This window comes from Bos indicus x Bos taurus, chromosome 8, assembly GCF_003369695.1.
Source record: "Bos indicus x Bos taurus breed Angus x Brahman F1 hybrid chromosome 8, Bos_hybrid_MaternalHap_v2.0, whole genome shotgun sequence".
Taxonomy (NCBI): domain Eukaryota; kingdom Metazoa; phylum Chordata; class Mammalia; order Artiodactyla; family Bovidae; genus Bos; species Bos indicus x Bos taurus.
Genome location: NC_040083.1, coordinates 21,861,000 through 21,933,088, shown reverse-complemented (window position 1 = coordinate 21,933,088; position 72,089 = coordinate 21,861,000). Strand labels below are relative to the sequence as shown.

The window sequence follows — 72,089 nt, the reverse complement described above, 5'->3', positions numbered from 1 at the left end:
GCCACCTGGGAAATCATACTTAGTCTGAAAGTGAAGTGAAAGTGTTACTTGCTCAGTTGTATCTGACCTTTGTGGCCCCATGTACTATAGCCTGCTAGACTCCTTTGTCCCTGAAATTATCCAGGCAAGAATACTGGAGTGGGCAGCCATTCCCTTCTCCAAGGGATCGTCCCTGACCTAGGGATTGAACCTGGGTCTTCTGCATTGGAGGCAGGTTCTTTACCATCTGAGTCACCAGGGAAGTCCTATACTGTAGTCTATTAAGTGCTAAATTGCATTATGTCTTTAAAAAAAACACACACACACAAAGTGCATACCTTAATTAAAAATATTTTATTACTAAAAAATGCTAAACATTGTCTGATTCTTCAACAAATCATAATCTTTTTGCTCATGAAAGGTCTTAGTTCCATGTTGGTGGCTTCTGACTAATCAGGGTTGGTGGTTTCTGAAGACTGGTGAGAGTGTGGCTATTCCATAAAATAAGATAAAACGAAGTTTGCTGCATTCATTAACTCTTCCTTTCATGGACGATCTTTCTGTAGATGCAATGCAGTTTGATAACATTTTACCCACTGTAGAATTTTTTTCAAAATTGGAGTGAGTCAGTCCTCTCAAATCCTGATGCTGCTTTATCAACTAAGTTTATGCAATACTCTAAATTCTTTGTTGTCATTTCAACAGTCTTCACAGCATCTTCATCAGGAGTAGATTCGATTTCAAGAAACTGTTTCTTTGCTCATCCATAAAAAGTGACTCCTCATTTATTAAAGTTTTATCATGAGATTGCAGCAATTCAGTTAACATCTTCAGGCTGCACATCTAATCCTAATTCTCTTGCTCTTTCCCCCACATTTGCAGTTACTTCCTCCACTGAAGTCTTGAATCCCTCAAAGTCATCTATGAGGATTGAAATCAATTTCTTCCAAACTCATGTTAATGTTTATATTTTGCCCTCTTCTCATAAACCATGTATGTTCTTAATGGCATCTAGAATACTGAGTCCTTTCCAGAAGATTTTCAGTTGACTTCGCCCAGAAGAATGACTATCTATGGTAGCTATAGCCTTATGAAATGTATTTCTTAAATAATAAGACTTGAAAGTCAAAATTACTCCTTGATGCATGAGCTGCAGAGGAAATGTTGTGTTAGCAGGCATGAAAACAATCTTAATCTCATTGTTTATCTCTATCAGAGCTCTTGGGTGACCAGATGCATTGTCAGTGAGCAGTTATATTTTGAAAAGAATCTTTTTTCCCCCCCTGAGCAGTAGGTCTCAGTAACAGGCTTAAAATATTTAGTAAACCATGTGTAGACAGATGTACTGTCATACAGAGTCTGTTGTTTCATTTACAGAGCTGAGACAGAGTATATGTAGCATAATTTTTAAGGATCCTAAGATTTCTGGAATGGTAGATGAGCACTGGCCTCAACTTAAAAGTCATCGCTACATTAACCCCAGGTTTTGAATTTTGACTTCTCCTCTCTAGCTGTAAAAGTCCAAGATGGTAACTTCTTCTAATACAAGGTTTTATGTATGAATGAAAATCTGTGTTTAATAGAGTCACCTTTGTTAATTATCTTAGCCAGATCTCTGGATATCTTGCTGTACCTCCTACATCAGTACTTGATGCTTCACCTTGCACTTTTATGTTATGGAGATGTAAACCCCATGAACCAACTTCTGCTACGTTTAAGCTTTTCCCCTCACCTCTCTTAGCCTTCACACAATTGCAGAGTTAGGGCTTTCTTTGGGTTAGGTGTCTAAAGAGAATGCTGTAGCTGGTTTGATCTTACATTCAGACCGCTTAAACTTTCTCCATATCAGCAATGAGCCTCTTACTTTCTTGTCACTCATGTGTTCAGTGGAGTTGCAATTTTAATTTCCTTCAAGAACTTTCCCTTTTCATTAAAAAATTAACTATTTGGTACACAAGGCTTCCCTGGTGGCTCAGATGGTAAAGAATCTGCCTGCAATGTGGGAGACCCAGGTTTGATCCCTGGGTTGGGAAGATACCCTGGAGAAGGGAATGGCTACTGCTTCCAGTATTCTTGCCTGGAGAATCCCATGGACAGAGGAGCCTGGCGGGCTGCGGTCCATAGGGTTGCAAAGAATCGGACATGACTGAAGGATTTCATTTTCTTTCTTTCGGTGGGGAAGGACTAACTTTTGACCTATACAGGCTTTCAACGTACTTTCCTCTTTAAGCTTAATCATTTCTGGCTTTGATTTAAAGTGAGAGACCTGCAACTCTTCCTTTTACTTGAAAGCTCAGAGGCTATTGTAAGGTGATTAATTGGCCTAGTTTTAATTTATCTCAGTGAATAGGAAGGCCTGAGAGGAGGGACAACAGACTGGTTCCAAATAGGAAAAGGAGTACGTCAAGGCTGTATATTGTCACCCTGCTTATTTAACTTTTTTGCAGAGTACATCATGAGAAACGCTGGGCTGGAAGAAGCACAAGCTGGAATCAAGATTGGCAGGAGAAATATCAATAACCTCAGATATGCAGATGCCACCACCCTTATGGCAGAAAGTGAAGAGGAACTAAAAAGCCTCTTGATGAAAGTAAAAGAGGAGAGTGAAAAAGTTGGCTTAAAGTTCAACATTCAGAAAACAATGATCATGGCATCTGGTCCCATCACTTCATGGGAAATAGATGGGGAAACAGTGGAAACAGTGTCAGACTTCATTTTTTTGGGCTTAAAAATCACTGCAGATGGTGATTGCAGCCATGAAATTAAAAGACGCTTATTCCTTGGAAGGAAAGTTATGACCAACCTAGATAGCATATTGAAAAGCAGAGACATTACTTTGCCAACAAAAGCCCATCTAGTCAAGGCTATGGTTTTCCCTGTGGTCATGTATGCATGTGAGAGTTGGACTGTGAAGAAAGTTGAGTGCTGAAGAATTGATGTTTCATTCTAAAGGAGATCGGTCCTGGGTGTTCTTTGGAAGGAATGATGCTAAAGCTGAAACTCCAGTACTTTGGCCGCCTCATGCAAAGAGTTGACTCATTGGAAAAGACTCTGATACTGGGAGGGATTGGGGGCAGGAGGAGAAGGAGACGACAGGATGAGATGGCTGGATGGCATCACTGACTTGATGGATGTGAGTCTGAGTGAACTCCAGGAGTTGGTGATGGACAGGGAGGCCTGGCGTGGTTCAATTCATGGAGTCGCAAAGAGTCGGACACGACTGAGTGACTGAACTGAACTGAACTGAGGAGAGGGAGAGAGACAGGGGAGGGCAGATCAGAGGCAAAGTCATAATACACATATTTATCCATTAAGTCTGCCATCTTTATGTTGTTACTGTTTGTGGTGGCCTCAAACAATTACAACAGTAATATCAGAGATCACTGATCACAGATCATCATAACAAATATAATAATAACCCAAAAGTTTGAAATATCATGAAAATTATCAAAATATGACACACAGACATGAAAGGAATAAATGCTGTTGGAAAAATAGTGAAGATTTGCTTCCTGCAGGGTTGCCAAAAATCTTTAGTCTGTAAAAAACACAAGATCTGTGAAGCACAATTAAATGAAGTGCAGTGAAACAAGGTATGCCTGTATTCAGATTGGAATAATCTATGAATTCAACCTTGGAATAATCTATTGAAGCAAATCAGAGAACTACATAAAAAACACTCAGAAACAATGGCAGGAGAAGGCATTTGCCACATGATATCCCTGATAAGAGTTTCTTCTGAAGTTTCTGTTTATACGTGCATCTTACTAAGTGAAAAAAGACAATTACTAAGAGCAAGACAATATCGTTAGAAAAGTATCTAAAAGTAAGGCCTTTCTGAATGAGGAATACTTTTCTTCATGGTTGCTCATTTCTGTGTGCGTCTGTTTTGATTATTCAGTTCATCTAATAGTCACTCAGGTCTGGGGAGGCGTCACAAATAGCTGTGAAAAGAAGAGAAGCGAAAAGCAAAGGAGAAAAGGAAAGATATAAGCATCTGAATGCAGAGTTCCAAAGAATAGCAAGAGACAAGAAAGCCTTCCTCAGTGATCAATGCAAAGAAATAGAGGAAAACAACAGAATGGGAAAGACTAGAGATCTCTTCAAGAAAATTAGAGATACCAAGGGAACATTTCATGCAAAGGTGGGCTCGATAAAGGACAGAAATGGTATGGACCTAACAGAAGCAGAAGATATTAAGAAGAGGTGGCAAGAATACACAGAAGAACTGTACAAAAAAGATCTTCACGACCAAGTTAACCACGATGGTATGATCACTGACCTAGAGCCAGACATCCTGGAATGTGAAGTCAAGTGGGCCTTAGAAAGCATCACTGCAAACAAAGCTAGTGGAGGTGATGGAATTCCAGTTGAGCTATTTCAAATCCTGAAAGATGATGCTGTGAAAGTGCTGCACTCAATATGCCAGCAAATTTGGAAAACTCAGCAGTGGCCACAGGACTGGAAAAGGTCAGTTTTCATTCCAATCCCAAAGAAAGGCAATGCCAAAGAATGCTCAAACTACTGCACAATTGCACTCATCTCACACGCTAGTAAAATAATACTCAAAATTCTCCAAGCCAGGCTTCAGCAATACGTGAACCGTGAACTTCCTGATGTTCAAGCTGGTTTTAGAAAAGGCAGAGGAACCAGAGATCAAATTGCCAACATCCACTGGATTATTGAAAAAGCAAGAGAGTTCCAGAGAAACATCTATTTCTGCTTTATTGACTATGCCAAAGCCTTTGACTGTGTGGATCACAATAAACTGTGGAAAATTCTGAAAGAGATGGGAATACCAGACCACATGACCTGCCTCTTGAGAAACCTATATGCAGGTCAGGAAGCAACAGTTAGAACTAGACATGGAACAACAGACTGGTTCCAAATAGGAAAAGGAATACGTCAAGGCTGTATATTGTCACTCTGCTTATTTAACTTTTTTTGCAGAGTACATCATGAGAAACCCTGGGCTGGAAGAAGCACAAGCTGGAATCAAGATTGGCAGGAGAAATATCAATAACCTCAGATATGCAGATGCCACCACCCTTATGGCAGAAAGTGAAGAGGAACTAAAAAGCCTCTTGATGAAAGTGAAAGAGGAGAGTGAAAAAGTTGGCTTAAAGTTCAACATTCAGAAAACAATGATCATGGCATCTGGTCCCATCACTTCATGGGAAATAGATGGGGAAACAGTGGAAACAGTGTCAGACTTCATTGTTTGGGCTCCAAAATCACTGCAGATGGTGACTGCAGCCATGAAATTAAAAGATGCTTATTCCTTGGAAGGAAAGTTATGACCAACCTAGATAGCATATTGAAAAGCAGAGACATTACTTTGCCAACAAAGTTCCGTCTAGTCAAGGCTGTGGTTTTTCCAGTGGTCATGTATGCATGTGAGAGTTGGACTGTGAAGAAAGCTGAGTGCTGAAGAATTGATGCTTTTGAACTGTGGTGTTGGAGAAGACTCTTGAGAGTCCCTTGGACTGCAAGGAGATCCAACCAGTCCATTCTAAAGGAGATCAGTCCTGGGTGTTCTTTGGAAGGAATGATGCTGAAGCTGAAACTCCAGTACTTTGGCCACCTCATGTAAAGAGTTGACTCATTGGAAAAGACTGTGATGCTGGGAGGAATTGGGGGCAGGAGGAGAAGGGGACGACAGAGGATGAGTTGGCTGGATGGCATCACCAACTCAATGGATGTGAGTCTGAGTGAACTCCGGGAGTTGGTGATGGACAGGGAGGCCTGGCGTGCTGCAGTTCATGGGGTCGCAAAGAGTGGGACATGACTGAGCAACTGAACTGAACTGAATAGTCACTCACTCAACAAATAGTTAATGAGTGTCTGTTATGTGACATGCACTCTTTTATGCTCTAAATGTATTGGTGACAAAATAGTAAAAGATCCCCATCCTCATGGCTGCTATATTCTAGGAGGAGTAGCAATTTTTGTTGTAAAGTTAATCATATTATAGAAAAAACATGTAAAAGAAGTTATTTTAAAATTGAACATATTTCATATTTTATACTATACCCTCAAATATACAAGGTTTGTTGTTGAGTTGCTCAGTTGTGTCCAACTCTCTTGCAACCCCATGGACTGTAGTCCACCAGGCTCCTCTGTCCGTGGGATTCTCTAGGCGAGAATACTGGAGTGGGTTGTTATTTCCTTCTCCAACACAAGATTTAGCTTATGAGAAATCAATACCCCATCATATAAAGACTTCTAAAAAAATTTTTGTTACATGAATGAATCAATAATGAGACCATTTCCTCAAAAATCATAAACTGAATGCAGAGTTATTTTCATCTTAAATAAAACTTGGTAGATTTAAAGTATAAGTTTCAAGAAACAGACATAGACACCGGAATAAGGCATGTCAGGTTTGGGTTACTAATTTTGCTATTCCCGTATTAAATGAGTCACCCTAATTCACAGTTGGAGAGCTAGATGTGGTTATATACCAAGGCATAGTTGAAAGTTTTATAAAAACATCATAAGCCAAAATTTAGTATCGTTATGATGGCGGTTTTAGGATTTTAATTTGACACTCTAGTCTCAAATTGTGTTTGATGTGGTTATAACCAAGGCAGTGTTGAACTGAAAATTTCAGAACAAATTCAAAGAGTTATCAGAAACATAATCAATATAAAGGCAATGTTAGGATTTTAAAATCTGGCACCTAATCTTAACTTAGCACTTGAAATTTAACAGTGAAGTATTAGACATGCTTATAAAACAGTGTTACTGATTTTGATGTATACTTTGTGAGTACAGTTTGAGGTTCATCTACGTGGGGTTCCTGATGGAACATTTGATATGAATCCAGTCATAGAGGAGATGGTCTAACCAATTCAGATTGTTGAATATTCTCCAGGAATACTGGCAGGACTCTTTAAAGGATCCGGAGAAGAGAGAATGTAGGTGGCCATGCTCTGATGGCACCTCCAATCTTGTCTCTGACCCAACCCATAAGACTCTGTGGTAGTCAGGGTGATATGTGCCCGTGATGCACACCCGTACTGCTGTTTGGGGTCATCTTCCAGGGCTATGTGGGAAGAGAAGACTAATGGGAAGACATTTCTTCTAAGTTCAATCTGAACATTCTTAGAGAATATCACAAAGGCTTGCTTTCAGGTTTTTAAAAATAATTTTCCATTTTCATGTATTTACTTCTGATTTTGTATATTTACAAGTTAATTTTATTTTGTTTGTAGTTACTAGGGTCTGAATCTTGTGGTATTAATACTCCATGATTCAAATGAGCAAAAACGTGCTTCCTGTTACAAAATGGGGAGTGAATAATATAGAAAAGTAATATTTTCCTCATAGGACCATTCCATTTTGTACAGTCTCTTGAATTCTAATTCCCACCTGTTCATGGGCTATAACTTTAGTAATATTTTCTCAAAGTAGATTTTGCAAGTCTATTTTTCTTGATCTAAAGACATAAAGCTCAAAGTTCTTCTTGGAAAGAGAATTAAAAACATTTTAGTTACCCTTATCACTTAGAAAATCACATGTCAGTCAAAACTTACATGTCATACTGAAAAAGCAAAACTCAGATGCTGTCTGCTCAGAGAGAGATTTCTTTGCTGTTACACAACCCACCAGGTATTTGAAGCCCATGAGTAATGTGCTTCTCCTTTGTTTGTAGAATTGTTCTTGGTTGGAAGGACATGCAGAGGAAGTGGTGAGTGGTAACATCCCTGCCTGGAAGGAGCCCTAAGAATTGCCTGAACTGTACCTTTCTGTTTGCTCCTCTGCCCTGTGGAGTAAGTGGGGCAAAAGAGTTTGGGCCAGGAAGCAATTGCTTCTTTTATTCTCCTTCATTTGTATGTCCTGTCTGGGGATTTGGCAAAAAAAAAAAAAAAAAAGACTCATTCTCTGACCTTGTTTTGAATGCCCTGGTGTTGATATATTTTCCCACATTCCAGAGGAAAAAAATTAGAATGCTAAAATGTAAAAGTGTAAGAAGTCAAAAAAGATGAGATGTGGGCATACCAAGTGGAGGTCCAGTCCTTTAAAACATTACTGGCAGAAGTAGACTTAAAACAGGGTTTAAAGTTAGATAGACCTGAGTTTAAATTCTACTTCTCAATGTATGGCAAAACCACTACAATATTGTAAAGTAATTAGCCTCCAATTTAAATAAATAAATTTAAAAAATAAATTCTACTTGTTTTATTATTTTGCTGAGTTACTTTGGCCAAGTTATTTAACCTCTTTAACATTCCATTTCCTCATTCGAATAAACGATAATATTAGTATATCCTTCCTCGAGGATAAATATTAGTTGAAATTGTATATGCACATTTTAGCATCAGTCAGTCAGTTCAGTCGCTCAGTCGTGTCCGACTCTTTGCGACCCCATGAATCGCAGCACGCCAGGCCTCCCTGTCTATTACCAACTTTTAGCATAATGAGCTCCTACTAAGTGGAAGTTAGTATTAATACATCCTAGGACAAGAAAAAAGGCATAGAGAATGAATAATGTTTCATTAAAAAAATATTAATAGATGGATTATTTGTGGGCAAACAATTTAGGATTGAATTTTCAAGGAGTCATCTCTTTTACCAGGTGTAGTTAGGTTTGCTCTGCTGGTAATAAGGATATATCTAGTTACCTTCTTCAACCAGAGTCATGGGGCACAAGTTAATGAATAAGATTCAATGTATTTACTGAGCATTCTAAATTTTATGCAATCATTTGTATACCACTTTCACAATGTTCGTCCTATTCTTAGAGCATCTAGTATATGCTTTTCTTAATATTTTTCCTCAGTTTGACTCACACTTTCCTCAACTTCTTTTAAATCTCATTTAAGCAACATTAGCTGTAAAATCATGGGTTTGCTATGCACGTTATATTTTTTTAATACACTCTGAAAACATGCACTTGAGGAAAGTTCCTCCTATAATCCATGGGCCACTTAAAATCATCTCAAGCACCTCCAGTGCTATGTTACTGTAGTTTGGAAAATATTGACACATGTGATCTTCCTTAGTCCTTGTAACAATTATTTGAGGCAAAAAGAGAAGGCATAATTATTCCCATTTCTAAGATGAGAAAATCAGGTTCATGGATACAATTTTACAGCCAGTAAATTTCCAGAAATGGGCCTGGTAACTCATGGTTTCTCCATATCAACCCAATGCGTCTACTGTACTGCGAATGCTTCTAAGGAAGACAAATTTAGAACTAAAAGTAAAGTTTTCTTTTTTTATTTAGATATGACTATTTTGGAATTTGGTGGTAATTTGAATAGCAACCAGACAGAAAATAATTAGCAAACAGAAACACTGAGAATAGATTGCCAAGTGGTGGTCGGCAGCATCTCAGATCGTTTCAGATTGGCTCAGCCTTCTAGGAGTCATGCCTGTGTAATTCCCTCCACTTGAATAATTTACTTTGAACCAATAGAATGTGGCAATTTAGAGAAGATATCATTTGCCTGATTATAAAAGTTTATAAAATATCGTAACTTCTATCTTGCTAGAAGACTCTCTCTCCTGCTGATTCTGATGAAGAAAAGTTGCCATAGGAGAGAGGAACTGAGGACAGTCTCCAGCTAAAGCTGGCAGGGAACTGAAGGCCTTTGTTCACCCTCTCTCAAGGAAATTAATCCTGCCAACAGTCAGGTATATTAACTCGGAAGCAGCGCCTTCCCTAGGTGAGGCTTCAGATGAGACTCCAGCCCTGCTGGACACTTTCACTGCAGGCTGGTGAGAAACCGTGAAGAGGAGGACCTGTCACACCATCCCCAGAATCCTGGCCCACAGGCATTTTAAGCCATTCATTTTGGGGAGGGGGTGATTTAATTGACTATTCAGCAACATGTAACATGAGTCCGTTGGGGTCCTTTTTAGAAGTGACTCGATGAGGTGGGATGTGTGTGGGCCCCAAGTGTTTGCAGTTCTGATGGATTGTGATACCTAACACTGGACACCTTTTCTACCTCTTTTATTCTCCCATTCTTTCCTCTTTGCCCTCTCTTTCCCTCCTCTTCATTTCTTCTACTCTTTCCTATGTTTTTAATTAATAGAGCAGTTGGAAGCTTAAAGACAATAGTAACACTAAAGAGAACTCCCATCTGTAAAACATTATCATGGAACCTTGCTACAGTGCCTTGCCCTGGGCTTCATATGCAGGTTTCATGTGCATATGTGGGATGTACTTGACAAAGCTTCAACTCTTGCTATTATTTAAGCATCATGGATTGTTTCATTACTGTCCATTCCATTTTGTTTTCAGTTTTCTATTTGTGAGAGTATGTTTATTCCTTGCGAGTTTTGTATAATCATCTTTTCCCTTTTCCTCTGTGTGAGATTTATAGCACTGACCTGTCAGTATCATTTGCTGACTTTGATGTGAAGATGGTTTTTTCTGCAGGTATCCTTTATACAAAATTAACAACATTGAGAATGAGGAAATGACATTGCCTGCTTTACATCATAATGAGTCCCCTTGGATTTTCTATTCACCACATTACCTAAAAGATTTTCCCTTTTTTTTTTTTCTTGGCCCTACTGTGCAGTGTGTGGGTTCTTAGTTCCCTCATGAGGGATCAAACCCGTGCCGTCTGCAGTGAGAGAGTGAAGTCTTAACCACTGAACCACCAGGGAAGTCCCCTTCCCCTCCTTTTTCTTTTTGAAAGATTTTTACTTTTAAGCAGTGTTTACTTCTATCTCATACCAGTACTCTTGCCTGGAAAAATCCCATGGATGGAGGAGCCTGGTGGGCTGCAGTCCATGGGGTCGCTAAGAGTCAGACACGACTGAGCGACTTCACTTTCACTTTTCACTTTCATGCATTGGAGAAGGAAATGGCAACCCACTCCAGTGTTCTTACCTGGAGAATCCCAGGGAGAAGGGGAGCCTGGTGGGCTGCCGTCTATGGGGTCACACAGAGTTGGACGTGACTGAAGCGACTTAGCAGCAACAGCAGCAGCATATGCACGAGTTACTAAAGAGAATTAGCCAAGGACCATTCCAAGTGATTCTATCTGTATACATCCTTGAAAATAATCTGAAAGCAGTCCTTGATAAATGGGGGAGGGGTTAGTTGTGTGAAGGGACAGAGTGGGTGGTGGGGAAGGTGTATATACAGACAAATTTGAATCACAGATTCCTCACTGTATGTCAGCAAAATTTAATAATAGCACTACTCCTAAATACACACACACATGTAAATGAATCACATAAAAACTTCCAACAAGTGCTGGCAAGTCAGATGGCAGACTCACCCCGAAACCTGTTTCTCTAATAAAAACCTTGTAATTAAAAACAAGGTTGTCCATAAATTATAACATATAACAACAATTATATGCACTGGTACCAGACTTGATTAGAAAGCTAAAAGTTAGCTTTCTCAGGTGATTTCTTCAACTCGACCATAGGCAACTAGCAGTTATCATCTATACTTGAAGAGTGAGATGCTACCTGGTCCAAATGCTAATACCTATGGACCTTGTTCCAAAAAGAGACTGAGGTGATGCAGTTTTACTCATCTTTTAAGAGCAATACTAGTGTTTGCCGTATATTAATAAAGTTCTTACTATGTGCCAGATACATTGTTAGGCTTGAATGTGCTGTCTCAGTTTATCTTCTTTAAAGTCAGAGAACAGTTTACCATGTTTTATTTATATAAAACTGAGGCTTAAAGTGGTTTACTGATTTTGCTAAGTTTACACAAGCAATGAGTGAGCAAGTCAGGGTTTGGATCTAAGTCTGCCTGATTCCTCAAAGGTACTCTTTCCATCCAAGTTGTGGCCTTGATAAAGGACATGAAATTAGTGAATATATTAGTGAATATATATGTATAGCATATGGCTGTGGCCTTACACCAGACCCTATTGAATGCACGGTAGATTGGATGTGCGTGCTAAGTCACTTCAGTCGTGTCTGACTCTTTGTTACCCTATGGACTACAGCCTGCCAAGTTCCTCTGCCTATGGGATTCTCTGGGCAAGAATGGTGGAGTAAAAGGCCTTTTCTCTGTTCGGTTCAGTTCAGTCGCTCAGTCGTGTCTGACTCTTTGTGAACCCATGAACCACAGCACGCCAAGCCTTCCTGTCCATCACCAACTCCTGGAGTCCACCCAAACCCATGTCCATTGTGTTGGTGATGCCATCCAACCATCTCATCCTCTGTCGTCCCCTTCTCCTCTTGCCCTCAATCTTTCCCAGCATCAGGGTCTTTTCAAATGAGTTAGCTCTCTGCATCAGGTGGCCAAAGTATTGGAGTTTCAGCTTCAGCATCAATCCTTCCAATGAATATTCGGGACTGATTTCCTTTAGGATGGACTGGTTGGATCTCTTTGCAGTCCAAGGGACTCTCAAGAGTCTTCTCCAACACCACAGTTCAAAAGCATCAATTCTTCTGCGCTCAGCTTTCTTTATAGTCCAACTCAAAATTCTCCAAGCCAGGCTTCAGCAATATGTGAACTGTGAACTTCCAGATGTTCAAGCTGGTTTTAGAAAAGGGAGAGGAACCAGAGATCAAATTGCCAACATCTGCTGGATCACTGAAAAAGCAAGAGAGTTCCAGAAAAACGTCTATTTCTACTTTATTGACTATGCCAAAACCTTTGACAGTGTGGATCACAATAAACTGTGGAAAATTCTGAAAGAGATGGGAATACCAGACCTCCTGACCTGCCTCTTGAGAAACCTATATGCAGGTCAGGAAGCAACAGCTAGAACTGGACATAATCTCTGACAAGTCACCCAGGTTTGCTGAGTTTTTGTTTTTGTTTTCAAATTGACAAACACTATCATCTCAATTAGTTATTAGCTAATATGCCTTTCATATTTAAATATTATTCTTCTAGTCTATAGATTCATCTACTCAGGTGCACCAAGCTAACAAGCCTAAGGCAAGTGAACCCTGTAATGTGGGATGCTGTTCCTTTGGAGTTGCCCTGTGGCGGGGGGTCAGTGTCTGAGAATGGATGGAAGTTCCCTGGAACGATAGCACTATTTTTTCATTGTGTTTCTCTCTTTCTCTTTTAGGTGCCCAGTTTGGTAAGATGTCCTGTGAGAACCTGAAGTGTGAAGGAGCTGAAAGCAGGTCTGGGAAGGATGTGAAAGAATTTCTTGATAAAATTCAGGTTCTAAATTTTGGAAACACAAATATGCTTTCCCCAACTGAGTTTTTAAGGAGTGGAAGAAAGATCTATGCACAGGCAGAATGCCCTAAATTGATTGCAGTATACTCCCATTTCTTAGAATTTCATAATTCTCCAAAAGTATTTATTATACTCAACCTTTTAAAAATACTTAATGGCATACTGCATTGCAGAAGTTGGCCAAATTGTTCTCTTAAAGGCCAAAGAGTAAACTCTTTACCCTTTGTGGGCCAGATACTCAATTTTGCTGTTACAGCACCAAAGCAACCATAAATAATACAGAAATGAATGAGAATGTTTGCATTTCAGTATAGCTTTATCTACAAAAAACAGACAGCAGGACAGATTGGACAGAAGGGTCACAGGTTGCTGACTCCTGGTATAGTGGAGACAGTTCAGGGGGAATCTGAGTATGGCTCTTTCACTCTAACTAGGGGGAGAAGGCAATGGCACCCCACTCCAGTACTGTTGCCTGGAAAATCGCACGGTGGAGGAGCCTGGTAGGCTGCAGTCCATGGGGTCGCTAAGAGTCAGACACGACTGAGTGACTTCATTTTCACTTTTCACTTTCATGCATTGGAGAAGGAAATGGCAACCCACTCCAGTATTCTTGCCTGGAGAATCCCAGGGATGGGGAAGCCTGGTGGGCAGCTGTCTATGGGGTTGCACAGAGTTGGACATGACTGAAGTGACTTAACAGCAGCAGCAGCAGTATTCTTGGGAAAGATAAGCTTTCTTATCTGTAAAATTGGAAAAATAAAACCTACTTCACAGACTATTATGAAGATTAAGCCACGTAGCTAAATAACAGCAAACTGGCACCTAATAACTGCTTAATAAATGGTAACTATAATTATTATCATCACAGTATTATTATTTTAATTTCTCTTAGTTTTTTTTTTTTCCCAGTTGTTTCAGCAGTCTAACTAATGTATTTACAGCAAACCAATAAATGCTGTTGAGGGCAGTTGGAACTGTGTTTTGCTTGTTCACCATTGAAAATTCTTCTACTGGAACTGGAATGTTGCTTAAGAGAGTGCTGGTGCTTATTTCATACTTACTGAGCTAATACCATTCTCTCTTAGTTCTAGTTTCTCTGCCTCAAGATCTTTGAAAACAATTGTATAGGAATGGGTGTAGATGTGCTTTTCCCCCTTTATTTTCCCTGTTGGGTAATCATGTATATGTCAATTGACACCAAACAGCTCTCAGCTCTCCTTGTGCTGCAGGCTTCTAGTGGCTGAACTCAGACCAGCCCTGGTGGCTGTGAGTGGGAGAGTCTGGGTGTGTCTGGCTTGGGCTGTGGCACCAAGGGAGGGTGGATATGCCTGTTCTACTTGTGTAACGTGGACGCTAACCAAGTGGCTGCTTCTCTGTGTATTTGCCTTTGTCTTCTCCGTGAAACATCATTGACTGATTTGAGCTGCTGGGCTGGATCCCACATCCTGTACACATGCTGTACTGGCTTTCTCTCTGTGGCATGCAGCCTCATTTCTAGAGGTGAATTTGGCTCATAAAAGTGAGACTCTGGCTTTTTATCTTTGCGAATTTCCCTAGAAGGAGAAAAAGTGGTGATCACAGCTGAGGGTCTTGAGTCATCGCAATACTCAAAGAGAATTTTTTGTCAAAGGAGAAAATTGTACAGTAAGGCAGAAATCATAGAATGGAGCCTGGGATGTTGAATCACCATGAATGTAGGGGCTATATTTAACAGATGACTTTCAGTTCCCATTATTGAAAGGATAATCAATTCTTTTCTGTTTTTTTTCTTGACCTTTTCCCCGTTCTCTCCTTTTTGTTTACCTTTCTTATAATGAAGAGTAAAGACAAATGATAACAAATATGCTATGGGCTGGTATGGAGGCTAGATACACACTTAACATCTGAAGTTGGGTCAAAGTTCACTTTTCTTTTTGAATTAAAATTATAGTGTGCATGGGTTAATTAGATTGAAGGCTTTAAACATTAATAGAGATAAAGCTTGCAAAAGTGACTCCAGAGAAAGTGTCTAAAACAACCTAGTAATACTTAAGGATAATATTAAAAGTTTTCACACACTGTACTTTAAAACAAAATTATTTTTGGTAGGTAATATAATCCAAACACTCAAAAAATTTTTTTATTAAAAATTTACTCTAAATATTTGTAATTTTGAAAGTAAAACATGATAGTGATAAGTAAAGAATGCATAATATTTCATACTTTATTTACATATTTATGCCTTTTTCTGCTTTTGCTTAATCTTTAGAAAAGGTGTTTAAGTTGAATCAAATAACAAAAAAAGTTTTAGCCTAGACTATTTGCTCCTGATTGTTTTCTTTCACTTCTATACACATGGACATGTCTGTATGCTAAACTACCTCATTCTTTTAACAACACTGTATGAGATATTCTATAATTTATTTACACTCCCTTATTAATGGGTTCTTAGCTTGTTTCCTATTTTACTTAGAAAGGTTTACACTTGTGTACTCATGCAAAGTTAGAAATCGTATGCTAATTTCATGGGTGGTGTTTTCTTCCATAGCTCCTGGCTTCTTGCATGCCTTTGAGAATAATCTTATGAAAAAAGCCCAAATTGCTTTTAGAAAGATGTTTTATATATATCTATCTATTTCCAGGTCTATGCCACAATTTAACTGCATTAAAGACCCAGCAGTGTAGGTTTAATTCAAACTCCAGCAAAACCTAATACTATGGTTGGACTCTGGTCAGGCAACTTGCCACTAACTCATCTATGGGATGGGATTTAAAGGTGACTCTTACATATTTTCACATGAACATACTGATTTGGCCTTAGTGCCTACTTGCTGTCCCTTTCTCTTGGTAGAGCTCATAAAACTACTTGTGTACATGTCCCTGTCTTCCTCCTTCCTCTAAGGGTAGGGACCATACCTTATCATCTTTGTAGTTTTGAAACTTTTGACCACAGGGCCTGGCCCAGAGTGGTTACTCAAGAAATGTGTGTTAGAGAAATACTTATGGTGGTTTAGTCGCTAAGTCATGCCTGACTCTTGCGACCCTACGGACTGTATGTAGTCTGCCAGGCCTCCATTCCATGAGATTTCCCAGGCAAGAATACTGGAGTGGGTTGCCATTTTCCTTCTCCAGGGGATCTTCCCAACCCAGGAATTGAACCCTGGTCTCCTGCACTGCAGGAGGATTCTTTACCACTTGAGTCACTAGGAAAGCCCCAGGGAAATAATTATACTCAGATAGAAATTCTCATTCAGATTTCCATATCTGAACAGCTTTCAGGTTTTTGGGTGGGATAAAGAAGAAATACGACTTTTTGGTACACACTACACTTTAATGTAGAATTTAAGAGCTGCTACATATAGCTCAGAATCCCCTGTGGCTTTCCAGAATTAACCTCACTTCTATACTGGCCATGTCTCAATGCTTGGTGACTCTTATCCCGGCGTGTTTTGGCAGGAAAGAACTCTTCACCTGGTTTGCCTAATCTACATTGGCTTCTAGTTTCAACAGGAATTGTTTACATGCATTTAATTTTAGCTCCTGGGCTATAACATGTCATTGTTCTTTTTACTTATCCCCTCCCCTGTACTAGAAACAGACGGGCATCTTCAGTTCCTGCTGTTCCCGTTTGGTGTGCTCCCAGGTGGCTTTTAGCTTTGCCTTTGAGATTTCCTGGCAATCCAACATATTTTCCAGTTGTATTTCTTGTGTAAGAAAATATAGACTATGTGATTATAAAGGGGAGTGGAATTTGGGGAACAGTATTTAAATCATTTGGGGAACTCATATCCTGGATTTAAGAAAAATTAAAGTATTTGGATGAACTTATCTAATTGTTCTGTATTCAATTTACAGGATACTACATTCAGTTCTTAATTTTATCTGTTCCTGTCACAATGAATCTAGAAGAAAAAAACATATATTTGGAGCTTAGTTTTAAAAAAGTCATTTTTAGTAGAATTACTTTTATTAATTTTTTCTTATTTAGGGGAAAAAGCATTCCCTAGAAAAATAATAATGAACTTTGGACAAACAATGTTTTCCTAAGTGTAAGTACTCCATGAAAATTGAAAGTACCCAAAACAATCTTGTACAAGTGCTTTGAAAAGTTTCTTGCACAGCTCAATTTCTTTATAGTACTTAATCATATTTCTGAGTGATTTTCTAGAAACAATTTTTTGGGGACAAAAAGCTTAGCAATGTACAAAGAGATAACTTTAGAAGGAAATAGATTTATGATTGTGTACTTCTACACTAGGACAGACATAAAATTGTGTACTTTTTAAAGTACAATTTTCATGTCAATTGTTGAGACAAAGAAATGCAATACACTGTAGGAGGTAATAGTTTGCCACCTAGAGGAGAGATATGAAACAACAGTCCTGCAAACAACTTCAGCAGAATTCATTCCTTAATTATTTACTCATTTAATTATCAAAAAATAAGTATCTACTAGGCTTAATAATGGCACCCCACTCCAGTGCTCTTGCCTGGAAAATCCCATGGACAGAGGAGCCTGGTGGGCTGCAGTCCATGGGGTCGCGAAGAGTCATACACGACTGAGCGACTTCACTTTCGCTTTTCACTTTCATGCATTGGAGAAGGAAATGGCAACCCACTCCAGTGTTCTTGCCTGGAGAATCCCAGGGACGGGGGAGCCTGGTGGGCTGCCATCTATGGGGTCGCACAGGGTTGGACACGACTGAAGCGACTTAGCAGCAGCAGGCTTAATTATTGTGACAGTACATATTTGATAAACTTCTAAACAGTTATGAGCTCAAAGAAACCACAAAGTGCATCTTACTTTAATTGCATGGCTGCTTCTTTTTAAAATCTTATATTTTTAAGACTATAACTCAAATATCTGGACAACCCCAAATATCATATTTGTGATATGTTACTTTTAGCTCTTGGGATATTTTTATCGGTTTTTACTCATCCCACTGTAATATTTACAGTGTAGATATTAGTGGCTTCTCTGTACAAATTAGGAAATGTAGCCTAAGAGAAATTAAATAACAAGTTTAAAGTGTTACAGCTGTTTCATTATAGTGCCAGTGTGACTCCAGAGTGACATCACCCTGCTCGATTCTAGTCCAATCCAGATGCTCACAAACTATCAGATTGTATCTGGGGTGTGGGCAGTGCTTATGGGTTGAAAAGGAGATCATGGCCAGCATTGGAGAAAGCAAGCTGGGAGAAGCTTGATGAAGTCAACCAATTAGTCAGAATATAGATGGTAGGATTGCTCATATATATTGGTCATATATATATATATATATATATATATATATATATATATATATTCCTTGTTCATTCCAAGTAATCAACTCCTAAATATCCCTGAGTTAGTCCAGTCTAGGCCAAAGTAAATAGAAGGCTGTGACAGTTGGTGTGCATGATCACCCCCTTTGGAGCTGGGTATCTAATATCATTAAAAACCACATCTCATGTAATACAGAGATATACACTTTATAAATGAATAAAACATCAAACTCTTTTGCTGTCTGATTCAATGTTGTTATCATTTCTGTCAAGTAGACAGGCCATGCTGATTATGTAGATGTGGAAACTGAAATACAAGAGGTTCCCCGAATTCAATTCTGGCACCAGATAATCCTTGGTGCTGGAACCAGTCCCTAGGTTTTTGAGGTCAACTCGGCATATTTTCTATGATTTCTCATCGCCCGTAGAACTGGCTTTGCTTTCTCTGACTTTTCTTAGTCACTTCTGTGGTTTTATACCATTCCCTCCTTGTCATTAAATAACTCTCAAGGCAAGGCAGAAATTCTCATGACAACAGAAAACAATGTACTAGAAAGGCTGGCCTTACAAGAGATAAAACAGAGATAAGGAGAAGGCCTGTTGTGAAGTGGTGTCCATTGCTGCAAAGGAGAAAATGGATATATTGGGAGGAAAGGAAAAGAGAGAAAATGAAAACCTCTGAATTAGTTCTGAAGTAGTGAGGAGAAAAAATGTTATTTGTATATCTGAAAACAGGTATCATCTGGAGGAGCTGCATCTAAGGTGAACAAAAGTGTAATTGTAGAAATTGTCTAGCTGTTGAGATTCTACTGGGAACCATTTTTCAAAGTAAAGAAAACTCTGATCAACCTCCAGTTTGTTTATGGAGAGGACTTTGCCCAGCTATACCCAGAAAACTTGAGAATATCACACCAGCACAACCCTGAGACAAATTGTGTTTACCAAGGGGATTTTCTTAAAGAGAAACATTAAGAAACAAAATAAAATTTGTTTAATTCTGCTGCAGGGACATGTGATGAGTGCATGATGACTTTCTATTGTAGACTGGCAAGACTTAACCTTTCTGCATCTTCTGCTCAGGCAGGAAGGAAAGCGTTTTCTTAGGGTTTTGAACTTACTTGAGTTGAAATCTAACTGAAAAAGGCAGCACCAGAGACTATATCTTACTTATTTTGTATCATTCTCTCTACCTAACAATGGTTTTTTTTTATGATGATTAATAAAGGGTGCTGTATTTTATTTAGTTATTTATATTTAGAAATAATATCCAGATATTGTTATTCAATAAATTTGAGCGATTTTAATAAAGACATCTGAGGACAATTTACATTCAAAAATTGGTTCAATTTGACTTAAACTCACAGGCTCCAAAGCAACTGTTTTCTGTTTGAAAAAAACTCAAAAATCACTCAGAAGCAATGACCCTGATCCCCATGCTTTTTTTTATGTATGGTTAAAGTTCAAATTTCTCAACATACCATAATCTCAGTGTAGCTGGCCAAATTCCATGGTGGATAATTAGATCTAGCCTAGCAGGGCAGATTTGAGGGAAGAGAGCAGTCACACTGTACTTCTGGTAATCTATGAGCCAAGTTTACTGTGTTTGACATGAGTGGTTGGACTCTCCTCACTTGCTGACTGGACTAGCCCAGCAGGTTCTGCAGGTGAGATCACTGCTTGGCTCTCTCATTGCCAGGCCTGGTAGGCGGAAGAAGACATGAAATAAATGGACTGACTCTGGATTTCAGAAATTCTCTTTCCTATTTCCTCTCCCAAACCCTTTCTTCTGCCAACTGTCTAGGGACTGAAGCACTCATTTACAAATGCATGCATTCATTCATCCAACAAATATTTACTAAGAATCTATAATGTGTCAGGCACTGATCTAGGCTCTAGAAATATAATATATATATGTACATACACACACATATATATATATATATAAAATCAGACATTTCCTGCCTTTAAGGACTTATAAATTAATAATTGCAATACTCAGTGAAAAATAATAATTCAAGTCTTTTAAAAAGCAGAAAGTGCACAAAGGTATGGCATAGAAGTGTATTTATAGATGGGAACTCATTAAAGTTACAGATATGGGAACCTGTTTTTCCGTTCCACTGTGCATTCAGGGTAAGCCCTACCTTTCCTTCTATACTCAGAGGCTGCTGCTGGAAGCACCGCTCTCAAGCTCCACCCACACTGTTTTTGAGTGTCTTCCATATGTTGTCCCACAAGTACTCAGACCCAGTAGTAAGATTAAAGAATTTTACTATGATATTCACTTTGACCTTATCATGTTAAAGAATAGAAAAGAGGTATGATTGAACTTCTCAAAAAGCCCTTATGTTTCAGCAAGAGTCTCTGAAGTCTCTTTTGTTGCATAAGCATATAAGGATTGATGTTAAATGATATGTTTAAACTCCCCTAATCCATTGAATTATAGTATTTATGGTTGGGTAATGTGTTGCCTTTCTTACGACATGTATACATGCTTTGAAAATCTATTTACAATAGAGTTTTTATGCTATTCCTATTAATAGGCTGTCATTGTAATACTATTATAACACTCTTTATATAGGGGTTTTAATTCAGCCTGTTTCTTTCAGTTTTAGCTTCCTCCCTGACCAATTGTGCAGGGCTATCAGGTCTGCATTATGATTATGAAGCCTTAGGTTATTTGTTGGTATAATATCCACATTAATCATTCATTCAACAAAAAATTATTGAATGCTACTATGTACTTAGACTTTTCAAACCAGTCCATCCTAAAGGAAATCAGTCCTGAATATTCATTGGAAGGACTGATGCTGAACCTGAAACTCCAATACTTTGGCCACCTGATGCGAAGAACTGATTCATTTGAAAGGACCCTGATGCTGGGAAAGATTGAAGGCAGGAGGAGAAGGGGAGGACAGAGGATGAGATGGTTGGATGGCATTACCAACAGGATGGACATGAGTTTGAGCAAGCTCCGGGAGCTGGTGATGGACAGGGTGGCCTGGTGAGCTGCAGTCCATGGGGTCGCAAAGAGTCAGACACGACTGAGCGACTGAACTGAACTGAATGTGCTTAGACTTTTCCAATGTTGTGAAGAGTGAGTGGTTAAAAGTTTCCCTACATGTATTAGAAATTTAAGATTTTTTAAACCCATGCATTTTAAACATTGGTAAAGTGAAAAGTAAAGTCGCTCAGTCGTGTCTGATTCTTTGCAACCACATGGACTATACAGTCCATGGAATTTTCTAGGCCAAAATACTGGAGTCAGTAGCCTTTCCCTTCCCCAGGGCATCTTCCCAATCCAGGGACTGAGCCCAGGTCTCCCACATTGCAGCTGAGCCACAAGGGAAACAATGGTAAAGACTGTCTCCTATTCATGGGTTTTCTCAATAGTAAGAAATCCTTGGTGTTGAATAAGGTATGACTCACAGTTTAAGCCCTTTCCACATTCACTGCCTTTTTATTTTTCTCCAGTAAGAGCTATCTGAATAAGCGGAATGGTCTGATCAAAGACATACATACAGAGTTTTAATTATCTTCCAATTTAGGTAGCTTTCAGTCATTGAGCACATATTAATGTACTGACATAGATGAAGACTGAATTTTCCCTCAAGAGGTCTGTAATCTAGGATATGAGAGATTTGTTTCTTTCAAAATGTGACACTCCTTCCTCACTCTTCAGATCGTGAAAGTGCTTGTTTATGCATTGTTTCCCAAACTTCAGTTGTTGCTCATAATTTTCATAATTTTGCTGTATTCACATACCACATACCACCTGTACAATTGTGCTTCTGAAAATACTACTGTTTTTTTACTTAATGAAATTTAATAATAATAATAATAATTGTTAAATCACTAGGTTAATGTGCTAGCTGTACAATTTTCAAATGTACTTTAATATATATCAAGCTAAGTTGCTTCAGTTGTGTCTGACTCTTTGTGACCCCATGGACTGGAGCCCGCCAGGCTCCTCTGTCCATGGGATTCTCCAGGCAGGAATACTGGAGTGGGTTGCCATACTCCCCTCCAGAGTATCTTCCTGACCTAGGGATTGAACCCATGTCTCTTATGCCTCTTGCATTGGCAGGCAGGTTCTTTACCATTAGCACCATCTGGGAAGCCCTAATATGACTTCTAAATTAAGCATGACTTCTAAATTGAATTTTGTGTGTGTGTGTGTGTGTGTGTATCCCCAAATTTTCTCAAGGGCTTTTAGTACTAGACGTGTCATACCTTGGGAAGCTTTACATGTAGGAATTACCTTTGAAAGTGAGGAATGGCAGAAAAAAATAAAATGCATAAATAATGATAATAACCATAGCAGTAGTAACAAGAGCTATTATTTATTAAAGGTTTCACATGGTCATTTAATTTTATTTTACTTAATCTCTGCAACTCTCACAGCCATGCCTATCACAATGTGAAACAAAAAGGCAGGAAAGAGAGAATAGTGGAAATGAAGCTTCATTTTGCCTAGAGCAGCTGTAGCTAATCATATGCATCATAATATTTTAGTATTTATTCTTTATTTAGATGAGATTTCATACCTGATTATTTTATGAAAATTGGAGTGTGATGGTGGTAGATTAAAACACTTTTAATCAAATATACTTGCTATATTTGTTAGTCAAATGGAATAATAATCACAGAAAAAAGGGTGTTAGTGTCAATTAAACCCATTCTATGAATGCAGGGAGAAATCAGATTAAAACAGTTTTCTTTATATATATATTTTTGCTAATAGTTTTTTGTTTCTCCAGTTGCTCCAGTGAGAATACTTTTGTTGTACTGAACCAAGGCATTTGTTCAAAAACCTCTGCATTCTCTGGTACAGTGCCTAACTTATTAAAGGCAAAATTCTTCTATCTCTCTGCTAAAAAATAGTGAAATAAATATTTTTTATAAACATATTACAAAATATTAAATTTGAAGGAGACCTGAGGAGACTAAGACAATTCCTTCACTTTATGGAAGGAAAAAAAGTTCAAACCTGGCAATAATTAGAAAAAATTTCCCATGTTTGCATAATTGCTATTTCCATTCTCTTATGACATACACATGTTCTATTTGCATACCTGAATTTCTAATATATTGTGAATTCCCAGCACAAACCATCCTTGTTTCTTACCTGAATTTTCAGCAGAATTCCTTGTATTTAGTGGGTCTGAAAGAATTGATTTTTGGTTAGCTAAATTGTATAATATACCCCATAAATCTTGCTTTTTAATTCTTATTTGACATGAGCTTTCTAGATACTTAAACTTCATTCAATTATTATCTTCCTTATAAAAGTGTAAAAGATGTGTATTTGAGAGATACTTTGGTGTGAAATGTACTATAAGAAGTATTGCATTTCCAGAGGTCTGTTTTAACCTGTAAAGTTCAATGCATCTTCTTTTTTAATCCTCAAAACTGCTTTTCTTTTTAAAAAATAGCCTGATGGAATATAACATGCTTCTCCTGTCTCCCTCTTCTTCCTGTGCCCTTTTCACTACCAGTTTTTTTTCTTCTCCTAGTCTTCTTGGCACTTGGAAGACTTTTTCTGCCAGATGAGTCAGTTAGAGTGGAAAATTTTAACCTGCATTTTCTTTATTGGCTGGGAAAAGAGGCTTGAAGGCAAAGATGCTTGAATTTGCTTCATTAGGCTCTTCGTACCACCCTCCTGACCCTCTCCTGAGAATACCACTTTATATTCAAGTTGGAAAACACCAAATCATCTGCCACTGTGCAGAAAAATCACCTGATCTTGAAATCACAAGATCAATACTCAATTTAGAAAGTTTTTTTTTGAAGAATGAGAAAAATGTTATTGATTTACTTGTGTGTGTGCATTTTTCTAATTCCACAAAAAATTTAAGGAGGTTTTACAAACACAAGTAATACTGTAGGATTGAGTGGAAAGGAAAAAATATGTATATTTTTCAAAAAGAGAAAAGGAAAATAGGAGAATTGTTAAGCTGAAAATAAATTGTATTCTAGCACAGAGTAGCTATCAGCTGTCTAGTGTTCATTATAAGTAGAACACAACACTATCTTATCAAAATATGCAGTCTAATATAATATGTACCCACTGTTTTGAATCTGTTTAGATTTGGTAGATGTAGAAATTGAAGCTTGAGCTGGTTGATTATTGAACTCCACACTGCTAATTAGTGGTGGAAACAGGCTTTTGAATCCAAAGCAATCTATGGCTTGCTTTTTGCAGAGGTATTTATTATTAGTAATGGTGATACACCATACTATCTTAGCAAATATACAAATAAATTAGTCGCATTAAATCAGTCAATTTTTTCCCGTAACTGTTAATGCTTAAGAAGTACAATAGGTTGGAGATTCAGTAATTGTTGGGTACTGGTGGTAGTTGTGGTTTTGATGGAGGAAGTAGTAAAATACACAGGTTGTCCCTGCTCTTTCCTGTAGTGCAGGTCAAAAAGTAGATCATTTAAAGACTAATGTTACCCTTGGAGGCTGTATTCTTCACCAAGATATTGGTGTTAAATAAACCATAAGGACTCAGCCATCAAGAATCTGCCTGCAATGCGGGAGCCTGGGGTTTGACCCCTGAATAGGGAAGATCCCTTGGAGAAGGGAATGCAACCCACTCCAGTATTCTTGCCTGGAGAATCCCATGGAGACAGGAGCCTGGCAGGCTACAGTCCATGTGGTCGCAAAGAGTCAGACACAACTCAGCATCTAACACGTTTTCCTTCATATGCTGTAAATGTGAAGATACAACACTAAAAAATTCTACTATGAGGTAAATTGCTCAAAATTGTGGTTAAAGCTCTTTACAATCTCATAAATCACCATGCACATTCATTAAACACTATCTATCTATATATGTATACACACACACAAATATAATACCATACTGCAATATCACAAAATTAGGCCTAAAATTAATTTGTTGGCTATATTAAATACTAAATATTTAATAGTATGCAATTTTGTTTGCACTAGACTTAAGACATAGGAAAAAAAATTGGGACAACCTGAATATTTCAGGTCTCTTGAGAAAGTATTTTGAACAGCTTCTTTACCTCCAGATAAATTTCCCTGTGGCAAATGGAAGCCATCAGAATAATTCCCTACACCTTAAAGCAACTTCAAAGTACTATAATTTGTCTCCTTGACAGCTTACTGAGCTAGATCAGAGTAATGATTCAAGAAAAATGTGCTGACTCTCAATGTCTTAGGCACCATGCTAAGATATTGTGCACATCATTTAAAAATTTTAATAGCAACTCCATAAGATGTTATTATCCCCATTTTAGAGATTGAGAAACCACAGAAAGATCAGAGAAGTAAAACAATTTGCCCCAGGGCCACATCCATGATGGAGCCTGAATTTAAACCTAGACATGATGCCAAACCCCATGGACTTAACCTCTGGACTGTCCCCCTGTCCTCTAAAAGAACAGCTAAGGTTGTCATGGAGACTTGACTGTGTATAGACAGTTGCTTCAAGAGAGGAAAAAGGCAAGAGGATTTGGAGCATAGGTTTTGGTTCAGTTCAGTCGCTCAGTCATCTCTGACTCTTTGTGACCCCATGGACTGCAGTACACCAGGCCACCCTGTCCATTACCAAACCCAGAGCTTGCTCAAACTCATGTCCATTGAGTTGGTGATGCCATCCAACCATCATATCCTCTATCATCCCCTTCTCCTCCTGCCTTCAATCCTTCCCAGCATCAGGGTCTTTTCAAAAGAGTCAGTTCTTCTCATTAGGTGGCTAAAGTATTGGAGTTTCAGCTTCAGCATCAGTCCTTCCAATGAATATTCAGGGCTGATTTCCTTTAGGATGGACTGGTTGGATCTTCTTGCAGTCCAAGGGACTCTCAAGAGTCTTCTCCAACACCGCAGTTCAAAAGTATCAATTCTTCGGTGTTCAGTTTTCTTTCTAGTTCAGCTCTCACATCCATACATGACTACTGGAAAAACTATAGCTTTGACTAGACGGACCTTTGTTGGCAAAGTAATGTCTCTGCTTTTTAATATGCTGTCTAGGTTGGTCATAACTCTTCTTCCAAGGAGCAAGCATCTTTTAATTTCATGGCTGCAGTCATTATCTGCAGTGAATTTGGAGTCCAAAAATAGTCTGTCACTGTTTCCATCATTTCCCTATTAGCCATGAAGTGATGGGACCAGATGCCATGATCTTAGTTTTCTGAATGTTCAATTTTAAGCCAACTTTTTCACTCTCCTCTTTTACTTTCATCAAGAGCCTCTTTAGTTCTTCTTTGCTTTCTGCCATAAGGGTGGTGTCATTTGCATATCTGAGGTTATTGATATTTCTCCCAGCAATCTTGATTCCAGCTTGTGCTTCATCCAGCCCAGCGTTTCTCATGATGTACTCTGCGTATAAGTTAAATAAGCAGGGTGACGATATACAGACTTGACGTACTCCTTTCCTGACTTGAAACCAGTCTGTTGTTCCATGTACAGTTCTAATTGTTGCTTCTTGACCTGCATACAGATTTCTCAGGAGGCAGGTTGTCTGGTATTCCCACCTCTTTAAGAATTTTCCACAGTTTGTTTGATCCACACAGTCAAAGGCTTTGGCATAGTCAATAAAGCAGAAGTAGATGTTTTTCTGGAACTCTCTAGCTTTTTTGATGATCCAATGGATGTTGGTGATTTGACCTCTGGTTCCTCTGCCTTTTCTAAATCCAGCTTGAACATTTGAAATTTCACAGTTCACATACTGCTGAAGCCTGGCTTGGAGAATTTTGAGCATTACTTTGCTAGCATGTGAGATGAGTGCAACTGTGTGGTAGTTTGAACATTCTTTGGCATTGCCTTTCTTTGGGATTGAAATGAAAACTGACCTTTTCCAGTCCTGTGGCCACTGCTGAGTTTTCCAAATTTGCTGACATACTGAGTGCAGCACTTTCACAGCATCATCTTTTAGGATTTGAAATAGCTCAATTGGAATTCCATCACCTCCACTAGCTTTGTTTGTAATGATGCTTCCTAAGGTCTACTTGACTTCAATTCCAGGATGTCTGGCTCTAGCTGAGTGATCACACCATCGTGATTATCTGGGTCATGAAGATCTTTTTTGTATATTCTTCTGTGTATTCTTGCCACCTCTTCTTAATAGCTTTTGCTTCTGTTAGGTCCCTACCATTTCTGTCCTTTATTGTGCCCATCTTTGCATGAAATGTTCCCTTGGTATCTCTAATTTTCTTGAAGAGATCCCTAGTCTTTCCCATTCTGTTGTTTTCCTCTATTTCTTTGCATTGATCACTGAGGAAGGCTTTCTTATCTCTCCTTGCTATTCTTTGGAGCTCTGCATTCAAATGGGTATATCTTTCCTTTTCTCCTTTGCCTTTTGCTTCTCTTCTTTTCACAGCTATTTACAACCACTTTGCCTCTTTGCATTTCTTTTCCTTGGGAGTGGTCTTGATCACTGCCTCCTATATAATGTCACAAACCTCTATCCATAGTTCTTCAGGCACTCTATCAGATCTAATCCCTTGAGTCTATTTGTCACTTGTACTGTATAATCCTAAGGTATTTGATTTAGGTCATAGTACATCAAGGCTGTATATTGTCACCCTGCTTATTTAACTTATATGCAGAGTACATCATGAGAAACACTGGACTGGAAGAAGCACAAGCTGGAATCAAGATTGCTGGGAGAAATATCAATAACCTCAGATATGCAGATGACACCACTCTTATGGCAGAAAGTGAAGAGGAACTAAAAAGCCTCTTGATGAAAGTGAAAGTGGAGAGTGAAAAAGTTGGCTTGAAGCTCAACATTCAGAAAACGAAGATCGTGGCATCTGGTCCCATCACTTCATGGGAAATAGATGGGGAAACAGTGGAAACAGTGTCAGACTTTATTTTTCTGGGCTCCAAAATCACTGTAGATGGTGACTGCAGCCATGAAATTAAAAGATACTTACTCCTTGGAAGGAAAGTTATGACCAACCTAGATAGCATATTGAAAAGCAGAGACATTACTTTGCCAACAAATGTCCATCTAGTCAGGGCTATGGTTTTTCCAGTGGTCATGTATGGATGTGAGAGTTGGACTGTGAAGAAAGCTGAGTGCTGAAAAATTGATGCTTTTGAACTGTAGTGTTGGAGAATACTCTTGAGAGTCCCTTGGACTGCCAGGAGGTCCAACCAGTCCATTCTAAAGGAGATCAGTCCTGGGATTTCTTTGGAAGGACTGATGCTAAAGCTGAAACTCCAGTACTTTGGCCACCTCATGTGAAGAGTTGACTCATTAGAAAAGACTCTGATGTTGGGAGGGAGTGGGAACTGGAGGAGAAGGGGAAGACAGAGAATGAGATGGCTGGATGGCATCACTGACTCAATGGACATGAGTTTGAGTAGACTCTGGGAGTTGGTGATGGACAGGGAGGCCTGGTGTGCTACAATTCATGGGGTCACAAAGAGTCAGAAGCGACTGAACTGAACTGAACCGAATGGTCTAGTGGTTTTCCCTACCTCTTCAATTTCAGTCTGAATTTGGCAATAAGGAGTTCATGATCTGAGCCACAGTCAGCTCCCAGTCTTGTTTTTGCTGACTGTATAGAACTTCTCCATCTTTGGCTGCAAAGAATATAATCAATCTGATTTCGGTACTGACCATCTAGTGATGTCCATGTGTAGAGTCTTCTCTTGTGTTGTTGGAAAATGGTGTTTGCTATGACCAGTGCATTCTCTTGGCAAAACTCTATTAGCCTTTGCCCTGCTTCATTCTGTACTCCAAGGCCAAATTTGCCTGTTACTCTAGGTATTTCTTGACTTCCTAGTTTTGCATTCCAATCCCCTATAATGAAAAGGACATCTTATTTTGTGTGTTAGTTCTGGAAGGTCTTGTAGGTCTTCATAGAACTGTTCAACTTCAGCTTCTTCAGCATTACTGGTCAGGGCATAGACTTGGGTTACTGTGATATTGAATGGTTTGCCTTGGAAATGAACAGAGATCATTCTGTCATTTTTGAGATTGCATCCAAGTACTGCATTTTGGACTCTTTTGTTGACTATGATGGCTAGTCCATTTATTCTAAGGGATTCTTGCCCACAGTAGTATATATAATGATCATTTGAATTAAATTCACCCATTCTAGTCCATTTTAGTTCACTGATTCCTAAAATGTTGATGCTCACTCTTGCCATCTCCTGTTTGACTGCTTCCAATTTGCCTTGATTCATGGACCTAACATTCCAGGTTCCTATGCAATATTGCTCTTTACAGCATTGGACTTTAATTCACCAGTCACATCCACAATTGGGTGTTGTTTTTCCTTTGGCTCTGTCTCTTCATTCTTTCCGGAGTTATTTCTCCACTCATCTGGAGCATATTGGGAACCTATCGACTTGGGGAGTTCATCTTTCGGTGTCCTATTTTTCAGTATCCTAACATCATGTCCTTTTCATGCTGTTCATGGGTTTAAACTAGCTGAAATTGCTGAAATTGGAAGATGGAACTCTTGTATTTTAGTTATTGAGTGGAAATATACTATATTCAATGTATTTCTCTACTCTGCACACTGTCCAGGTGATAAAGGGGCTTAGGAAATATCTCCTGTGTTTAGGCCAAGTCACGAGATTTGTGAACACTTGCCTCTTCTTTCTCCTACAGTCATTCTCTCTTTTGATGAGAGGAAGAATAGCTTCATTCTGAATCAATGAAAAGACTTCTGTCTTCTTGCCAGCAGATATATGTTATCTTCACTTATAGAATTGAAAGTGTACCTCAAAGGAGCATTCTCTTGGGAAGAAAGGTAATGAGATAAAAGAGAATGAATGTTTTTAAAATCATGGACACCTAGGATCACATCCTGGGGTTGATGCTTTTTAGTAGCAAAACCTACTTTACTTCTTTGAGCACTGATATCTTTTTCTGAAACTTGAGGGTGATCCAAATTACCTCCAGAGTTATAGTAAAGATATAATGCATATAATAGAGATGAACTCATGATCCTAAAAGACATAAAACATAAAGCGTTTTCATCTCTTTTATTTGTCTAAGAGCTCTTCCCTTCCTTTCTCTTCTTCTCTCCCTCTCCTCCCTTTTCTTTTCTTTCTCTTATTTTTTCTGTAGCAGTGTTTCACAAGCCCGAGTTTTGTCTATGTATATTGTTGCTACAATTTTGTATAAAGGGAGACCCTGATTCTTTGCATGTGTTTATGTATTAATATAAGTGTCTCATCTTCACAGGTTTTAGAGGGGAACTCTGGATGCTGGTGGATCGGTGACAAAAAAACACTTATTTTACCCCTGACCTGAGCACTGAAGAGATATCCTTTCACCACTGTTGCAAATTCATGCTTCCAAGAACTGGTGAGTTGAAAAACTTATTCATTGTGTCTCCATTAAAGAAGATACATTGTAAAACATAACTAATAACATCAACAACAACAACAACAAAAGTAGAAACAAGGACCTACTATGTAATGCCTTCCTAAATATTTTCCCTTTAAGGAAATTTTGAGATCCAGCTTTTCTGTGGTTAGACTCTGGATAAGAAAATATTAAGCTGGAAACTCCAAAGATGATGTAAGTCATTGGGTATATTTTAGAGCTGGATTTGTTCAACAACCACTTGTCACTGCATCCTATAAATGTCTCTCTGTACTAACTCCATTGCCCCAGGCAGTCGTGTGCCTCTCTAAGACATCTCTCAGCTGTGACCTTCTCTTGGAGGGAGGGAGCTGGCCAAAGGGTGCATAGCAACCAAAGCTTCTCATTATATTGGCCCAACTCTCCTGATCCTACATTTCTCAACATATATCTTTTTCTCCTTTTCTATTGCATAAGTCCAGTAGAATCATTTCCATTGAATTACATGGAAGAGTCTGTTCATGGGGCTAGGCTGGCAGTTCTCCATTGGATATTTAACTTTCACAATTTCACAAGTTGCATATACTGTTTTCTTGAAGTCATAGTTTATTCTCAGGTCCTTTAAACAGTTAAATGTCTTTAATTGCCTCTTTATGGTTTTACTGTTTTTTTTTTTTTTCCTCTGGATAATTTTTGGGGATATTTCTAGTGACCAATCCATGTCAGGGAAGCAGTAGGACAAATGATTTTGAACCACCTTGGTTGACTGAATAAGGTGTTTGAGAGAACACTGGAGAAGTGGGGAGATTGCAGGGGAATATGCTAAAATGTTCTGTTACTCTTGTCCCAACTTTACCCCTTTGTCATTTTGGTGGCCATTGGATCATAAGAAGTATCAATGACAAATCTAGTTTTGTTTGAAGATGAAAATCCTAACAGTGTTTACCTTATATATATGTAAAGGTTTAAATGAAATAATCTCTGTAAGAGGTATGTCACTATGCTTTCCATTCTATAAGAACTCAATATCAGCTGTACAGCTATTATTACTCTCAATTCTGAAATTCTATTGGTCAACCTTTCTCTTAAAATAAAATCTAATAATTAGGCTAATATGTTATGTGGTTCTTCCAGGGTTTCAAGTATTATTGTAAAAGATAGAAACCTTTCCTGAGTCAGTACTACTTTTGAGGATAAAATTGGGATACATATTTGAAATGTATTTAACTCCAAAGAAACTATCTGAGGTAACTGGTGGGAGATGGGACACAAAAACCTATTAGACATCCAAACTGAATTAATCTTAGTTGAATAAAATTCCTGAACAGCTCATTGCCACATCTGAGGAACAGTTTTGGTCTAAATGAGAATGACCAGAGACTATAGAAAAAGTTCCTTCCTGCTCTTTTAAAAAATATTTGTTTATATATTGAAATATAGATGATGTACAATATAATGCCAGTTTCAGGTGTACAACATAATGATGCTGCATTTTAAATGATTATGAAATAATCGGCCTGGCAATTCTAGTAACCATCTGTACCCATACAAGGTTATCATAGTATACTGACAATATTCCCCATGCTGTATATTACATCCCTGTGGCTTATTTATAAGTAGAAATTTGTACCTCTTCATCCTCTTCACCTATGCTTATTTTGCCCAACCTCTATTCCTTCCCCTCTGACAGCTATCCATTTGTTCTCTGCATCTATGTGTCTGTCTTCATTTCATTTGGTTTGTTAGATTTCACATATAACTGAGATCATGGGGTACTTGTCTTTCTCTAACATTTCTCTTAACATAATACCTTGGGGTTATGAAGAGTTGGACATGATTGAACAACTTTCACTTTCACATTGGTGGATAATGCTGTAATGAACACAGGGGTGCATATATCTTTTTGAATTAGTGTTTTTGTTTAGGTAAATACCCAGGAGTGAAATTGCTGGGTCATGTGGTAGTTCTATTTTTAATTTTTTGAAGAACCTCCATACTGTTTTCCGTAGAGGCTGTACCAATTAACAATCCCACTTACAGTGCTGAAGGTTTCCCTTTTCTCCACATCCTCATCAACACTTGGTATCTTTTGTCTTTTTGATAACAGCTGTTCTGACAGATGTGAGATGATATCTCATAGTGGTTTTGATTTGCGTTTCCCTGATGCCCATGATGTTGAGCATATTTTCGTGTGTCTGTTGGCCATCTGTATGTATTCTTTGGAAAAATGTTTATTTAGATACCCTGCCCATGTTTTATCAGGTTATTCTTTCGCTATTGAGTTGTATGAATTATATATATATATATATATGATATTAACCCCATATTGGACATGGACTGTAGTCTACCAGGCTCCTCTGTCCATGGGATTTTCCAGGCAATAGTACTGGAGTGGATTGCCATTTCCTTCTCCAGGAGATCTTCCCAACCCAGGGATTGAACCCGGGTCTCCCGCATTGTAGACAGATGTTTTACCATCTGAGCCACCAGGGAAGTCCTGTATTGGACATAATTGTTTTGCAAATATCTTCTCCCACTCAGTAGGTGGCTTTTTCATTTTGTCAATGCTTTACTTTGCTGAGAACAGATTTTTTAGTTTGATGTAATACTATTTATTTATTTTGGCTTTTGTTTCCCCCTTGTCTGAAGAGACAGATCCAAAAAAATATTGCTAAGTCCAGTGTCAAAGAGTAAACTGCCTATGTTTTCTCCTTGGAGTTTTATGGTCAATTCTTATAATTGTCTCTAATCTATTTTGAATTCATTTTTGTATAGGCTGTAAAAAAGTAGTCCAGTTTTATTCTTTTGCATGTAACTGTCCAGTTTTTCCAACACCACTTGTTAAAGAGGCTGTCTTTACCCCACTGTGTAGTCTTGCCTACTTTGGTGCAGGTTAATTATGTGTGTGTGTTTCTGGGACTCTTTCCTATTCTGTCTAAATGCAAACCTGTGTGGCATTTACCCAAGAAATATAGCCTTTCAGATATGAGTGTGAACCCCACAGGTCCTTTCTCGTGAAGCTTCTTTGCCGTTTCCTTTTAAAACACTCCCTCACACCACCCCGTCTCTATGGGCCTCCATGTGGGCCTCCAGGAACCTTCAGCTCTAATACAAAGGGCGTGCCAACCAGCCAGAGCACGTGGGCCAACTTTTAATAGCAACTGCAAAAAGCTGGGACAAAAGAGAAACATGATTTCCTTTACAGAACTGAAATGGCTCTGACTAAGACCAAGGGCCCTGAAGTGAGACAGACCTGAATTTAAATACTAGTTCTAACAATGAATTTCTTCCTAAACTTAGGCATAATGTATAATATTATTAAATGATACATATTTCATGGATCATAATGAAGAGGAAGTGAAGTCATATTTATAAAGAGCTTCATAGATTGGCCAGCATATAGTAAACATTTAGTAATCAGTAGCCATTATTATATTTTCCTCAAAATATTTTGTTTGTCAGCAATCATGAAAGTCAGTCTTTGTATAGATCCCATGACTAGGACTTGGAGAAGAAAAATGGTCTGAACAATTTGGACAATTATCTTTCTCCTTAGGATCAAGAGAGGCATTTTTTTTTTCTTAAATATCCAAATGATCGATGTCACTTTACTTATCCAGGGACTTATCACATCTATACCTCACTTTTATGCAATGGGAAACATTTAAAAACATGTATATACACACATATACTTAGGTATTAATATAATATATGAATATACTTTCTGTAACATTTTGCTCATCTGTTCTCTCCAATGACTGTAACCCTGTGAGGTTGGTTTTATATTATTCTATTTTATGATTAAAGGAAAAAAGAAGCAACTTGGCCAGGCCACAGCCTTGCAGCTGATTAGGGATAGAGCTGGTGTGTCCTGACCCCTTTCCAGTTTTTTTCCTTTGTACTGCTCCATTGACCATGGAAACGAAATGCACTGGAGCTTGGCTGCCAGAGACGTTTCAGCTGATAGGTAACCAAAGGAAACAGCATGGCTGAAATCCAGTTAAAAGTTAAAATCCCGTTGGGCAGTTCCTTCTTAACTGACGACAGGAATTACTGTCACATCCCTGTCTAGCCACTTTGCAAACAGCGGGGATGTTAGCAAGAGCTAGCAGTGCACGGTGAATGCTTCCTAAGGGAGCTGTGATTGCTTTGGCTGGGTTCTGCCGTAGCCGTTTCCTGGTGATGAAGAGACTGTAGGCAGACAATCAGAGTGGTTACCATTTTTCTAATAACCACCTCAGGCTTTTGGCACCGAATTCTCTGGCACTATTTAAGAAAGCTCTTTATGTTATTTTATGCTACTTGTCAAGTCCAACTGCTTGTCTAATTCCTCTGGGAAATATGACACTGTCCATCAAATAGCTCACCACAGTGGGATCCAGTGTGTGCTTTACACAAGTGAAAAAATGAGTTGGTCACTCAGTCGTGTCTGACTCTTTGCAACCCCGTGGACTGCAGCCTGCCAGGCTTCTCTGTCCATGGAATTCTCCAGGCAAGAGTACTGTAGTTGCCATTTCCTCCTCCAGGGGATTGCCATTTCCTCCTCCAGGGGATCTTCCCAACCCAGGGATCTAACCCAGCTCTCCCACATTGCTGGTGGACCCTTTACCGTCTGAGCCATCAGAGAAATGTGCTTTGCACATGGAGTTGTTAAAGGAGTTGCACATGGGGTTGTCAAAGGTGGTCATCTCTGACAAGCAAACAGCAAAGAGAGAAAATTTTTTAAATGGCCCCATTTTACCCGGTTTTCCCATCTCTGGTCCCATGGTGTTTTGAAATCGGGTTGTGGTCCTGAGTGAATGACACAAGGAAACACTTTGCTGCTTGTATTGCCTACTTGGTTTTCATGAACCTCACATGGACTGGCTTCATCCTGTCCCCAAGTCCATTAGCCTCTATCTTCCTCTCCGCTTCCTGTGCAGGCTTCCTCTGGTTTGTGGGCTGTGTACTTCGTCTTGTTCCTTCAAGGCGAGGACTGAACTGCTGGTCAAACAGTTTCTGTGGTGGCTTCTGCCATCTGCTTATCATCCAATCCCAGGCTCAGGTTTTCCTTCCTTGTTTTTTATACCTGAAATAGCTCTTTTCCCGAATTTTTCTATAGCTTTCTCTTTCCACCTTCTTTCCCTTCTTCATAGTAATTAAACAGAAATAATGCTCCCTTTCCACACTTTGACTTTGTAATACTTTTTTTCCTAAAGAGTTATGTTCATGAGACTAACCAAAACATGTTAAACTTGGTATTGATTCGATGACTTCATAAACCCCAGACTCCTTGACAGCTTGTGTGTGTGTGTGTGTGTGTGTGTGTGAATGAGCTGGCTTGAATCTCTGCTAATCTACCTGAATTTCCTTCTTAAGGCAGTTACATATAATGCCGCTTAAAAGGAATCATCTATATAAATTTGCAGTTTGGCAGGCAGGTTCCTCCTGGGACTCTGGAGGATTAATAATAAGTCATGGAGATTACACGTTCATGTGGGAAATAGGAAGGCCCAAATGTGGGTAAATACTGCTTAAGAAGACCCCACATCACAAGGAAGGCTGGAGGTGTTTTGAAGACTCTTAAAACACTCCCTTTGTATCACTTACCGCAGTGAACTTTCTCCCTCTAGTGTGTGTTATATTCACATTGAGTCATTCCAGCGATTTTGCTTTTAGTCTGCATATACCGTGTATGGTCTGATCTGGGTAGATAAACCAGCCTTATAGGTTTAAAGGAGATTGCATGAGCTGCTGCTGGGAAGTTTTTCTTGAGTTAGTTAGGAACCTGTGAAACTTAGTCCTTGATATTCCAGTAGCTGTTATTGGTAATAAAATCTGGTCCTCATAGCATGGTGAGGGACCCTGGTGGGCAAATAGAGGGAAACCCCTTACTCTTTTTTTCTGACATCCCCACAAACTTATGCTGTGACCTTAATTTAAGAGCTTATTGCTTCTCTCACTAAAAAATTACAACTTTTAATACTTTCTGCTAAACAAAAGTAAAATTATAAGAATGTAATACTCTTCCAACGCCCTGGAAATTGTCAAAGACTGCCCAAGGATTCCCCAAGAGCTGGACTGGGTCTGACTCAGAGACTGTTTCATCCATAGAAACTTAAATTGTTTCTATATGCTGGGAGTATACAATGAATGAATGAAGGCACTCAATGAATAAAATGAATGAATGAAAGGAAAGATAGAACCAGAGTCATATTTTAGTAGCCTAATTATATATTTTCAGAGTAATGTATTTAAAAAGGGACCATGATAACACATTTCTAAAAGGAGCTAAATGGCATATTTGACACTTTCCGAGAAGGGATTCTGCTTCTATCACTTGATCTAGGTTTTCAATTTCGGAAGCACTGAGAATTCCCTGTGGATGAATACTGGTGAATTTTTAAGGCAAGCTGAAGACCCAGGCTGCCCTTGTGGACATTAATACTCCCATGGAGCACTTTCCATGAAAAAGAAAAGTGTGGGTTTGCTGTCTTTGCATCAGAACTCCTAGGATTTGGCTGACTGCCTGGTTTATCCCAGGACATTAGTCAGCCCACAAATTCCACATTTGTTTATTCAGACCAGAGCAAGTGAATACTGCCATTCTCCCATCTCCTTAGTTGGCAAATGCTTTGTTAACCTGAATTGAGTTCTGCAACACAAAACGAAGTGACTAATCTTTTGGGGGTTCCCCCTCCCAGGTTCTTGTATGAGCAACTGAATCTAGAGACCACAAAGTCCCCACTGTCAGTTTTCCTCACACTGTCCTTTTATTCTGATGCTTCCACATTGTACTTTAGGAAACCAATACCTTCCAGAGTGTGGTTGAACTGGTGCCACCATTAAGAAAAGGAGGTTACGGGACTATTTAATGTTGCAGCAAAGGGCAGCTAGGTTGATTATTCTCATACTCTTTTTAAAAATCAACATATATTTGGCTGCATTGGGTCTTAGTTGTGGTGCCAGCTCTTTAGCTGTGGTGTGCAGGCTTAGCTGCCCAGTGGCATGTGGGATCATAGTTCTCTGACCAAGGATTGAACCAGCATCTCCTGCATTGGAAGGTGGATTCTTAATCACTGGACCACCAGGGTAGTCCCTAGGTTGATTATTTACTCTTATGTAGTCTACTGCTGGACTTCCCTGGTGGCTCAGATGGTAAAGCATCTGTCTACAATGTGAGGGACCTAGGTTTGATCCCTGGGTTGGGAAGATTCCCTGGAGAAGGAAATGGCACCCCACTCCAGTACTCTTGCCTTGAAAAATCCCATGGACGGAGGAGCTTGGTGCAGGCTACTATCTATGGGGTCGCAAAGAGTTGGGCACAACTGAGTGACTTCACTTAGTCTACTGCTGAGCGTCTGCAAACCATCACCTTGTACTCTCAAAAAAAAGTTTTCTCCCTCTGAATATGTGGGTTTGAAGGTACAGGAAGTATAAATATTAACAAAAAACAACCAGTTTGGATGATCACAAATATGTGGTAGATCTGGCATAGAAACTAAAAAGAATGTGTATTCATATTAATCACCAGGCTCTTTGTTTATCTTTGATTATCTGTAAAGACCTAAGTTTTTTAGGGGAGGTCTGAGGGTCTAATTTGTAAATCACCATTGGCCACGAAAGAATGATTAGTTTCAAAAGACAACTGTTTTGCAACATGGTACAAAACAGAAGAGATGATAAAGGAAATCATAAAAATTAACATTTTTGCCATAGAGTCCCAGTTGTTTTTAATAGCAGGTTGCACATGGCAGCTTGGCAAATAATTCTCCCTTAGGAGAAATTAGGTCTGTAGAAATTCTGCTTGGTATATCAAGTTTTGACTGTGAGTGTGTTTACCATGGATTACCTGTTTTTCTCTCTTCTCTTTCTCCAGCTCTTAGCCAAACTACCTTCCAGATGCCCTCTTTCTACCACACTCCTCCTCCTTAGAATAAGAGGACGAGCATGTGATGTTTGAAGCAAGAAGATTCAAGAATTGCTGCCTGCTAACCCAGCACTTGGATTAGAACAATCTTTTTAGCTTTTTAGTGTGAAGTTCAGGGATCACAATTTTTTTTTTTTCATTCACGAGATTTTTGCAACTTGTTATTTTCATACCTGAGATCTGGAGGAAAGCTTAGTCTAAATAGTTTCTAAAATAACCATTAACTCAGGAGATACACAGCCAACAGAAGCTATGTGACAGGAGACATGCGTGTGACAGGAACTTTGCCTACACTACACTTTTTTGATCACATGTTTTTTTAAGGTGTCATTTAAAAAGTTTGTTTTTTGGAAATGATTCTTCCCACTATTTTTCTATAGAGGGTCCGGGAAATGTATAAGTAATTTCTGGGTTAGGTGCAGAAGATACATATGCTGGCAAACACATCTACAGTGTTAAAGCAGATTGTCCTTTGGAGATACTTTTTCAGGCTTGAGTTCTGTATTTCTGGATTTGACTCAATGGAAATCTTTACTGAGTACCTATCACATGCACAGCACTCTGCTGAAATAATAGGGGTTGGGGGACTACTGTCTAATTGGAAGACAAGAAGGATAAAGAGAGAACACCTATACATACAGCACAAAGCAGAATAAATTATAATATACAACAGGCTATGGAATATTGTGGAGCAAGAGGGCAATTTTTATTAATGGAGATAGGAAATGCATTACCAAGGTGATGGCATTCTTGCTGGGTCACAAAAGACAGGTAGGATTTTGGCAGGTGAAGAGCCATTCTAATGCAAGAGAATAATAATAGAAAAAGCACAGTGGTCCATTAAGGGCAGAAGCAGGGAAATAAAGGGTGGCTAGGATTATAGTGTGAAGAAAGCAATGGCACCCCACTCCAGTACTCTTGCCTGGAAAATCCCATGGGAGGAGTCTGGTAGGCTGCAGTCCGTGGGGTCGCGAAGAGTCGGACACAACTGAGCGACTTCGCTTTCATTTTTCACTTTCATGCTTTGGAGAAGGAAATGGCAACACACTCCAGTGTTCTTGCCTGGAGAATCCCAGGGATGGGAGAGCCTGGTGGGCTGTTGTCTATGGGGTCGCACAGAGTTGGACACGACAGAAGTGACTTAGCAGCAGCAGCAGGATTATAGCGTGATTTCTGAGCTGCGTGCACACAGCTGTCCATGCCCTCCTCCTTTTTTAAAAAAAAATTAATTTATTTATTTTAATTGTAGGCTAATTACTTTACAATTTGTGGTGGCTTTTGCCATACATTGACATGAATCAGCCATGGGTGTACCTGTGTCCGCTCCATCCCAAACTTCCCTCCCACCTCCCTCCTCAACTTCCCTCCCACCTCCCTCCCCAACTTCCCTCCCACCTCCCTCCCCTCCCACCTTCCTCCCCATCCCATCCCTTTGGGTTGTCCCAATGCACTGGCTTTGAGTGCCCTGTTTCATGCATTGAACTTAGACTGGTCATCTATTTCACATATGGTAATATAAATGTTTCAATGCTATTGTCTCAAATCATCCCACCCTCGCCTTTTCCCACGGAGTCCAAAAGTCTGTTCTTTATATCTGTCTTTTTTGCTGTCTTGCATATAGGGTCATCGTTACCATCTTTCTAAATTCCATATATATGTGTTAATATACTGTATTGGTGTTTTTCTTTCTGACTTACTTCACTCTGTATAATAGGCTCCAGTTTCATCCACCTCATTAGAACTGACTCAAATGCATTCTTTTTAATAGCTGAGTAATATTCCATTGTGTATATGAACCACAACTTTCTTATCCATTCAACTGCCAATGGACATCTAGGTTGCATCCATGTCCTAGCTATTGTAAACAATGCTGGGATGAACATTGGGGTACATGTGTCTCTTTCACTTCTGATTTCCTCAGTGTATATGCCTAGCAGTGGGATTGCTGGGTTGTATGGCAGTTCTATTTCCAGTTTTTTTAAGGAGTCTTCACACTGTTCTCCATAGTGGCTGTACTAGTTTGCATCCCCACCAACAGTGTAAGAGGGTTCCCTATTCTCCACACCCTCTCTAGCATTTACTGTTTGTAGACTTTTGGATCGCAGTCATTCTGATCAGTGTGAGACGGTACCTCATTGTGGTTTTGATTTGCATTTCTCTGATAATGAGTGATGTTGAGCATCTTTTCATGTGTTTGTTAGCCATCTGTATGTCTTCTTTGGAGAAATGTCTGTTTAGTTCTTTGGCCCATTTTTTGATCGGGTATTTTAAGCCCTCCTCCTTGAACCATTGTTTGCTCCAGAGTCACAGTGCCCCCTGGCTCTTTGACAATCTTACCAGCCATTGCTTCTCAGTTACCCTTCCTGGCTGTCCTTCCTCAGCCTGAGCTCTACATGTTGAAAGGTGTCAGCATCAGTTTTTTGTAGCTTTCTTCGTCTGGGTTAGTAATACTGAAAGTGTTAGTTACTCAGTCGTGTCTGACTCTTTGCAACCCTGTGGACTGTAGCCAGCCAGGCTCCTTTGTCCATGGAATTCTTCAGGCAAGAATACGGGAGTGGGTATTCATTCCCTTCTCCAGGTGGGAGAAGGGGATTTTCCCAACTCAAGGATCAAACCCGGGTCTTTGCCTCGCTTGCTATCATTTAAGTATTAACATCTACTTGCCAGTAACCTGCAATTCATTAACTTTCCCCATGACCCATGCCCTGACCTCTAGGCTGTATATCAAATTGTCTATTCAGCGTCTTCACTTTTGAGGCTAAATATCAGGTCTCTTGGTTCTTTGCCTGCCCCCTCTGTGGCAATCCTGCTCATCTACTAGTCTTCCCCATCTTAGTTAATGAGCCTGCCATCCACCTAGTTGCTTAGCTCCTCCCCACCCCCAAACGAAGACTTGTTCTAGAGACAGCCTTTTGTCTCACTCTCACCATATACTAACAAGTATTTTGAGTCCACTTCTATCCCACACCAAACAAACAAGTGACTGTGGTTTTTGTCATGTTTTATGTTAGTAAGATTTGACTCGAAACACACATGAATTATCTTGATAAAAATAAGCATTAAATTAAAATATTACCTTTATAGAGATTGTCTCTTGATTCCTTTCTAGCAATTAGCTCCTAAATTACCCAGAAGACCCATGTGTTCTTAAGTTTGCACATGCATTGGAATTTATTTTTCCCAACTTCTTTAAGGGCCTTCATATTTTCTTACCCTTCATACCTAGATGCTGTGGATTAGATACAGACCTATATGCCCTTTTTAAAAACTTGTTTCATAGTAAAAATAACAATAATGATGACAACAATAGTATTAATAATACTATTAATAATTAGCACCTATTAAGACCTGTGGGCACTGCAGAAAGCACTGTAGATTCACTGATGGTCTAGCCCTCACAGTGACACTGGGATGGATACTATTACTGTCCTCATCTTAGACCTGCCCAAGGTTACACAGATGGAAAGTGGCAGAGAAACTGGATATAGACTTATTTCTGCCAGACTCCAAAGCCCATGTTTTTAACCAAAAATAATTTAAAATTCGGAACCACTGAATCTTCTCTTGCAAAGAATATTTTGTCTGCCACACTCAGTAAGATATAAAGATTAGCTCTAGAAAGATCATATAATATAATAAAATAGACCTTTTTACGTCACTTTTCTATAGGCCTCATGGTCTATTTTTACATAATTTCCAAGGTAACTTCACTTTGTGGGTGCTGAAAAATTGCCATTCATTTATTTTTTCCCTTTAACATTCATCTCTTCTCAGTCTCTCTAATGGACGACTTCACTGACTTCAAAACTGTAAAGGGAGAAACCAGGAACAAACATGAACCTAACGAGAGGATGAAGTGAATTATTAGAAAAGTTTCTCAGAGGAAGAACATTCATTGCAGCCATTTCGATCTTTGTACTTGACAGTGAGAGTACCACGTAAGCCTGAATGAAAACAAAACGAGATTGACTCAGGATAAACCAGGTTATGCTATGGTGACAACCTCAAAATCTCAGTGCCTTAAAGAGTGCTCACTCACTCATGACATATGCCATCAACGGCCACATTCTATGATATATTCTCCATCTATCCAGCATCTGTTGAACCCCTATATCTTCATTCTGGGCACAAGGGCCATTTTTTAGCTTCATGTAGAAACTACCTCAGGAGAAAGCCCTGCACACAGAAGTTCTTTGATTGACTTTGTTTGAGGCTTTAAATGCTTCCTTGGAAGACTGGTTACCCCCAGTGCCTTTTTCCCCTTGGTTTTGGGCCATTCTGCAGTTGGAATGGTCTAAGTTGTGCTTCTTTGGCTCTGAGGGCCCCCTCCAAAATTCTTCTCCAATTTCTATCATGGGCTTTGGAGGCAGATGAGTAGGCTTGGTCACTTACTAGTTGTGTGGCATTGTACAATGTCTTCACCTCTCTCAACTTTAGTTTCCTTGTTTGAACAGGGCTATTGTTCATTATTTGAACAGGGAAAAGTGACTGCATTTGAGAAAAAGCCAGGATATGATATTAGTAGCAGCTGTTGATGACTTGGGTGAGGCAGAGGAAAGAGGCAAGGATGTCCACCAGGTTTCTATCCTGACAAATGGGTGACGATGCATTTTATTGAGGAGGAGATAAGAGAAGCAATTTGTGTGTGTGTGTGTGTGTGTGTGTGTGTGACAGAGACAGAGAGAGATCAATTTCAACATAAGGATTTGCAATATTCTCCAGATATATTAAAGCTTACTTTAATGATACATAGGCGTGTGACCTGGACTGATAATAGAGGTTTCAAAGTCCTTTGCATAAAGAAGATAATTGAAACTGTAGAAGTAGGTGAGAGATACTTCTCAAAATGAGCAGAGAAGAGAGCTCAGGGTGAGCCCTAAGAATTTCTTTAAGAAATAAATAAATACTCTATAGAGAGTAGAGGATTCTTCCCTCAAAAGTTAGCTTTTATGTCACCATATCCCCTCCTTTTCCTCTTCTGTCTCTGGACATCTTTTTTTAGTGGGGGGGAGTTGAAGAAAAAGATTATAGCCTCAATAGAGATGTATAGGAGAGTAGGGAGGAAATTTAATCAAGTGAAAAGATTGAGATGTATTAAAGTTTTAAGATCAGAGACCATATGTTTGTTATGACAATAATCTGAATGGCTTAACATTTTACTTGGGAGGGTTCAACCTTCTAGGTACCAAGATGGCATTGATCCTGTGTTGGGAATTTGCCAGGTAAATGCAGCATAAGAAGAGACATCTAGCTGAAGGCACTGGTGGTGAGTAGTTCAGATAGCCAACTACTTAGAGTCCTTTTAGGGGAATGCTCATGGACTCTGAGGAAATGAAGACCCAGGAGCTGGAGGACTCAATGAATTTGAAGAGCAGATATGTTCAAGTGGGGGTCCTGAGAGCTTTGAGGGAAAGATGGCTAGGTTAGAGAATTACAGTGGTTGTAGTTAATGGTATGGAACCATTCTGGAAGATGACAAGTCTCAGGGTGTATGCTGGCAGTGTGGGGAAGTCTAATTGGAGTGGAGGTGAGAATTGTTATTACGTATTTGAGGCCAAGGAACAGCAGATTGAAGGTGGATTGCTCCCAAAGACACTGAAGTTTTCTGGAACAATGGCAGAAGTTGGGTTTGAGAGGAGGAGTGTTCTGTCTTAAAGCATGTGACCAGAGGTCAGTAGATGATAGAAACATGTAAGTGTACATAGTAGTATTGTCAGATGTCAAAGATGCCAGGATGGAGCTGTGGTGGTTCTAAAGTGGCATTAATGGGTTAATAAATTGTCACCCCTATCCTCAGTTCTATGGTAGGTGAAATGTACAGTTAGTGTGGGGAGATGTTGTGTTTATTGGTTCTTTTTCTTTTACATAAAGGATGAAGATTCCAGAGGGTTTAGTGGTTTGAGGAGAGAAGCCAGAGAGAAGAGGTACAGAGCATGAAGGGGTTAAGAACAGGGGAGGGAAACTGACTTCCTTTTGGCATATGAGGATTATAGGGACGGAAGCCTTAATTGGAATTAATTGACCACAGACATTCCAAAGGTGGAATTAGTCATAACAAAGATGTCGGGTCTGAGGTGGGGTCTGGCCCAGTCATGTGTGGGTGAACTCACTGTCTGGGGACTAGGGTCATCAAGCATCTGAACATGGACCCCCTTCTGTGTGCAGGATGGAGGACCCGGCCTCTATTCCCTGGCGTGGTCTCAAGATGCACCGAGTGGCCACATGCAGGGTAGTTGTCATTTAACATTTCATTTCCCTGGAGTTGTGAAGATTCAACACAATCATTTGTGGGAAAGCACTTTAACAACTATAATCACAATAAGTTTGCTAAGTTTTAGTGTTCCCCACACCTTTGATGTATTTCTATGTTTTTCCATGTAACTGTAACATATTCCTTAAGATAATAAGGACTTTCCTCTAATAAAGACAAAGCCAAGATACTTTATTTACAGTGTTAGCCTGGCACCTGGGCTGATTCTCTGTAGTGTTTATGTAGTCTTGATGTGGACTGGCATCTTTCCCTGGACCTTTGAGTATCTTCCTCAGCAGCTTCTCATGGCCAGATGCACCATCTCTGTGTCTTTTTATTACAACGCCCAGACTCTCTTCTAGGCCACCCACCAAGTTCTTTGCTCCAGTCTTAAGGGTGCCCACAGCTCCAGGCTCATTTGTAAAACAGAGCTGACTGACACACCTAAGCAAGGGATGCCAATCTAGTCTAGTTTTCCAGGTACTGCTTGATGATTTGATAGAAAGGCATCCACAGGAAAGTGGTACTAGATTCTGAGAACTGCAGTTTTACAGTGTTCAATGTCTTCCAGACTTTCTTGGAAAGAGGCAGATATGATACTAGCCAAGAAAAAGTCCTTCCTTTATTAAACCCCCTATCTCCCTTTGAAATTTAACTGAGACTGTACTTGACTTTTTAGATGTTAAATTTTCTTGGAAGAGGAAAGAAGCTCTTTTTTTTTTATTAAAAATAATTTAAAACCAAATATCAAAATGAATCCACCACAGGTATACTCTTGTGGTTGCATAGGCTTTATTTTTTTAGGCAAGGGGGTGTTAATTCCCAAGTAATTCATTATCTTTGTTGTGTCATCACTTTTCTGTTCAGTGCAGTATAACACACTTGGTCAACTATTAAGAGGCGTACACATTATTTTTAGTAAAATGTGAGTCAGTCTTGGGAGAAAAAACTAAGCTATATGTTTACAACAGTTTACAACATTCCAGAGAATTGAATAGAAGGAGAAGATACTTTTTTCTTCAGCATCTGTTTGTACTCCATCCCTTTATACTGGGCAAAAGGGCCATTTTATTGACTTCATGTAGAAACTGCCTTAGGAGTACACCCTGTATGCAGAAGTTCTCTGAACTGTCACTGATATTTTTTTTAAGGCTTTAAATGCTTCCCTGGAAGGCGGATAAATCCCACTGCCGTCTTTCTCTGATGAGTGAGTGTTAATCTTTCAGTTGTGTCCAACTCTTTGCGACCCCACAGACTGTAGCTGACAGGCTCCTCTGTCCATGGAATTCTCCAGGTAAGAATATTGCAGTGAGTAGTCATTCCCTTCTCCAGGGGATTTTCCCAAACCAGGGGTCAAACCCAGGTTTCCTGCAGCATTCTTATTTTTTTTTTAGTATCATACCACTCTAGGCTCCATGGGGTATACCCATCAATGCATAGGGAAGAGATGACTTTTTTTTTTTTTTTACAGTTGCCCTCTGCAGAGTCATCTTCTGGAAGAAAACCCCAATTGCCAAGGATAAACATATTTTTGATCGTCTTCCTTTTTTTGTAAGTTTGTGGAAATTTAATATGTGAGCATTCTTTGCATAATTTTATGGGCTCTAACATTCAGATGGAGACTAGTATTAATTTTTTACTGTAAGAAGAAAATCTGTACTGTATCTTCTGTTTAGGAGATGGGACTTAATCATTGTCATCTTTTGTACTTAGTGGTTCTGCCAAGGCAGTGTGGTCAGAATGAGGATGGAATTTCAAGTAAAAGAAACTTGGGAGAACATGAGCTTGGTTGAGTCATACAGGCAACTATTTCAGCTTCCTCACCTAACACAGCACTAAAATGTGTTACTGCAATTACAGAGTGCTGATTTAAAGGGAAAATGAAAAGGATGACTGCACAAATGTAAACAGCTATGCATCTTGGAAGGATGTGGAGAGCTGAGATATGAAGGAAGAATAAAGCCTCTCTTTTAAAGCATACAGCCCACAGCAGTAAGCACAGTGCTGGCCCCATAACAATGGTTCTATAATGTTTGTTGATTGAGCTGTTTTTAAAAATAGTACTGTAGCATACAAAGCAAAGAGCCTCCAAATGTCTTTATAAAGTGTAAGAAACAGGCTTTAACATTTCCATATTCGGTTACAAAACACAAGTCTGAATTCAGAGTATTTGTTGGGTTGCAGATGAAGAAGGTAAAAGGAATCAATGAAATTTGAAAACATTCAAAGCCTACTTTCCCCCTCACCTCCCAATTCTTCTTTCTCTCATTTTCCTCTTCTTATTTCAGGAATCCAACAAATTTTCTTTTGGTTCATCAACCTCTTGTATTTTGACTCAAGACAACTATAATTCATTGAGCAGGAACCAAGACTTATTGGACTTTGTAGCCCCCATGCACATCATAGTCTAGTGCCTGGTACATAAGAGGGAATTTAAATATAGTGGGATGTTAGTTTGGTTTTTATTTTCTCTTCCTTTCCCAGATATTCCCCTTTTTTCATTTGTATAAACATAAAAAGAAAATTTTTCTTCATTTTCCCCAAATTTGATAAGACTACTCCACATTCCCATTTTCTTGTTCCCATCTGTGAACATGACAGAAAGGATCCTGGCCATTGAGGACTTTACAGGCCTCAACCAAAGGAGGCAGCACTGAACTCTAGGGAAGGAAAGTTCTAGACGTGAGGAGGTATGATAGAGTCCAAGAGATCTTGAGAAGTATTCCTGGAGAACTTGCAAGTTGAAGGAAAACAAGGCTGACTAGATGACACTGGGGAACCAGAATGCCAGTGAGAAGTGTATTCCAGGCAGACAGGATTTGAGAGAGAGCATGAATCATTCAAGAAACCCGAGAAGTGGACTTTCTACAGCAGGAGCATGAGGGTGTAACTCTTTTCCAGTGCTGTAGTGGGTGGTCTCTAAGTGGATTTGCAGTGACAATAACATCAGTATGGCAATACCATGTGAACTCTTCTGGTAAACATACACGCTTTCTGAACTCATTTGTTGGCTTGTTTTTCCAAGTCATGGTCAGTGAGTTAAGTAAATGAAGCCTCATGGAGCTTAGATAATACTTCCCACTAAGTTCCTTAAATTCCAAAGCTGGCAGTAAACTGATGGTCAACCTAATAATTGAGGTCTAAGAAGTAATAGCCACACCCAAGTCGATAATGCAACCCATTAAGCGGAGCTTTTCCTGGGCTACAGTGAGTCCTGCAAATTATGCCAGGGACCCAGGCCTTGGTCTCCCCTGCTAGTAGCTGTAGATGTCATCATTCCTGTAACTGAAGACAAGAGGAATGGCTTGCCGTCCTCTTTGAACATTATCTTTCCTTTCCTAGGTTTTAAAAAATTCAATTCTCCCTGTATAAAAATAATGAAGTGGAATATAGGTGTGGCACATAGAGTGAATACCCTGCACCCGGGTCCCTGTCCCGCAGCTCCCTACAGCAAGATTTTGCACCCTAGAGTCCTCTGGCATAATAACCTCTGGCTACGGAGGGTGAGCAGGAATATTATCAGTTAACAGATTCCCAAAACACAGAGACATTTTTTCTCAAATTAAACACAATAGCTGGGCAATATTGATAGGAAACATAAATTGTACACTCAACAAACTTCATTAAAAGTATTCTCCAGGACTTTCTTCGTGGTCCAGTGGTTAAGAAACTGCCTGCCAATGCAGGGGATGTGGGTTTGATCCCTGGTGCAGGAGGATTCCACATGGTGCAGAGCAACTAAGCCTGTGCCCCATAACTACTGAGCATGTGCGCCACAACTACTGAAGCCTGGGCGCTCTAGGGCCCTTGCCTGCAACAAAAGAAGCCACTGCAATGGGACGCCAGCCCACTGCAACGAGAGTAGCCCCCGCTCGCTGCAACTAGAGAAAGCCTGCACAGCAGCAAAGACCCAGCACAGGCGAAAAATAAGTAAATAAATAAAATAATTTAAAAAGCATTCTTCAGCATAGGCCTCAGAGAACTCCTAGGAGAATGAATGCAACACTGAGATACATTGTATAACTGTATGGGTATTAGGGAGCACCTTCTCTAGTGCTCAGATGCCTCAGATTTAGTGATGGAATCTCATTCATTATGTGAAAACCAAATAAACATTTGTCCTAAAAATGATTAGAAAGCAGGATTAACTCTACTTTATGAACACATAAGACTGTAAAATCATTTGTTATTGATAGTTGGATTGGCGTGTGGGAGGGAGATGCATTATTTTAAATTGTAGGTGACAGAATGAGAGTCAGTAATGTTCTAGTTCAAAGGAACAAGATTTTATCAATTCATCAAAATTTATTGAATGATTGTTATGTTTTGGGAACTGTATTTGGCCCTGAGCACATAAAGATAAATAAGGCATGCTCCCTCATCTGCAAACGGCAGTGGAAATACTCCTTGGAGAATTTGTTGTTCAGTTGTGTCTGATTCTTTTGTGACCCCCTGCCAGGCTCCTGTGTCCATGGGACTTCCCAGGCAAAAATACTGGAGTGGGTGCCATTTCCTTCTGCAAGGGATCTTCCCGACCCAGGGATCGAATCCATGTCTCCTGCATTCACAGGCGGATTCTTTACCCCTGAGCCACCAAGGAAGCCCCCTTAGAGAAGACATATACATACATGAATACTATACAATATGGTATATATTCCAGTCGGAGAAGGCAATTGCACCCCACTCTAGTACTCTTGCCTGGAAAATCCCATGGATGGAGGAGCCTGGTGGGCTGCAGTCCATGGGGTCGCTAAGAGTCGGACACGACTGAGCGATTTCACTTTCACTTTTACGCATTGGAGAAGGAAATGGCAACCCACTCCAGTGTTCTTGCCTGGAGAATCCCAGGGACGGGGCAGCCTGGTGGGCTGCTGTCTATGGGGTCACACAGAGTCGGACACGACTGCAGTGACTTAGCATAGCATAGCATAGTATATATTCCAGTCTAGGTAGGTAGGAAGGCCTAAGTACAACTGAGTGATCAATTTCACTTGAGGGGAGTATTGTAATCAGGGATGATTTCAGAGGAAAAATGATGTTTTGTTCAGTGAGTAAGCATTTTGCAGACAGATAAGGAAGAAGGGCATCCCAGATGGAGGGAAGAGTGTATTAAAAGGCAAAATGACATTTGACAATAAACTACACGGAGGAAACTACAATTGGGAGGAGCTGAAGTGTGGGGCACACCAGGAAGCACCAGCCACATCAAGGCCATGGCAGTGGAAGTGTAACAGATTCCTTCCTTTGCGGGGTACAGAGAGGTACTTAGATCCTCCAGACAGTTCCTACATCCTGATACTCTAAGTAAGACCTTAGTAGGATCTCATAGAACCAGGAATCAGAGCAAATGCCAGTGACCTTAAAGGCATTTTGTCCAAGATAGTTGTTGACTCAGAGGACTTGTGGAGGATATAGGCCTAGAGTTTCTGGTAATCATTTTGTGACACATGGAGCCTGAAAGCAGAGCAATACAGAGGAGCATAGCAGACAGATAGGAGAACATTAGGTCCTGGCCACATGATTCCACCCCTGGATTAAGACTCACCTGAAACATGTCTACTCCTGGACACAAACCAGTTTGAAGTTTTTGCTTAAGTTAGTTATTATTATTTTTTTTCCATTTTGGTCAGTTGTTACCTAATGAACCTGGCATCTTCATTTTATAGTTCAGGAGACTAATACCCAGGATGGCAAAGTGACTTGTTGTTAAGGGCCTCATTAAAAATTGAGACTTGAACTCAGGTCTCTTCACTTAGGTCAGACTTAGGAATACCCAGCATTTAAAAACTGTCTGCAATGTGAGGGTCTCAATATGCATATACTTAGAAATCTTTTTTGCAGTAACCTCATATTTGAGAGTGTGACCAAGTTTATTTTAAAAATGCATTTCTACATAACTGATTTAGAGGGAGCATTCAACCAAGACACTGACATTGTTGGTTCATGGCCCACTTTTGCCACTAATTACCTTTGTGACCTTGGGCTTATCTCTCTGGGCCTTAGTGGTTCATGAGACGTAATTATCTCTAAATCTTCTTTCATTTCTATGATTCTAAGCATAAATACACCCAATTTTCAATTATCCATTGTGGATGTTACATATGGCTCTATTCCCTGAGGAAAGCTTCCTTTTGAACTGTTTTGATATTACTGGGTTTAGCTTCACAGATACTTACTTAACACTAATTAAGGATAGGTGTTGCAAAAGAGAATATTTCTAAGCAGTATTGCTTACATACTTTTGTATTCTCATATGCAATCTGATATTGTTGGCAGCTTCAAAGTACTAAACAATGCCTTCTAATCCAGGAAATGTGTGATTCCAGATAGGAGTGGTATTAGACAGAGGAAAGACCTATCACTGTGCATCAGTTGGAAAGGTGATGCCCAGTGTTCAGCAGTCAGGAGGAGGGACAGAGCAGAGTCCCAAGAAGCACAGGCAGATTGGGAACCACACATGTGTACAAAAGCACATTCTTGCCCACACAGAATGGTTTTTTTTTTGTTTTTTTTTTTTACCAGTAGTCTTCCACAGATCTGCACCACAGTGATCACTGTGGATAACTATCTTTTCAGAGTAGTTGCCTGTGAAGTTAACAACAACTTGCTAATATTTTTCTTTATAAGATATTATGAACACTTAATGCTTGATGAATTCTTTTGGATAATCTTTGTGTAATATAATGATTCATTTGATTCACCAAAGTAATTTTCCAGCTTATATAAAGACCAACTTCAGTCAGTTTCTTAGCTTGTCCCCATTTTAACAATTCCGTTGGCTGGAAGATGACCCTGGAGTTCTGTGACCTCATTTGAGGAGTCTTAGGGAGGGACAAAGATGCTGGCTGGCTTTGTAGTTTACTAGAGCCAGATTCCATTTCTTGTCTATTTCTTGCCTGTCTGGCCATGCAATCACGACCTGAGCTCTCTAATCCTCAGTTTTGTCATCAGTCAAATGGGAATAATGATATTTCCCTCAAAAGACTATCCAACACAGTGATCATTTACAGCATAGCCTGGATGTTACTGGGTAATAAATTATTAGTGAGGTTTTCTTGGGACTGTGTTCAAGTGACACATTAGGTTCCAAAGAGGAAAAACGGCAGAAGCATGAGACAGTCTAATTTTCAAGGTAGATACACAGTATGAAGATGTACCATAGTTTGATATGTTCATTTGACCGTAAGATAAACTGGTAGAATTTGTCCTAGTTAATTACTACCTTACTTTGTTACTTTGGGAAAAGTATTTAGGTAGGTTCTTTACCATCTGAGCTACCAGAGAAGCCCATTTTACTTTTCTAGATTTTTACTTATTCATAGTTATATTAAGAATACTATTGCTATCTTATTTCATAGAAACTGAAAGAAGATAATGAATATGAAAGTCTCTATGAGACTGCTGCTGCTGCTGCTAAGTCACTTCAGTCGTGTCTGACTCTGTGTGACCCCATAGACGGCAGCCCACCAGGCTCCCCCGTCCCTGGGATTCTCCAGGCAAGAACACTGGAGTGGGTTGCCACTTCCTTCTCCAATGCATGAAAGTGAAAAGTGAAAGTGAAATCGCTCAGTCGTGTCCGACCCTCAGCAACCCCATGGACTGCAGCCTACCAGGCTCCTCTGTCCATAGGGTTTTCCAGGCAAGAGTACTGGAGTGGGGTGCCATTGCCTTCTGCACTCTATGAGACTCGAAAATGTAAATGTGAAAGTGCATGCTATTATTAGTACAATTAACATTAAAAGTTAATAATATTACAGGTCATTCATTTTTTGCATAGTAAAAATAGTTATATTTATGTGTTGGCCCTACTGTTTATTAAAATATTATTTGCTCTGCTTATTAATTTCTGTGAGACTAAATTGCTTTCATACTTTATAAAGAGTCCTAGAAAGGCAATATTTGTCAGATATTTCAGGCAAAAGAGTAAAAAGGGAATAGCTATACATGTTAAACATAGCAATCATTAATATATGTTTTTTCTACCAAGAAAATAATCCTTTCTTTCTAAAGATCCATTAATTTTTAGAAAAATATTTTTACTACTCAAAAAGATTGTGTGGAACATGTGTTAAATCATAAAACATTTCCCTCTGCAAAATATTTCTAAGAGCATATGTGCATCCAGGCTAGGAAAGTATGCAAAAATCCCCTAGCATCTTCATGTCAAGCCACGTGTATTTAATATACACCACCTCAAAGAGGAACGTTATCACCCTAGCACTGTGTAGTAAGAAGAAAACAGAGATTTCTAAGAATATATGGGTGTAATTTCTGTTAACTGAAAGTGATTGACAGTTCGTGGAAATCTGCCTTCAAAATAACCTCTGCAGCACCCTTAGTTTTATTAGCTGCAAAGGAAACTGCTTATTTCTCACCCATTTAGCTAAAAGAAGCTCTTTTTCTTTGCCATCCTAATTGCCTAAATCCCTATGGATATACTGTGTAAAATCCATGTTTATTTAGTTTTTTTTAATACCATCATTTTTTTTTCCCATTTGAGAGTTGGCTGAAATAAGATCATGTACAGAAAACTACATGTAGTCTAGATCTAAAGTCATTATACATACCTGGAGGATTGTAATAAAGTTTGAGGTCCTAGAATTTTAAGGTGATTTTTCTGAAGGGAGAAGCTTTATTTCATTCCATGTGCATGGATATAGAACAACTAAACTGTGCTGGTAAAAATTGTAACTCCCAAATAAGAAAGGGGAACTTGGTTTAAGGGAGATTATGAAACTATCACACACACAAAAAAAGATTTGATAGAGGAGGAAGTAAAGCACTTGAGAAACCTGTCTGGTCACTTTGGGATCCATGGCACACTCTAAACTTCAGACTTCATCTATTTGCTTCTTTTTGCCTCCCAGTTAAACTCTTTCTCCATGCCAACACTCGCCGGGTGCTGCTTACCCAGATGCCACTGCTGGGAGCTAGAGCCTGGGGGTAGAATGTGTTGGAGAATGAGTTTCTTGGGACCATTTTGCTTTTCTTGGACTTTACTGGGTTCCTGCACTTCCCTATGCCCCATCCTGTCCTCAGCTCTGAGTTCAGAAAAAGGATCTTCGTACTTAGGGATCTTGGTTCAGAGAAAATCTTTGTTCTGAAAAAGCTGATATCCTAAGCCAAATTAGTTTTCTGTGGAATTTTCATGAGCTTGTATCCATAGTTCAGACTTCCGTCTGTTCTGCCATGAGGTTCTATACCATTATTCCTCAATGGATATACCACTGGTGGCGGAAGAGAACATTTTAGGTGGTAATGGATAAATGTCTAATTGCTAAATACTATCAATGTGTATAAATGTATTAGGTTTCCATCTATGACAGTGATGTAAAGTTCCTTCCTTAAATACATCTAAATGAAAAACATGAGTTATTTAAAGATGTTTATTAATAATATCTCAGGTATGGTAAAAAAACATGAAATTGGCATGTAGCTACTTGAGGTTTGGGAAGCACCGTTACATCCTCCTATACCCTTAGAACCATAAACTAGTCAGATTCTCTCAAAAAGTCAGCATGTCCTTGGCATGTTGGCCTTTACCTTAAGAATGTCAGGCAATGATGAGGAAATACACCGTAGGAGATTCTAGGAGATCTTTGACATAGAGAATGGTGATAAATATGAAAGAAGGAGTCGCAAGGTGCAACACGGGTAGAGGAAAGGACGTTGACATTTAGCAGTTGGGATATTGGAAATGTTTACTGAAAGAAGAAATCTTGACTGGGATGAGCAGGAGTTAGCCAGGTGGGGAAGAAAGGAATGATGTAGTCTAAGCTTATTTCTTAAGTCACAGCTCCCAGTTGTGAGCTTTTGGGCTTTGTCTGGGGGAGATGGGAAGAGTTGGGCTATCTGTAACTTCATTCTTGTCATTCAAGTGTATGTAGCTTGATTTTTACTGATTCTCCTGCAGAGGATGGAACAGGGTGGTGATCTCCTCTATGACCAGTTTCACCCGAAGGGTGACAAGGAAGTAGCAAAAGAGGTGAATCATCTAAGGGATCACCACTCACCCGAAATTAAGGAGCAGGAATGAGAAGGGATTTCTCCTTATATTTAATACATTCCAGAAATGTCTCATTTCATTGTTTGAGAGTGCCTCACAGCAAGGAAACTATGCATTCCTAAGGGACTCGACTCAAACCTCTGCAATACTTGGAGGGGTGATGGAGGAACAAATGTTGGAGAGCGTGCTCTTCTCAGTGGGGTTTGCATCTTTCCTTATGAAGTCAGGCATGTTTGGTAGAAAAGTCAACTACTGGCAGCCTTAGCTTAGAGAGAGAGGTTTGAGTTCCTTTTCAAACTTTTTCAGAATGACACAGAACAGGGGTGTCTAATAGAAATATAATGTGAGCTGCATAGATAATTATAAGTTTTTAATAAACACATCATAAAAGTAAGAAGAAAGAAGTGAAATTAATCTTAATAATATATTTTAACTCAATATATATCTAAAATGTTTTAGCTTAAAATATATATAAAATACTGAAATATTTTGTATTTCTTTCCATGTAAATATTTGATATCTGGGGCATACTTTCCACATACAGCCCACATCAATTAGGTGCTAAATTGTCATTGAAAATAATATTTAGATCTCATAATGTTGAAAAACTAAATTTATGTATCTAAAAAGTCTTAAAGTTTTCTCAGACCTGAGTTAAATATTAGTTTAAATAAAATAATTATAGTTTTTCAATTAAGTTAAAAGAAAATAAAATGTCAGTGCCTCAGTTCCACTCTCCGTGTGTCAGGTACACAACTGCACAAGAGGCAGGGGCAACTGTATCTGGATGACAGCGTAGAAGAAAAAAACCAAAATAAACTTTTTGGGTCACGTTTCGTTCCTTTTCTTCTGTAATGACTACCAAAGTAGGAATTTCTTAGCAAGCTGGATGATGAAAGTACATTAGACAAAGGCTCAGAAAACCTTGCTCTAGACCAAGCTCCATTGTTGATCATGCTCTCCTGTAATTTGAGGCGAATGACACCTGCTTCTCTGCCTTGTTGGGTTTTGCAAAAGATGCTCTGAAGATCCAGTGAAGTCCTGAATGACAAATTTATGGGGCCTGAATGGTATTCAGGTATCTTAACAGCTGGTTCTCAAAAGCTTGTCCACAGGCCAAATGATTTTCCTCCATATTTTTGAGCTTCTTTTTCATGCAAACTTTTCTTAAATAAATTGGCCGACTCTAATTCCTTCCACAATTCCCCCTTCCCCTCCCCAGGGCATTATTTTAATTTCACGATCATGGTTCTTCTCAAGTGAATGTGTTCTTGCGTTTGTCTCTGTTTCTGAATTGCACTGTCTTGAACTGAATGCACTTAAGATAAGATGTGACAAGTATAAGGTAGATTAGGGCAGTCATCTTCCTGATCTAGATACCGTGCTTCTATTAATGCAGTCTCTAGCGTTTGTACTTGCTTGCTTTTCAGTTTTTTTCTTTTTTGGTAGCCACAGACATTTGACTCATATCAAGCTTATCAGTAACTGAAGCCCCTGTTTTCCCTCTTCCTGTACTTGTTTAATTTTGTTGCACTTTCTGAAATGCCTCCCCCCCTTTTTTTAAAAACAAAACAAAACAAAAAAACCCCTAGAAACCCCAACAGTTGGTCTTCTCTCTATACTATCGATACCTTTTCTTACCCATCTAGGGCTTCCCGTGTGGCTCAGCTGGTAAAGAATCTGCCTGCAAGGTGGGAGACCTGGGCTTGATCCCTGGGTTGGGAAGATCCCCTGGAGAAGGAAAAGGCTACCCACTCCAGTATTCTGGCCTGGAGAATTCCATGGACTGTATAGGCCATGGGGTCACAAAGAGGTGGACACGACTGAGCGACTTTCAGTCACTTTACCCATCTAAAGTTTTAAGCCAAATTGTGCTCAATTTTTAAAATTTTAATTTTTAATTGGAAGGTAACTGCTTTACAATGTTGTGTTGGTTTCTGCTGTACAACAAAAAACAGTCATATTTTCTCCCTCCCACCCCTCTAGATTGTTACAGAGTGCTGGACTGGGCTCCTTTTAACAGCGGGTGTAAAGTGGCTTGAGAAGTCTTAGTGAAATGCCTCTCAAACTTTAGTGAACACACATCTATACTGGGGATTGTGTTAAATGCTAACGCTAATTCAGGAGATCTGGGGTAGGGTTCAAGACCTTACATTTCTAATAAGCTCCCATGGATCACGTTTTGTACTACAAAATCTTTTAGGATATCTGAAGGGTTTTCTTTCTTCCATATTTTTCTTCCAATCTTTCTTCCATATTTTTTTTTATTATATGATGAATGTGCATTTTCTTACTGTTAACCAGCTCTGAGATCCTTTACAATCTTAGCTGGGGCTTATGTGTGCAGCATTTTGAGATTCTCAGTTTCTTAAGGGAAGAAGTCATGTACACTCTTCTTCTGGGTTTTCTCATAGTCTGATAAAATGAAGTGTTAATAAATGGTGCTGATTTTTACTGACTTTGTTTGGCTCCCTGGTGAGAGCTGGACAAGGCCACGGTCATGCAACACTTACTGAGGAGGCGGGGGTAACTAACACCAAAGTGGCTGTCAGTCTCTGCACAATATTTTTCCAATTCGCTTTATGGCATTTTTGATTTCCTCAGTCTTAACTCATTTCATTAAAATTAAAAAGAAATAAACGCAAAACATAAATATCAGAGATCCTTTCTTTTCATTTGTGTGGGCAAGAGAGGAAGGCTGAAAGAAGATGTGAAGGTTGCTGTAGATGAGGAAACAATTTGTGGAAAAGTGAATTTACCAGGTTAGAAGGTTCTGGGTTCCTCAGTGCTGTTTATACTCTCAGATGTAGACCCAAAGTGAGGTAAAAAGTGGGTGTTTTTTTTTTTTCTTCAGAATGGAAATTTGCCCCAGGTTTTCTTTTCTTTCCATTTTTTTTTTTTACTCCTTTATCATCTATAGATCTACATTTCCCCTGTCCTTTCTCCGCTGTTACAGCTTTTTTTTCTCAATCTTCTTGGTTTCATCTAGCCCTGCACTGCATTTGTCACACTTTTTTTGAAAATCTACTGTATGTCAAAGTGTCTTTCTAGTAATACAGATAGCCCTCACTCATACCTTTAGTGTGGTTTCTGTAGTCATATAGAGCAACATTGCTTTATGGAAATGAACTTGAATCTGCGGGGGGCGGGGGTGGAAAATCACATGTGTTTCACACCTACATGTCTGCAAGGCGCCACTGGAGTATTCTTTTTGACTAAATCTCAGAGGGGTGCTGAGTGAGTACCTGCCAAAGGCATGGGTTGGTAAGGAGACTCAGTTAGGCTCTGTGCAATCAAATGCAGCCAGCTTGGTTTGTGTGTGAAAGGACTGGGTTTTCCCCAGGCTGTTGGTAATGATGCAAGAACAGACTTTCCCCTCCCTGGCTTCCTGGAGTAAAATGGCTGCCAGTGTATTTGGAACAGAACTTGCAAATGTACCAATCGCTGGAAGACAGTAACAAGGATCCTTTGATAGTTTTGTGTTCACTGTGATCACCTGGCATCCACTTCCTTCTTAGGGAAGGACTCTGGAATATCATTAGCTGATGCAAGTTTGTCACATGGTTTGTGACATGACATTTGCTCAGGATACACTGTTGGCATGGGGCAGGGGCAGTCCTATTTGCATTGGGAGTCCCTCAGGAACACAAGGTTACAGGAGTTCTAGTAGAGCCCATCAGGGAGCAGAGAGAAACCAGACACAATGGGGAACGTTTAACAATTAAAACCAGCCCTTGCTTGTGTGGTCCTGTGTTTCAACACATCATTCTAATAAAATGGACAGCTGGGAGGAAGAATGGATTTCTGGTAGTTTATGAAGCCAAAAACCTGTTGAACGTTCTTTGTAAGGTAGTAGAGAAAATGTCAAAACCCTCAAAATTTCAGGGAAGTTACTTAACAGCTCTGATTACCACAAGGCCACCAGGCTGTTTGGTCATGGGATCATGGGTGCATGATAAGAAAATAGGAGGTGGGCTGAGTTAGACTCAGAAACAATTCCAAAATGTGCTAGGACTTTCTAGGAGACTATTCTTTTTATTTTTAAAAAATAAGACTTTTTTTTTTTTTTTGCACTGAGAAATAATTATGCTCATTAAAAATACTGTAAGATGTCACTTATGAAAAATAAACAGTATGATTTCTGCTTCCACCACCCATTCATACTGTGGTGTATTCTTTCAGAGTTGTTCTCTATGCTTTGAACAAAAACATAATTATGTCCATATGGTAGATATAATTTTGACTCCTTTTGAAATTTTAGCTTATCAAAGTCTATTTTCTGTTGTTTCAAAGTTGTCAGGCACAATTTGTCATGTAAGTTTTAATGACTGCTTTTGTAAGTTTGAGTCAAAAATTACTTATTCATTCCTATGATGTTAGGCTTTTTTTTTTTTGGTATTATAACTACTGAGGCCTCGTGTCTTGACTATTTTGGATAAATTCCTCAAAATTAATTCTTAGGGAGGCTATTTACTTTTCTGTGATGGGCAGAGTCTAGTGGATTTATGATAGAATTCTTGTGTGATTTAAGAGCATAGTGTGGTCTAGGCCAGTGTCTACAACTGTCTTGTCCACCTAGTGGCACTTGAATCACCCAGGTCACTCTCTGCTCCAGCCTCACTTACAACCAGCGGGCACAGACCTGTCTGGCTGGACTAAGAGGAAGGGATTCTGGGGATGAAAGAAACAGGAACTAATTGCTCTTCTGAGTGAAGTATGCAAATTGATTCAAGAGAGCCCCTGGGACATGCGCTCAGTGAACTGAAATCCCTGCTTTAAGAGCACTTAACACTTAGTCTCTTGCGGGGGAATTGAGTTGGTGGGGAGTGGGTTTGGTGTAATCTTGGGCAAGTCTCTTAACCCCTTGAGACTCAGTTTTTCCATCTGGTACTTAACCTCTTGAAGGGTTGATGTAGCAATTAGAGGAAATGTTTGTAAAAGAATTAACATAGCACCTAGTCTAAAATGAAAACTCAATAAAAGTTAGCAAGCATCATCATCATGATAGTTGTTGCTGTGTCTTGCTAATCTCTTTTGCCAAGGGCTTCACTCTGCCTCCCCAGTCCTTCAAATATCCCTAGGCACAGAGTTTCTGGAATCAGGATGTTTTACACCCTGATAAAGAATATTGGCATGCTTTCAAACTGTGATGCTGGAGAAGACTCTTGAGAACCCCTTGGACAGCAAGGAGATCAAACCAGAAAATCCTAAAGGAAATCAATCCTGAATATTCATTGGAAGGACTGATGCTGAAGCTCTAATACTTTGGCCACCTGATGCAAAGAGCAGACTCATTGGAAAAGACCCTGATGCTGGAAAAGATTGAATGCAGGAGGAGGAGGGTACAACAGAGGAGAAATGGTTCGATGGCATCACCAACTCAAAGCACATGAGTTTGGGCAAACTCCAGGAGATGATGAAGGACAGGGAAGCCTGGCGTGTGAAGAGTGACATAACTGAGTGACTGAACAACAATAACAAAGCTGATCTGACCACCAAACTCGCCCACCTCCAGAAAATGAACTCTCTCCAGACTGTTTCCCTTTATTTCTGCCTGAGCTTATCTGAGCTTCTACTTTTCTTTACTTCTATCTGAGCTTAAACTTTAGGTATTGTTAAGGCAAGAACACTCAGAACTTTATGTTTAGAGAGGAGAGTACAGTTATGTACTGTATGCCCTTTATCTGTGGTAAATTGGGCCTATACAAAACATATAGAGAATTGTGTTTATTAACTTTATTTAGTGTCAGGGCACCCAACTCTGGTTAGGTGGTAGTTGGGTAAGTCAGACCTAGGCAGTGGATGAACCAAATCACACCAATTCCCACTTGGCTGAGTTGTATAATCTGTGCAGGCCTCAGGTATGAGTGGGAAGAAATGTAGAAGAATAAATGCCACATCAGAGGATGTTTCAGGACTGGTGATCACTAGAGGTCCAGGTAAGTGAAGTGACGTGAAAATCGCTCAGTTGTGTCCGACTCTTTGCGACCCCATGGAATTCTCCAGGCCAGAATACTGGAGTGGGTAGCCTTTCCCTTCTCCAGAGGGTCTTTGCAACCCAGGAACCAATCCGAGGTCTCCTGTATTGCAGGCGGATTCTTTAACAACTGAGCTATCAGGGAAGCACAGAGGTCCAGGTAGGAGAAAGGCAATTGGGATGAAGAAAGCCTAACTTAGGGTTTATTCGCTGAAAAGGAAACTAGGAGCCAGAGGAGAAAATGAAACAGGAATTACATAGATTTGTGCCATAAAACGGAGAAGGCAATGGCACCCCACTCCAGTACTCTTGCCTGGAAAATCCCATGGGCGGAGGAGCCTGGAAGGCTGCAGTCCATGGGGTCGCTGAGGGTCAGACACGACTGAGCAACTTCACTTTCACTTTTCACTTTCATGCATTGGAGAAGGAAGTGGCAACCCACTCCAGGATTGCCTGGAGAATCCCAGGGACGGGGGAGCCTGGTGGGCTGCCATCTAGGGGGTCGCACAGAGTTGGACACGACTGAAGTGACTTAGCAGCAGTAGCAGCAGTGCCATAATAGCAAAAATAATTATATTAGCTAAATAATTCTAATAGCTTGTTATATGCCAGTCCCTGTACCTATATTAAGAGATTTATAAATTTCATCCATCCAAATCTCATTTAATAGGTATTAGTATTATCTTTATTTTCCTGATGAGAAAATTGAATCTTAGAGAGATGAACTAATTTGCATAAGGTTATAGACATGTAATTAGCAAAGCAGGAATTTGAATTGAGATGTGTTTTCCTCTAAAGCTTAGGTTCACATAGATCTGGCAGCACTGGAAAGATAGATAAAATGGGATGGTGGCTGGGGGATTGGATGCAGAGTGACCACTAATTCAGTGATTTCTGTATTCAAGACAGAGACAAGGGGCTTCCTTGGTGGCTCCATGGTAAAAAAAAAAAAAAAAAAAAAAAATCTGCCTACCAATGCAGGAAACATGGGTTTGATCCCTGATCCAGAAAGATCCTACATGCCATGGAACAACTAAGCCCATGTGCCACAACTACTGAGTCTGTGTTCTAGAGTCTGGGAGCTGCAACTGCTGAGCCTCTGTGCCCTAGAGCCTATGCTCCGCAACAAGAGAGCAGCCCCCTCTCGCAGCAACTAGAGAAAAGCCCTTACAGCAATGAAGACTTAGCATAGCCAAAAATAAACAAATACAATTATTTTTAAAAAGACATGAGGGTATAAAGTAAAGGAGCTGCAGCAGGAATGGAGATGAAGATACATGCATAATCTGGTAAGACTGTGTACTACCACAGTGGCTTCCAACTCTTGAAGAGTATCAGTTCTTTGTGGAAGTTCAGCATATTTATTTTTGAAAGTGGATTCCCACAGTATATATACCTCAGGCCTTCTGAATTAGAACCTCTGGGGCAGGACTTGATATTTTTCCAAAGCACCCTAGTTCTGAAGCTCTGCCAGGTTTAAGAAACACAGTTCTACTGCCCTTGATTCAGATGTTTAGGGTGGAACATGAGAGATGGAGGATTCTAGGACGACATTCAAATTTCTGAATTTTGTGACTGAGTGAATTATGGGCACACTCCACCGAGCTAGGAAATAACAATGGTTTTGAAGGGTGAAGATGCTGAGTTCAGTTTTGGACATGTTGAGATGTAGTAGTCCTGTGGGGAGCTGGATATCAGAGTCTAAAACTTGGAGGAGAGGTCAAGGCTGCGAATTTAGATACGGGGATCATTGGTATTTGGAGGGTGGTTGCTGTATATCTCCAAATACCAATGACCCCGTATTTGGAGTATTTGGAGAATTCCATGGACTGTATAGTCCATGGGGTCGCAAAGAGTCGGAGACGACTGAGGGACTTTCACTTTCTGCATATATTTCTACATATATTCCATGTATATCTTACATGGAATTTTCAAAATATCCAAACTTCCAATTTTTTTCTCAATAATCAAATAGTCACTCTACATGTTAAGTACATTCACTTCCTGACCCGTGACTGAGTCTATTGCTTTTTAAATCTAAATGCCACTTTATAGTTCCTTCAGAGTCATTCACTGTTATAAGTACTCATTTGCATCATCTCATTGGATTCAAACCAACGATTTGCTAAAGTAAAATTTATTATCCCTATATTTTAGATGAAGAGATTTAGGGAAATTGTGTAACTTGCCTAAAGTAATGCAGAATCAAATAGTTGAGTCAGAATTTGGACCTAAGATTCTTTCTGACTCCAGCTTCAGCGCTTTCTGGCTATTTCACAATTAGAGCTGCTCCCAAGTCAAGCAGACAATATTCACATTACCTATACTTTTACCAGTCCATTCTGAAGGAGATCAGCCCTGGGATTTCTTTGGAAGGAATGATGCTAAAGCTGAAACTCCAGTACTTTGGCCACCTCATGCGAAGAGTTGACTCATTGGAAAAGACTCTGATGCTGGGAGGGATTGGGGGCAGGAGGAGAAGGGGATGACAGAAGATGAGATGGCTGAATGGCATCACTGACTCGATGGACGTGAGTCTGAGTGAACTCCGGGAGTTGGTGATGGACAGGGAGGCCTGGCGTGCTGTGATTCATGGGGTTGCAAACAGTCGGACGCAACTGAGCGACTGAACTGAACTGAACTGATACTTTTACAGGCTAACTCCAAAGTATGTTTAAATACAGAAAAATACATTTAAAAAAATGAGCTCAATGCTTTTGAGACACAACTATATTTAGTAAAATGAGTTTATGTGTACTTTCCTGAGGTCAGTAGCATTAAACTGATCCATGTACCTTTTGACCTTTGCCCAGTAGCCTGTAGGGTAGTTTCCTTTGTGCTCTCAGAGAAAGAGGGTAGGAAGGGGTATGGCGTTGGTTTTTCTGGCTCAGGAAATACTTTTGCCTGGATTGACCTTCCAGGATTTTTCCAACTTGCTTTGGGTTATATATCCAACTTTGGGCCATAAATGAAACTAAAATGGGCTCTTGCTGCTGCTGCTGCTGCTGCTAAGTCGCTTCAGTCGTGTCCAACTCTGTGGGCAGCCCACCAGGCTCCGCGGTCCCTGGCATTCTCCAGGCAAGAACACTGGAGTGGGTTGCCATTTCCTTCTCCAAAATGGGCTCTAGGTATGCCCAAATTGAAAGTATGTCTCAGCACTAACATTGTTTTTCTTTAGATTTGGCTAGATACAGACATCTGCCACATTGTCTTGGTAGCACTGATAAGTATGAGAAAGTGAAAGTAAAAGTGAAGTCATTCGTTTCTAACTCTTTGCGACCCCGTGGACCCCACCAGGCTTCTCCGCCCATGGGATTTTCCAGGCAAGAATACTGGAGTGGGGTGCCATTTCCTTCTCCAGGGGATCTTCCTGACCCAGGGATCGAACCCAGGTCTCCTTGCACTGCAGGCAGACACTTTAACCTCTACGCCACCAGGGAAGCCCAAGTATGAGAAGACCTGGTCAAAAATATGCAGGCCACTATGAAGACTGGCAGGTTAGAGTCGATACACTAAAAGAAATTACATTCTTTTCGGCAAGATGAATCATACAGCTGAAACTATGTGGTATCATCTGGGCCAACAACCATAATAATAATATTTACCCTCCAAGTGACAGATATCTAAGATAACAACTACACCCAGATGACAACTCAGGGAACAATAGCCCAGCTTTTTGGAATGAGAACAGAATAAATGCTAATGGAGCAATATTCTTTCCAGGGGGATCTCAGCTATGGTAACACTATTAGAGATTTAATAACCCCCAATACACTGTGGTTACTAAAATTCAAGATAAAAATAAATTCTACCAGGATATAAAATATGGAAATATTTGGGTGATGATTAAGGAGAGAATGTCTGTCAGTTAATTAAGAGTTGGGTAGCTAGAATTTGCCCTCAGATGCACATAAGTATACAGTAAGGGAAATCTCACCCAGCTGTGAAAAGGCAAGCTTACCAATAAGTTTGTTTTCCCCAACCCCACCCAGCCAAGTGCATTCCTATTGCCCAGGTGTGCCTGTTTATCCCCAAGTCCCAGCCACACCTACTCCCTGTTCTGGCCCCACACCAAGGAACATATAAAAAGCCCCTCCTTTGAGATCGCAGAATGTCTTGGAGTCACTATTGATTCTTGACCCACTCTCCCTTTTCCATCATGTCTAGACATGTATGCCAACCTCTCTTCTATTCCATGGCTTGGCACATAGTAGGGGTTAAATATCTGTTTGTCGCCTAGATTTGGTTTTGACTCTTGCTTTTCTGTTCCTTCACATCTCAGCCTGTACCTTGGATCTCATTTCATAACCTCTTAATTTTGTTCTTTGGTATTTGGTTGCACAGACCCTCAGGAGGCAGGATAGTTCAATGGAAAGAAGACAGGATTTAGGGTTAGAAAAGCCCAAGTTCAAGTCTTGGTTCCATACTTACCAGTTTTGTAAACTCAAAGAAATCACTCCCTTTCTTTGGCCCTACATTACCATGTGTAAAATAGATAGCCAGTGGGGATTTGCTATGTGACTCAGGGAGCTCAAACCAGTGCTCTGTGACAACCTAGAGGGATGGGGTGAAGTGGGATGGGATGGGATGGGGTGGGAGGTGGAAGGGAGGTTCAAGAGAGAGGGGACATATGTATACCTATGGCTGATTTATGTTAATGTATGGCAGAAACCAATACAATATTGTAAAGCAATTATCCTCCAATTAAAAATAAATTTAAAAAATGACTATTATAGAGTAATTGTTTGGATGAAAACAGAATAAATACAAAGAACTTGGGACCCTTTATGTGCTCAAACAATATTTCAATATTTGTTGAATGGCCATTTCCTATCTCATGTCTCAGTCCAGATCCAGCTTCAGTCATTTATTTGATTCCATTCATTCTGGAATGGGGAATAAAGCCAAGAATTATGCTTAGAGTGCATTTATAACACTAGTAACTCAACTGAGGTGAGTTGGAGGCTATCAGAACATCTCATTTGCTGGAGCTAAAGTTGTCTGTCAGGACCAGATTAAAAATGGCCAAGGCCTCTGCACAGACAAGATAAAGATGCCCCTTCACATACTCCACATGTAAGTTAAAGTGTAAAAAAATGTCTAATGAAGTTCAAACAGTGTTCTTATTTTCCCTCCATGATTTCTACTCTGCAGCTTTAAACAATATCGTATTCTTAAAAGTAATAACAATCACAGCCACTTTAAAAATTGGCCCGTCATTGCCCTTCACGTCTTTTCTGCTCACAATAGCTGAGGCGGGTGGAATAAAGGAGAATGATTATCAACCAATCAGTGTATTTTAAATCCTTGAGATATAATTTTTTGAGAGTTTACTCTCTTTGGACTCTTAAAAACAAAACAAAACTGTTAGCTTCCATTTTCTGTGTGTATCTTGTCAGTTCGGCCAAGGTTTCTATTACTTGTGACTCTGAAATAAGAGTTTTCTCCAACATTAATCCTGAGGCTTTCTGCATGTCCTAACTTGTTCAAGTCTTGTGTTAATGCAAGCTCATGGCAAGCAATGTGGACTGAAATTCAACAGCCATAACCCTCTTACTTCCTTGCCAAGAGAATCCCAACACTGTTCAGTTACTAAGCCCATAATCTTTTTTTTTCAGATAGTGGAGCACAGTTTATTACACCGGTGGGCCCAAGGCAGAGTCTCCTCTTAGCTAAGAACCCTGACCAGCTTTTGTGAAAACCTTATATACCCTATGAAAGCCCATAATCTTTATTGGTCCCTCCTTGGCCTCAGTGGATGAATGAGCATTAGGTTAAGGCAATCCTGATGTAATTCCTTTTCTTCCTGGTAATGTTTGATTTTATACAGGTGTAATCTTGCTTAAGAAATGTGGAGGCAAATAAGGGAACTTTTAGGTTTTGTCTCCTCTGGAAAGGGACAAAAGTTTCATACTTTTCTGCATCTGGTTATTGTTGGATGAGAGCTGGTGCCATGGAAGCTCTCCTGCGATGAGAAAACAAAGCCAAGGACAAAACTGACATGCTAAGAATGGCAGAGGAAAAGATGGCAAGAACCTGGGCCCCTGATGTCACCGAGTCACTGCCTGAATCCATGCTGGAACTATTAGGAATTAGTCCTTATTAAGATACTTTTAGGAACTTCCTTGGTGGCTCAGATGGTAAAGCGTCTGTCTACAATGCAGGAGACCCGGGTTCAATCCCTGGGTTGGGAAGATCCCCTGGAGAAGGAAATGGCAATCCACTCCAGAACTGTTGCCTGGAAAATCCCATGGACAGAGGAACCTGATAGGCTACAGCCCACGGGGTTGCAAAGAGTCAGACACGACTGAGCAACTTCACTTTCACTTTCAAGATACTTTTAGTTATGTTTCCTATTGTTGTTGTTTAATCACTAAGTTGTGTCTGACTCTTTTGTGACCCCACGGACTGTACTTTTCTGTCCCTGGGATTCCCCAGGCAAGAATATTGGAGTGGGGTGCTGTTTCCACCTCCTCCAGGAGTTCTTCCCAATGCAGGGATCAAATCCGTGTCTCTTGCATTAGCAGGTAGATTCTTTACCACTGAGCCACCTGGGAAACCCTGCATGTTTTCTATTATAAGCATTTAAAAGCATCCTAAGTAATTAATGTTAAAGGCATCTCTCATACAAATACTTTTTTTCAGGAAAGCTTACTAGAAATTGCTATTGCTGGTTATAAGACATCCTAAACAGACTGAATTTTCTAAAAGATTGTTAATCTCTGTAAAAATAAAAGGCATGACTTGATTAGCAATTGTTTAGTCTGGTGCTCCTCAAACTTCTATTATTTACATCCCAATCTTATGATTTTATCATATCCTTGTGTCATCTGTACTAATAAAAACATTTTAAGTTGTTCCTCCTATTTAATAGTATATTTATTTTAAAAATAAACTTTCTTATTAACTAAAATTGAAAACCAGGATTATTTGCCTTAAATAGAATATAAAAAGAAATACCCCCCCCCCCAAAAAATACCATGAGCTAAGTAGTGTTACTAAATTCTTGTCAGATATAGTTTCCTGTGAAGACTGAGCTGGAGGCCTGCTATTCCTGTTGAAAGGAGACACTAGGGAGTGTCACTGAAGTGGTGAAATAATCCCTATGCCAACTGGTACCATGCTCCTGCTGTAACCGGAAGCACTAAAAGAGTATGTCAAGGGAGACATCCATGACTAGCTGAATTTACCTAAATATCAAGCTGGTGCCATCTAAAGTCATCTGATAATCCACCAGTGCTCTGATTGCCCCTAAAACTGTCTTGGCAGACAGCCCTCTCAAGGGCCTGGCACCCTGAGCAATACCTCCTGTGCAGATGCTCACATCAACCTTGAGGAGAGGAAAAAGGGCCTAATAATCAGCCTTTGATTGCTGTGATTATAAAAGGACATAAGAAGTCAGTGTTACAGTGTTTTATCATACTTTATACTAAAGCAAAGACAAGTAATCATTTATTATTTTCTCTATGTCTGTTGTTTTTTACTTTTTGAAATTAGTTGACCCATTGAGAATTTTTGGGAAATTGTGGTTCTTCTACCCAGGAAAATGCAAAACATGGTTTTCTGAATATGTCTATGAGTGAGTAAGAGTAGGAAGTTAATTTAAATGCACTAGACTAGAGACTTATTCTCCCTTAAACATCTACTTTGAATAGACGTAGGTTATACTGATATTACCTTCCAGGAGGCTTTAAGAGACAAGGCCAGGTTCTACGAAAAGAGTATTAGCCAACTCTATAAAGTCATCCTTCTGAAATTTGAAATGCCACTGAATGTACCCAGTAAAATTATTCCTGGGCAAGCAGACTCCCAGGCCTGGGTGGAGTTCACAAGAGTTACTTAGGTAAAATAAACAAAAAATGACAGGAACTTTGGATTGCTTTTGTCTGAACTTGAGTGTCTGGATAGATCAGCAAAAGCTGCAAACCACACACCTGCTTGTCAAAGCAAAGAGAAACCCAACAGGCACCTGTTTCTTACACAATCAACTGCGCAAGGCTCTCACAGGATTCTAATTTACCATGGCCCCTCAGTCCTTAAAAAGACTCTCTCCTCTTTTTTCCAGTCAAATAGCTTTACCTTTAAAAGGCATAGAATGAGTAGCAAGATGAAAACGACCATTTTAACCTCTAATTTCAAAAGATAATATTAAAAACATTTAATAGTAGGACTAAGCCATTAACTCAAATGGTAAAGAATCTGCCTGCAATGCATGTGATCCAGGTTCAAACCCTAGGTCAGGGACGATCCCCTGGAGAAGGATACGACAACGCACTTCAGTATTCCTGCCTGGGAAATTCCATGACAGAGGAACCTGGTGGGCAACAGTCCATGCGATTGCAAAGAGTTGGACATGACTGAATGACTAACAAGACATTAAATATATAATAAGACTTAGAATAGTTTTTGGAACACATTTTAACAGATTTGAAACCACAAACTAAGCTTCTTATTTTTTCCTTTAAATTTGGTATTAGATTGAGCTAATTAATTAAAACATGTTTCTTCCAAGCATTGCAAAAAATAGGTTAAAAGTTCTTGGTCTTGAAGAGGAGATCTAATTAGTGAAGGTTATCTGATATAATTCTTTACATAACAAATGCTGGAAAAATACTAAAAAAATATGAAAGGTGAGTTTTTCATTATCTTCAAGTTAGTTGATTTATATTAAGAAGGACCTTTAATAAGTTTTCCTTTAGCTTCTAGTTTACTTAACACTTGGCCAGAGACATCTAAAAATATCAGATGTCTCAAACATTTTTGAGATCAGTAAAGATGAGTTCATCTGCTTCACTGAGGTGTGAACTTAATTCTGTATCTGGAAGAATTTAAAATTTAACTTCTTAATAATACCGTGGAAGCTGTCACAAAGGCCATAAGTAAAATATTATGCAAATGTTATATTTTTCTTTGAAAATTCTTTTTCTCCAAAGCCAACCAAAGCTGAACAAACTTAGGTGATGGCAGACAAGGTGTAGTGACTTGAGCACAGAATCAGTTTGATAATGGTTACATTATTATGGTGCGTTTCTCTGTGGTCTGTGAAAATGCAAACTCTCCCCTCTCAGCTTCTTAATCTTTAGGGTGGCACTATCTACACATAACTTTGTCTACTAGTATTGGAAACTTGTTCACTGGTGAACTTTGAGAAGTGCATTAAAGCATTCTTGATAAGTGTGTGAGGAATACAGTTTGAACAAAACAAGATTATCCCTTTCAGGATTACATAAAACACAAATTCATTATCCTTCAAGTAACAATAGATTAATATTTAATGACACCATCTGTCTGGCAGGGACTAAAATTTAAGACTAGGCCGTATGAGATCATGAAAATAGACTGGAAGTTCTTTAAGGATATTTCAAACTGCTGGGATCGATGCCACATGTGTATATATACTAATCTCTGTGTGTGTGTATACATATATATGTGTGTGTGTATACATATATATATGTGTGTGTATACATATATTTTATTCTTTTATTCTTTTATTCTCAAGAATAAAATTGTGAGGTATTCAAACAAATATTTTGAGTTGGCAAGCAGTGATAAATATTTCCCAATAAATAATCCCTTTAAAGTAACAACCAATCTTAAATCTCATTAAAACTTTCACTTAGATTCTTAGGAATGATCTTGGTTCAAGGAAAATACATATGCTGATTTAATCACAGGAATGTTTTTTAGTGTGATCCCAAGACTCCCAACTCAACGTCACTTGAGAGCTTGTTTAAAGTGTAGATCTCTGGGTCTCTGGACCCCATGCCTTTCCTACTGACCAGAATTACTGGGTGGCCCCTGCTATCTGAAATTTTAGTAAATCTCCTAAATGATCGTATGCACTAGAAGGTTGAGACTGTTGTGTTTGAGGATAGTCTCTGGGGACTCAAGTGTCTCCCTCAAGGAAGTAGCAATGTCAAGGTTTTCTATTTCTTATAGTCCTGGAGGCAGATGGCAGTCTTTTTTTTTTTTTTTTAGGTGAAGAGAGAGAATTAAGCTGGAAATATCACCATAATTCTTAATAATCCCCTCCTGTTCCTTATCATCACCATCCTTATAGCTGCTATCATTTATTGAGCATTTACCATATGCCAGGCACTGTGTTAATTGCCTTTCAAACATGATCTCATTTAATCTTACGATGGGTTTTATGATTGCCAGTTTACAGTAAAGGAAATGGGGATTCAGTTCACACCATTAGTACAGGACAGAGCTGAGAAATAAACTGTACAATTTCTAATGGTGGCTTGCAAATGGTTGTGATACCCTAAAAACAGAACCAACTGGGTGGAGGAGAGAGAGAAATGACATTTGTTAAGCACTTTCTGTCAGCCAGATATTTTGCATACGTGGTTATATTTACTACTCTTAACAAACTGTGAGGTATCTGATTATTATCTTCACAGTACGGATGTCAAAAACGAGACTCAACAGATTCACCCAAAGTGTCTGCTAATAGTAGATGGGCTCAGATAAGACTCTTTGTCTTTTCTCTTGCTCTCCCTCTCCACCAAACACTAGCTCTAGGTTAAGAGTCAGATTGCAGAGGTTTAAAGCTGTACTCTGCCATATATTATTTACAGAATATTTGTTATTGACAAATAACTGAATTGCTCTGTGCCTCAGGTAAAATAGGGATAATCATGATATGGATGCCATATGGATTTTGTGAGGATTAAATGAGTATTTGTATATAATGAGAACCACTTAGAACAGTGCCCCATATAAATCTAGCACTTTATAAGCATTAATTACAATTATTAAATGTTGAGAGAGGAAATTAGATGGCAAGATGGAAAATGGCTAATTTAGGGAAAACAGAAAATCAGTGGTTTCTAGGTTTTTTTTCCCCCACATATTCTAGTTGGAAGGAGTAAGTTGTACTTCATAAGTTGTTGAGCAGGACTAGGGTAACCAGGGCTGGAAGAAATCCTTGCAGAGAGTGGGTGATCATGATCACAATTAAGGAAAAAGATACTTGTCAGGGGACACTGCACTGGCTTTGAGCTCTTGTTTATGAAAAGGAGGCTGAGCAGTCATTGCAAAGACTCTAATTTGATCTATTGCTTTTACTTTAGAAGCCAACAAAATCATAATCATCACTGGAAAAATTTTGAAAATGAGGAAAAAATATATTACCCTCTATTTGTATAATGATAGGGAGCTTATGTATGTCCCTAGAATACTGTATGGTTTTGGCCTGTATACCTATAGGAGAGTTTAGATAAAGGTAAGATCTGAAGGGCAAATAAAAAAGGAGATGCTTATGAGGATTCCTCATCAGACTT

At 39.4% G+C, this 72,089-nt stretch overlaps 3 long non-coding RNA genes across 6 annotated transcripts; all 3 read left to right on the top strand.

The window, feature by feature from the left end:
• The first annotated feature begins 5,642 nt into the window (after positions 1-5,642).
• On the top strand, positions 5,643-8,152 carry LOC113896964. Its single transcript, XR_003512202.1, has 2 exons — positions 5,643-5,680; positions 7,637-8,152. It is a non-coding gene; the product is annotated as an uncharacterized LOC113896964 (long non-coding RNA).
• A 4,466-nt stretch (positions 8,153-12,618) lies between these two features.
• Positions 12,619-39,250, top strand: LOC113896963. The gene is made up of 5 exons (XR_003512201.1): positions 12,619-12,711; positions 12,993-13,050; positions 29,958-30,099; positions 30,537-30,659; positions 38,518-39,250. It is a non-coding gene; the product is annotated as an uncharacterized LOC113896963 (long non-coding RNA).
• Positions 39,251-41,121: 1,871 nt separating this feature from the next.
• LOC113896960 lies at positions 41,122-52,282 on the top strand. Of its 4 annotated transcripts, none has more exons than XR_003512198.1 (3): positions 41,122-46,112; positions 46,290-46,369; positions 52,177-52,282. It is a non-coding gene; the product is annotated as an uncharacterized LOC113896960 (long non-coding RNA). The 4 variants fall into 4 exon arrangements; XR_003512200.1 differs by lacking the exon at positions 52,177-52,282 and having other exon boundaries at positions 41,122-44,797; positions 45,970-46,112; positions 46,290-46,796; XR_003512199.1 differs by lacking the exon at positions 52,177-52,282 and adding an exon at positions 46,679-46,796.
• The last annotated feature ends 19,807 nt before the right edge of the window (positions 52,283-72,089 follow it).